The following is a 72,089-nucleotide window of genomic DNA, read 5'->3' on the forward strand; positions in this document are numbered from 1 at the left end:
ATGTTAGGACTGCAATGATCAAGATTGTCAGTTTACAGCTTTCTGAGTCCAGTAATGTTGAAATAGTGTTTCTGTTCAAATGAAGTGAAATCAAGCCCAAATCTGCTCAAAAGCTTTTCTCTCTATTAGAGAAAGCTGTTTCATTCAATATTCAGTGCAAATCTTGCCAAACTGAAACAAGCTTATGCCTTATGAAGTACAATGTTTTCTGCAATGCTGTAAGACAGTTTTTAATGTGTTAGAAGTTATATGCACAAAAACTAATGTTAGGACTGCAATGATCAAGATTGTCAGTTTACAGCTTTCTGAGTCCAGTAATGTTGAAATAGTGTTTCTGTTCAAATGAAGTGAAATCAAGCCCAAATCTGCTCAAAAGCTTTTCTCTCTATTAGAGAAAGCTGTTTCATTCAATATTCAGTGCAAATCTTGCCAAACTGAAACAAGCTTATGCCTTATGAAGTACAATGTTTTCTGCAATGCTGTAAGACAGTTTTTAATGTGTTAGAAGTTATATGCACAAAAACTTATGTTAGGACTTCAATGATCAAGATTGTCAGTTTACAGCTTTCAGAGTCCAGTAATGCTGAAATAGTGTTTCTGTTGAAATGAAGTGAAATCAAGCCCAAATCTGCTCAAAAGCTTTTCTCTCTATTAGATAAAGCTGTTTCATTCAGTATTCAGTGCAAATCTTGCCAAACTGAAACAAGCTTATGTCTTATGAAGTACAATGTTTTCTGCAATGCTGTAAGACAGTTTTTATGTGTTAGAAGTTATATGCACACAAACTAATGTTAGGACTTCAATGATCAAGATTGTCAGTTTACAGCTTTCTGAGTCCAGTAATGCTGAAATAGTGTTTCTGTTGAAATGAAGTGAAATCAAGCCCAAATCTGCTCAAAAGCTTTTCTCTCTATTAGATAAAGCTGTTTCATTCAGTATTCAGTGCAAATCTTGCCAAACTGAAACAAGCTTATGTCTTATGAAGTACAATGTTTTCTGCAATGCTGTAAGACAGTTTTTAATGTGTTAGAAGTTATGTGCACAAAAACTTATGTTAGGACTTCAATGATCAAGATTGTCAGTTTACAGCTTTCTGAGTCCAGTAATGCTGAAATATTGTTTCTGTTGAAATGAAGTGAAATCAAGCCCAAATCTGCTCAAAAGCTTTTCTCTCTATTAGATAAAGCTGTTTCATTCAGTATTCAGTGCAAATCTTGCCAAACTGAAACAAGTTTATGCCTTATGAAGTACAATGTTTTCTGCAATGCTGTAAGACAGTTTTTAATGTGTTAGAAGTTATATGCACAAAAACTTATGTTAGGACTTCAATGATGAAGATTGTCAGTTTACAGCTTTCTGAGTGCAGTAATGCTGAAATAGTGTTTCTGTTGAAATGAAGTGAAATCAAGCCCAAATCTGCTCAAAAGCTTTTCTCTCTATTAGATAAAGCTGTTTCATTCAGTATTCAGTGCAAATCTTGCCAAACTGAAACAAGCTTATGTCTTATGAAGTACAATGTTTTCTGCAATGCTGTAAGACAGTTTTTAATGTGTTAGAAGTTATATGCACAAAAACTAATGTTAGGACTTCAATGATCAAGATTGTCAGTTTACAGCTTTCAGAGTCCAGTAATGCTGAAATAGTGTTTCTATTGAAATGAAGTGAAATCAAGCCCAAATCTGCTCAAAAGCTTTTCTCTCTATTAGATAAAGCTGTTTCATTCAGTATTCAGTGCAAATCTTGCCAAACTGAAACAAGCTTATGTCTTATGAAGTACAATGTTTTCTGCAATGCTGTAAGACAGTTTTTAATGTGTTAGAAGTTATATGCACAAAAACTTATGTTAGGACTTCAGTGATCAAGATTGTCAGTTTACAGCTTTCTGAGTCCAGTAATGCTGAAATAGTGTTTCTGTTGAAATGAAGTGAAATCAAGCCCAAATCTGCTCAAAAGCTTTTCTCTCTATTAGAGAAAGCTGTTTCATTCAGTATTCAGTGCAAATCTTGCCAAACTGAAACAAGCTTATGTCTTATGAAATGAAATGTTTTTTGCAATGCTGTAAGACAGTTTTTAATGTGTTAGAAGTTATATACACAAAAACTAATGTTAGAACTTCAATGATCAAGATTGTCAGTTTACAGCTTTCTGAGTCCAGTAATGCTGAAATAGTGTTTCTGTTGAAATGAAGTGAAATCAAGCCCAAATCTGCTCAAAAGCTTTTCTCTCTATTAGATAAAGCTGTTTCATTCAGTATTCAGTGCAAATCTTGCCAAACTGAAACATGCTTATGTCTTATGAAATAAAATGTTTTCTGCAATGCTGTAAGACAGTTTTTTTATATGTTTTAGAAGTTATATACACAAAAACTAATGTTAGGACTGCAATGATCAAGATTGTCAGTTTACAGCTTTCTGAGTCCAGTAATGTTGAAATAGTGTTTCTGTTCAAATGAAGTGAAATCAAGCCCAAATCTGCTCAAAAGCTTTTCTCACTATTAGAGAAAGCTGTTTCATTCAATATTCAGTGCAAATCTTGCCAAACTGAAACAAGCTTATGCCTTATGAAGCACAATGTTTTCTGCAATGCTGTAAGACAGTTTTTAATGTGTAAGAAGTTATATGCACAAAAACTAATGTTAGGACTGCAATGATCAAGATTGTCAGTTTACAGCTTTCTGAGTCCAGTAATGTTGAAATAGTGTTTCTGTTGAAATGAAGTGAAATCAAGCCCAAATCTGCTCAAAAGCTTTTCTCTCTATTAGATAAAGCTGTTTCATTCAGTATTCAGTGCAAATCTTGCCAAACTGAAACTTGCTTATGACTTATGAAATAAAATGTTTTCTGCAATGCTGTAAGACAGTTTTTAATGTGTTAGAAGTTATATGCACAAAAACTAATGTTTAGGACTTCAATGATCAAGATTGTCAGTTTACAGCTTTCTGAGTCCAGTAATGCTGAAATAGTGTTTCTGTTGAAATGAAGTGAAATCAAGCCCAAATCTGCTCAAAAGCTTTTCTCTCTATTAGATAAAGCTGTTTCATTCAGTATTCAGTGCAAATCTTGCCAAACTGAAACAAGCTTATGTCTTATGAAGTACAATGTTTTCTGCAATGCTTTAAGACAGTTTTTAATGTGTTAGAAGTTATATGCACAAAAACTAATGTTAGGACTTCAATGATCAAGATTGTCAGTTTACAGCTTTCTGAGTCCAGTAATGCTGAAATAGTGTTTCTGTTCAAATGAAGTGAAATCAAGCCCAAATCTGCTCAAAAGCTTTTCTTTCTATTAGATAAAGCTGTTTCATTCAGTATTCAGTGCAAATCTTGCCAAACTGAAACAAGCTTATGTCTTATGAAGTACAATGTTTTCTGCAATGCTGTAAGACAGCTTTTAATGTGTTAGAAGTTATATGCACAAAAACTTATGTTAGGACTTCAATGATCAAGATTGTCAGTTTACAGCTTTCTGAGTCCAGTAATGCTGAAATAGTGTTTCTGTTGAAATGAAGTGAAATCAAGCCCAAATCTGCTCAAAAGCTTTTCTCTCTATTAGATAAAGCTGTTTCATTCAGTATTCAGTGCAAATCTTGCCACACTGAAACAAGCTTATGCCTTATGAAGTACAATGTTTTCTGCAATGCTGTAAGACAGTTTTTAATGTGTTAGAAGTTATATGCACAAAAACTAATGTTAGGACTTCAATGATCAAGATTGTCAGTTTACAGCTTTCTGAGTCCAGTAATGCTGAAATAGTGTTTCTGTTCAAATGAAGTGAAATCAAGCACAAATATGCTCAAAAGCTTTTCTCTCTATTAGAGAAAGATGTTTCATTCAGTATTCAGTGCAAATCTTGCCAAACTGAAAAAAGCTTATGTCTTATGAAGTACAATGTTTTCTGCAATGCTGTAAGACAGTTTTTAATGTGTTAGAAGTTATATACACAAAAACTAATGTTAGGACTTCAATGATCAAGATTGTCAGTTTACAGCTTTCTGAGTCCAGTAATGCTGAAATAGTGTTTCTGTTCAAATGAAGTGAAATCAAGCCCAAATCTGCTCAAAAGCTTTTCTCTCTATTAGATAAAGCTGTTTCATTCAGTATTCAGTTCAAATCTTGCCAAACTGAAACAAGCTTATGTCTTATGAAGTACAATGTTTTCTGCAATGCTGTAAGACAGCTTTTAATGTGTTAGAAGTTATATGCACAAAAACCTATGTTAGGACTTCAATGATCAAGATTGTCAGTTTACAGCTTTCTGAGTCCAGTAATGCTGAAATAGTGTTTCTGTTGAAATGAAGTGAAATCAATCCCAAATCTGCTCAAAAGCTTTTCTCTCTATTAGATAAAGCTGTTTCATTCAGTATTCAGTGCAAATCTTGCCAAACTGAAACAAGCTTATGCCTTATGAAGTACAATGTTTTCTGCAATGCTGTAAGACAGTTTTTAATGTGTTAGAAGTTATATGCACAAAAACTAATGTTAGGACTTCAATGATCAAGATTGTCAGTTTACAGCTTTCTGAGTCCAGTAATGCTGAAATAGTGTTTCTGTTCAAATGAAGTGAAATCAAGCCCAAATCTGCTCAAAAGCTTTTCTCTCTATTAGAGAAAGCTGTTTCATTCAATATTCAGTGCAAATCTTGCCAAACTGAAACAAGCTTATGCCTTATGAAGTACAATGTTTTCTGCAATGCTGTAAGACAGTTTTTAATGTGTTAGAAGTTATATGCACAAAAACTTATGTTAGGACTTCAATGATCAAGATTGTCAGTTTACAGCTTTCAGAGTCCAGTAATGCTGAAATAGTTTTTCTGTTGAAATGAAGTGAAATCAAGCCCAAATCTGCTCAAAAGCTTTTCTCTCTATTAGATAAAGCTGTTTCATTCAGTATTCAGTGCAAATCTTGCCAAACTGAAACAAGCTTATGTCTTATGAAGTACAATGTTTTCTGCAATGCTGTAAGACAGCTTTTAATGTGTTAGAAGTTATATGCACAAAAACTTATGTTAGGACTTCAATGATCAAGATTGTCAGTTTACAGCTTTCTGAGTCCAGTAATGCTGAAATAGTGTTTCTGTTGAAATGAAGTGAAATCAAGCCCAAATCTGCTCAAAAGCTTTTCTCTCTATTAGATAAAGCTGTTTCATTCAGTATTCAGTGCAAATCTTGCCAAACTGAAACAAGCTTATGCCTTATGAAGTACAATGTTTTCTGCAATGCTGTAAGACAGTTTTTAATGTGTTAGAAGTTATACGCACAAAAACTAATGTTAGGACTTCAATGATCAAGATTGTCAGTTTACAGCTTTCTGAGTCCAGTAATGCTGAAATAGTGTTTCTGTTCAAATGAAGTGAAATCAAGCCCAAATCTGCTCAAAAGCTTTTCTCTCTATTAGAGAAAGCTGTTTCATTCAGTATTCAGTGCAAATCTTGCCAAACTGAAACAAGCTTATGTCTTTATGAAATGAAATGTTTTTTGCAATGCTGTAAGACAGTTTTTAATGTGTTAGAAGTTATATACACAAAAACTAGTGTTAGAACTTCAATGATCAAGATTGTCAGTTTACAGCTTTCTGAGTCCAGTAATGTTGAAATAGTGTTTCTGTTCAAATGAAGTGAAATCAAGCCCAAATCTGCTCAAAAGCTTTTCTCTCTATTAGAGAAAGCTGTTTCATTCAATATTCAGTGCAAATCTTGCCAAACTGAAACAAGCTTATGCCTTATGAAGTACAATGTTTTCTGCAATGCTGTAAGACAGTTTTTAATGTGTTAGAAGTTATATGCACAAAAACTTATGTTAGGACTTCAATGATCAAGATTGTCAGTTTACAGCTTTCAGAGTCCAGTAATGCTGAAATAGTTTTTCTGTTGAAATGAAGTGAAATCAAGCCCAAATCTGCTCAAAAGCTTTTCTCTCTATTAGATAAAGCTGTTTCATTCAGTATTCAGTGCAAATCTTGCCAAACTGAAACAAGCTTATGTCTTATGAAGTACAATGTTTTCTGCAATGCTGTAAGACAGCTTTTAATGTGTTAGAAGTTATATGCACAAAAACTTATGTTAGGACTTCAATGATCAAGATTGTCAGTTTACAGCTTTCTGAGTCCAGTAATGCTGAAATAGTGTTTCTGTTGAAATGAAGTGAAATCAAGCCCAAATCTGCTCAAAAGCTTTTCTCTCTATTAGATAAAGCTGTTTCATTCAGTATTCAGTGCAAATCTTGCCAAACTGAAACAAGCTTATGCCTTATGAAGTACAATGTTTTCTGCAATGCTGTAAGACAGTTTTTAATGTGTTAGAAGTTATACGCACAAAAACTAATGTTAGGACTTCAATGATCAAGATTGTCAGTTTACAGCTTTCTGAGTCCAGTAATGCTGAAATAGTGTTTCTGTTCAAATGAAGTGAAATCAAGCCCAAATCTGCTCAAAAGCTTTTCTCTCTATTAGAGAAAGCTGTTTCATTCAGTATTCAGTGCAAATCTTGCCAAACTGAAACAAGCTTATGTCTTATGAAATGAAATGTTTTTTGCAATGCTGTAAGACAGTTTTTAATGTGTTAGAAGTTATATACACAAAAACTAGTGTTAGAACTTCAATGATCAAGATTGTCAGTTTACAGCTTTCTGAGTCCAGTAATGTTGAAATAGTGTTTCTGTTCAAATGAAGTGAAATCAAGCCCAAATCTGCTCAAAAGCTTTTCTCTCTATTAGAGAAAGCTGTTTCATTCAATATTCAGTGCAAATCTTGCCAAACTGAAACAAGCTTATGCCTTATGAAGTACAATGTTTTCTGCAATGCTGTAAGACTGTTTTTAATGTGTTAGAAGTTATATGCACAAAAACTTATGTTAGGACTTCAATGATCAAGATTGTCAGTTTACAGCTTTCAGAGTCCAGTAATGCTGAAATAGTTTTTCTGTTGAAATGAAGTGAAATCAAGCCCAAATCTGCTCAAAAGCTTTTCTCTCTATTAGATAAAGCTGTTTCATTCAGTATTCAGTGCAAATCTTGCCAAACTGAAACAAGCTTATGTCTTATGAAGTACAATGTTTTCTGCAATGCTGTAAGACAGCTTTTAATGTGTTAGAAGTTATATGCACAAAAACTTATGTTAGGACTTCAATGATCAAGATTGTCAGTTTACAGCTTTCTGAGTCCAGTAATGCTGAAATAGTGTTTCTGTTGAAATGAAGTGAAATCAAGCCCAAATCTGCTCAAAAGCTTTTCTCTCTATTAGATAAAGCTGTTTCATTCAGTATTCAGTGCAAATCTTGCCAAACTGAAACAAGCTTATGCCTTATGAAGTACAATGTTTTCTGCAATGCTGTAAGACAGTTTTTAATGTGTTAGAAGTTATACGCACAAAAACTAATGTTAGGACTTCAATGATCAAGATTGTCAGTTTACAGCTTTCTGAGTCCAGTAATGCTGAAATAGTGTTTCTGTTCAAATGAAGTGAAATCAAGCCCAAATCTGCTCAAAAGCTTTTCTCTCTATTAGAGAAAGCTGTTTCATTCAGTATTCAGTGCAAATCTTGCCAAACTGAAACAAGCTTATGTCTTATGAAATGAAATGTTTTTTGCAATGCTGTAAGACAGTTTTTAATGTGTTAGAAGTTATATACACAAAAACTAGTGTTAGAACTTCAATGATCAAGATTGTCAGTTTACAGCTTTCTGAGTCCAGTAATGTTGAAATAGTGTTTCTGTTCAAATGAAGTGAAATCAAGCCCAAATCTGCTCAAAAGCTTTTCTCTCTATTAGAGAAAGCTGTTTCATTCAATATTCAGTGCAAATCTTGCCAAACTGAAACAAGCTTATGCCTTATGAAGTACAATGTTTTCTGCAATGCTGTTAGACTGTTTTTAATGTGTTAGAAGTTATATGCACAAAAACTTATGTTAGGACTTCAATGATCAAGATTGTCAGTTTACAGCTTTCTGAGTCCAGTAATGCTGAAATAGTGTTTCTGTTGAAATGAAGTGAAATCAAGCCCAAATCTGCTCAAAAGCTTTTCTCTCTATTAGATAAAGCTGTTTCATTCAGTATTCAGTGCAAATCTTGCCAAACTGAAACATGCTTATGTCTTATGAAATAAAATGTTTTCAACAATGCTGTAAGACAGTTTTTAATGTGTTAGAAGTTATATACACAAAAACTAATGTTAGGACTGCAATGATCAAGATTGTCAGTTTACAGCTTTCTGAGTCCAGTAAGGCTGAAATAGTGTTTCTGTTGAAATGAAGTGAAATCAAGCCCAAATCTGCTCAAAAGCTTTTCTCTCTATTAGATAAAGCTGTTTCATTCAATATTCAGTGCAAATCTTGCCAAACTGAAACAAGCTTATGCCTTATGAAGCACAATGTTTTCTGCAATGCTGTAAGACAGTTTTTAATGTGTAAGAAGTTATATGCACAAAAACTAATGTTAGGACTGCAATGATCAAGATTGTCAGTTTACAGCTTTCTGAGTCCAGTAATGTTGAAATAGTGTTTCTGTTGAAATGAAGTCAAATCAAGCCCAAATCTGCTCAAAAGCTTTTCTCTCTATTAGAGAAAGCTGTTTCATTCAATATTCAGTGCAAATCTTGCCAAACTGAAACAAGCTTATGTCTTATGAAATGAAATGTTTTTTTGCAATGCTGTAAGACAGTTTTTAATGTGTTAGAAGTTATATACACAAAAACTAATGTTAGAACTTCAATGATTAAGATTGTCAGTTTACAGCTTTCTGAGTCCAGTAATGTTGAAATAGTGTTTCTGTTCAAATGAAGTGAAATCAAGCCCAAATCTGCTCAAAAGCTTTTCTCTCTATTAGAGAAAGCTGTTTCATTCAGTATTCAGTGCAAATCTTGCCAAACTGAAACATGCTCATGTCTTATGAAATAAAATGTTTTCTGCAATGCTGTAAGACAGTTTTTAATGTGTTAGAAGTTATATACACAAAAACTAATGTTAGGACTGCAATGATCAAGATTGTCAGTTTACAGCTTTCTGAGTCCAGTAATGTTGAAATAGTGTTTCTGTTCAAATGAAGTGAAATCAAGCCCAAATCTGCTCAAAAGCTTTTCTCTCTATTAGAGAAAGCTGTTTCATTCAATATTCAGTGCAAATCTTGCCACACTGAAACAAGCTTATGCCTTATGAAGTACAATGTTTTCTGCAATGCTGTAAGACAGTTTTTAATGTGTTAGAAGTTATATGCACAAAAACTAATGTTAGGACTGCAATGATCAAGATTGTCAGTTTACAGCTTTCTGAGTCCAGTAATGTTGAAATAGTGTTTCTGTTCAAATGAAGTGAAATCAAGCCCAAATCTGCTCAAAAGCTTTTCTCTCTATTAGAGAAAGCTGTTTCATTCAATATTCAGTGCAAATCTTGCCAAACTGAAACTTGCTTATGTCTTATGAAATAAAATGTTTTCTGCAATGCTGTAAGACAGTTTTTAATGTGTTAGAAGTTATATACACAAAAACTAATGTTAGGACTGCAATGATCAAGATTGTCAGTTTACAGCTTTCTGAGTCCAGTAATGTTGAAATAGTGTTTCTGTTCAAATGAAGTGAAATCAAGCCCAAATCTGCTCAAAAGCTTTTCTCTCTAATAGAGAATGCGGTTTCATTGAGTATTCAGTGCAAATCTTGCCAAACTGAAACAAGCTTATGTCTTATGAAATAAAATGTTTTTTGCAATGCTGTAAGACAGTTTTTAATGTGTTAGAAGTTATATACACAAAAACTAATGTTAGAACTTCAATGATCAAGATTGTCAGTTTACAGCTTTCTGAGTCCAGTAATGTTGAAATAGTGTTTCTGTTCAAATGAAGTGAAATCAAGCCCAAATCTGCTCAAAAGCTTTTCTCTCTATTAGAGAAAGCTGTTTCATTCAATATTCAGTGCAAATCTTGCCAAACTGAAACAAGCTTATGCCTTATGAAGTACAATGTTTTCTGCAATGCTGTAAGACTGTTTTTAATGTGTTAGAAGTTATATGCACAAAAACTTATGTTAGGACTTCAATGATCAAGATTGTCAGTTTACAGCTTTCTGAGTCCAGTAATGCTGAAATAGTGTTTCTGTTGAAATGAAGTGAAATCAAGCCCAAATCTGCTCAAAAGCTTTTCTCTCTATTAGATAAAGCTGTTTCATTCAGTATTCAGTGCAAATCTTGCCAAACTGAAACATGCTTATGTCTTATGAAATAAAATGTTTTCTGCAATGCTGTAAGACAGTTTTTAATGTGTTAGAAGTTATATACACAAAAACTAATGTTAGGACTGCAATGATCAAGATTGTCAGTTTACAGCTTTCTGAGTCCAGTAAGGCTGAAATAGTGTTTCTGTTGAAATGAAGTGAAATCAAGCCCAAATCTGCTCAAAAGCTTTTCTCTCTATTAGATAAAGCTGTTTCATTCAATATTCAGTGCAAATCTTGCCAAACTGAAACAAGCTTATGCCTTATGAAGCACAATGTTTTCTGCAATGCTGTAAGACAGTTTTTAATGTGTAAGAAGTTATATGCACAAAAACTAATGTTAGGACTGCAATGATCAAGATTGTCAGTTTACAGCTTTCTGAGTCCAGTAATGTTGAAATAGTGTTTCTGTTGAAATGAAGTCAAATCAAGCCCAAATCTGCTCAAAAGCTTTTCTCTCTATTAGAGAAAGCTGTTTCATTCAATATTCAGTGCAAATCTTGCCAAACTGAAACAAGCTTATGTCTTATGAAATGAAATGTTTTTTTGCAATGCTGTAAGACAGTTTTTAATGTGTTAGAAGTTATATACACAAAAACTAATGTTAGAACTTCAATGATCAAGATTGTCAGTTTACAGCTTTCTGAGTCCAGTAATGTTGAAATAGTGTTTCTGTTCAAATGAAGTGAAATCAAGCCCAAATCTGCTCAAAAGCTTTTCTCTCTATTAGAGAAAGCTGTTTCATTCAGTATTCAGTGCAAATCTTGCCAAACTGAAACATGCTCATGTCTTATGAAATAAAATGTTTTCTGCAATGCTGTAAGACAGTTTTTAATGTGTTAGAAGTTATATACACAAAAACTAATGTTAGGACTGCAATGATCAAGATTGTCAGTTTACAGCTTTCTGAGTCCAGTAATGTTGAAATAGTGTTTCTGTTCAAATGAAGTGAAATCAAGCCCAAATCTGCTCAAAAGCTTTTCTCTCTATTAGAGAAAGCTGTTTCATTCAATATTCAGTGCAAATCTTGCCACACTGAAACAAGCTTATGCCTTATGAAGTACAATGTTTTCTGCAATGCTGTAAGACAGTTTTTAATGTGTTAGAAGTTATATGCACAAAAACTAATGTTAGGACTGCAATGATCAAGATTGTCAGTTTACAGCTTTCTGAGTCCAGTAATGTTGAAATAGTGTTTCTGTTCAAATGAAGTGAAATCAAGCCCAAATCTGCTCAAAAGCTTTTCTCTCTATTAGAGAAAGCTGTTTCATTCAATATTCAGTGCAAATCTTGCCAAACTGAAACTTGCTTATGTCTTATGAAATAAAATGTTTTCTGCAATGCTGTAAGACAGTTTTTAATGTGTTAGAAGTTATATACACAAAAACTAATGTTAGGACTGCAATGATCAAGATTGTCAGTTTACAGCTTTCTGAGTCCAGTAATGTTGAAATAGTGTTTCTGTTCAAATGAAGTGAAATCAAGCCCAAATCTGCTCAAAAGCTTTTCTCTCTAATAGAGAATGCGGTTTCATTGAGTATTCAGTGCAAATCTTGCCAAACTGAAACAAGCTTATGTCTTATGAAATAAAATGTTTTTTGCAATGCTGTAAGACAGTTTTTAATGTGTTAGAAGTTATATACACAAAAACTAATGTTAGAACTTCAATGATCAAGATTGTCAGTTTACAGCTTTCTGAGTCCAGTAATGTTGAAATAGTGTTTCTGTTCAAATGAAGTGAAATCAAGCCCAAATCTGCTCAAAAGCTTTTCTCTCTATTAGAGAAAGCTGTTTCATTCAATATTCAGTGCAAATCTTGCCAAACTGAAACAAGCTTATGCCTTTTGAAGTACAATGTTTTCTGCAATGCTGTAAGACAGTTTTTAATGTGTTAGAAGTTATATGCACAAAAACTTATGTTAGGACTTCAATGATCAAGATTGTCAGTTTACAGCTTTCTGAGTCCAGTAATGCTGAAATAGTGTTTCTGTTGAAATGAAGTGAAATCAAGCCCAAATCTGCTCAAAAGCTTTTCTCTCTATTAGATAAAGCTGTTTCATTCAGTATTCAGTGCAAATCTTGCCAAACTGAAACAAGCTTATGTCTTATGAAGTACAATGTTTTCTGCAATGCTGTAAGACAGTTTTTAATGTGTTAGAAGTTATGTGCACAAAAACTTATGTTAGGACTTCAATGATCAAGATTGTCAGTTTACAGCTTTCTGAGTCCAGTAATGCTGAAATAGTGTTTCTGTTGAAATGAAGTGAAATCAAGCCCAAATCTGCTCAAAAGCTTTTCTCTCTATTAGATAAAGCTGTTTCATTCAGTATTCAGTGCAAATCTTGCCAAACTGAAACAAGTTTATGCCTTATGAAGTACAATGTTTTCTGCAATGCTGTAAGACAGTTTTTAATGTGTTAGAAGTTATATGCACAAAAAGTACAATGTTTTCTGCAATGCTGTAAGACAGTTTTTAATGTGTTAGAAGTTATATGCACAAAAACTAATGTTAGGACTTCAATGATCAAGATTGTCAGTTTACAGCTTTCTGAGTCCAGTAATGCTGAAATAGTGTTTCTGTTGAAATGAAGTGAAATCAAGCCCAAATCTGCTCAAAAGCTTTTCTCTCTATTAGATAAAGCTGTTTCATTCAGTATTCAGTGCAAATCTTGCCAAACTGAAACAAGCTTATGTCTTATGAAGTACAATGTTTTCTGCAATGCTGTAAGACAGTTTTTAATGTGTTAGAAGTTATATGCACAAAAACTTATGTTAGGACTTCAGTGATCAAGATTGTCAGTTTACAGCTTTCTGAGTCCAGTAATGCTGAAATAGTGTTTCTGTTGAAATGAAGTGAAATCAAGCCCAAATCTGCTCAAAAGCTTTTCTCTCTATTAGAGAAAGCTGTTTCATTCAGTATTCAGTGCAAATCTTGCCAAACTGAAACAAGCTTATGTCTTATGAAATGAAATGTTTTTTGCAATGCTGTAAGACAGTTTTTAATGTGTTAGAAGTTATATGCACAAAAACTAATGTTAGGACTTCAATGATCAAGATTGTCAGTTTACAGCTTTCTGAGTCCAGTAATGCTGAAATAGTGTTTCTGTTCAAATGAAGTGAAATCAAGCCCAAATCTGCTCAAAAGCTTTTCTCTCTATTAGAGAAAGCTGTTTCATTCAGTATTCAGTGCAAATCTTGCCAAACTGAAACATGCTTATGTCTTATGAAATAAAATGTTTTCTGCAATGCTGGAAGACAGTTTTTAATGTGTTAGAAGTTGTATACACAAAAACTAATGTTAGGACTGCAATGATCAAGATTGTCAGTTTACAGCTTTCTGAGTCCAGTAATGTTGAAATAGTGTTTCTGTTCAAATGAAGTGAAATCAAGCCCAAATCTGCTCAAAAGCTTTTCTCTCTATTAGAGAAAGCTGTTTCATTCAATATTCAGTGCAAATCTTGCCAAACTGAAACAAGCTTATGCCTTATGAAGTACAATGTTTTCTGCAATGCTGTAAGACAGTTTTTAATGTGTTAGAAGTTATATGCACAAAAACTAATGTTAGGACTGCAATGATCAAGATTGTCAGTTTACAGCTTTCTGAGTCCAGTAATGTTGAAATAGTGTTTCTGTTCAAATGAAGTGAAATCAAGCCCAAATCTGCTCAAAAGCTTTTCTCTCTATTAGAGAAAGCTGTTTCATTCAATATTCAGTGCAAATCTTGCCAAACTGAAACAAGCTTATGCCTTATGAAGTACAATGTTTTCTGCAATGCTGTAAGACAGTTTTTAATGTGTTAGAAGTTATATGCACAAAAACTTATGTTAGGACTTCAATGATCAAGATTGTCAGTTTACAGCTTTCAGAGTCCAGTAATGCTGAAATAGTGTTTCTGTTGAAATGAAGTGAAATCAAGCCCAAATCTGCTCAAAAGCTTTTCTCTCTATTAGATAAAGCTGTTTCATTCAGTATTCAGTGCAAATCTTGCCAAACTGAAACAAGCTTATGTCTTATGAAGTACAATGTTTTCTGCAATGCTGTAAGACAGTTTTTATGTGTTAGAAGTTATATGCACAAAAACTAATGTTAGGACTTCAATGATCAAGATTGTCAGTTTACAGCTTTCTGAGTCCAGTAATGCTGAAATAGTGTTTCTGTTGAAATGAAGTGAAATCAAGCCCAAATCTGCTCAAAAGCTTTTCTCTCTATTAGATAAAGCTGTTTCATTCAGTATTCAGTGCAAATCTTGCCAAACTGAAACAAGCTTATGTCTTATGAAGTACAATGTTTTCTGCAATGCTGTAAGACAGTTTTTAATGTGTTAGAAGTTATGTGCACAAAAACTTATGTTAGGACTTCAATGATCAAGATTGTCAGTTTACAGCTTTCTGAGTCCAGTAATGCTGAAATATTGTTTCTGTTGAAATGAAGTGAAATCAAGCCCAAATCTGCTCAAAAGCTTTTCTCTCTATTAGATAAAGCTGTTTCATTCAGTATTCAGTGCAAATCTTGCCAAACTGAAACAAGTTTATGCCTTATGAAGTACAATGTTTTCTGCAATGCTGTAAGACAGTTTTTAATGTGTTAGAAGTTATATGCACAAAAACTTATGTTAGGACTTCAATGATGAAGATTGTCAGTTTACAGCTTTCTGAGTGCAGTAATGCTGAAATAGTGTTTCTGTTGAAATGAAGTGAAATCAAGCCCAAATCTGCTCAAAAGCTTTTCTCTCTATTAGATAAAGCTGTTTCATTCAGTATTCAGTGCAAATCTTGCCAAACTGAAACAAGCTTATGTCTTATGAAGTACAATGTTTTCTGCAATGCTGTAAGACAGTTTTTAATGTGTTAGAAGTTATATGCACAAAAACTAATGTTAGGACTTCAATGATCAAGATTGTCAGTTTACAGCTTTCAGAGTCCAGTAATGCTGAAATAGTGTTTCTGTTGAAATGAAGTGAAATCAAGCCCAAATCTGCTCAAAAGCTTTTCTCTCTATTAGAGAAAGCTGTTTCATTCAGTATTCAGTGCAAATCTTGCCAAACTGAAACAAGCTTATGTCTTATGAAATGAAATGTTTTTTGCAATGCTGTAAGACAGTTTTTAATGTGTTAGAAGTTATATACACAAAAACTAATGTTAGAACTTCAATGATCAAGATTGTCAGTTTACAGCTTTCTGAGTCCAGTAATGCTGAAATAGTGTTTCTGTTGAAATGAAGTGAAATCAAGCCCAAATCTGCTCAAAAGCTTTTCTCTCTATTAGATAAAGCTGTTTCATTCAGTATTCAGTGCAAATCTTGCCAAACTGAAACATGCTTATGTCTTATGAAATAAAATGTTTTCTGCAATGCTGTAAGACAGTTTTTTTATATGTTTTAGAAGTTATATACACAAAAACTAATGTTAGGACTGCAATGATCAAGATTGTCAGTTTACAGCTTTCTGAGTCCAGTAATGTTGAAATAGTGTTTCTGTTCAAATGAAGTGAAATCAAGCCCAAATCTGCTCAAAAGCTTTTCTCACTATTAGAGAAAGCTGTTTCATTCAATATTCAGTGCAAATCTTGCCAAACTGAAACAAGCTTATGCCTTATGAAGCACAATGTTTTCTGCAATGCTGTAAGACAGTTTTTAATGTGTAAGAAGTTATATGCACAAAAACTAATGTTAGGACTGCAATGATCAAGATTGTCAGTTTACAGCTTTCTGAGTCCAGTAATGTTGAAATAGTGTTTCTGTTGAAATGAAGTGAAATCAAGCCCAAATCTGCTCAAAAGCTTTTCTCTCTATTAGATAAAGCTGTTTCATTCAGTATTCAGTTCAAATCTTGCCAAACTGAAACTTGCTTATGACTTATGAAATAAAATGTTTTCTGCAATGCTGTAAGACAGTTTTTAATGTGTTAGAAGTTATATGCATAAAAACTAATGTTTAGGACTTCAATGATCAAGATTGTCAGTTTACAGCTTTCTGAGTCCAGTAATGCTGAAATAGTGTTTCTGTTGAAATGAAGTGAAATCAAGCCCAAATCTGCTCAAAAGCTTTTCTCTCTATTAGATAAAGCTGTTTCATTCAGTATTCAGTGCAAATCTTGCCAAACTGAAACAAGCTTATGTCTTATGAAGTACAATGTTTTCTGCTATGCTTTAAGACAGTTTTTAATGTGTTAGAAGTTATATGCACAAAAACTAATGTTAGGACTTCAATGATCAAGATTGTCAGTTTACAGCTTTCTGAGTCCAGTAATGCTGAAATAGTGTTTCTGTTCAAATGAAGTGAAATCAAGCCCAAATCTGCTCAAAAGCTTTTCTCTCTATTAGATAAAGCTGTTTCATTCAGTATTCAGTGCAAATCTTGCCAAACTGAAACAAGCTTATGTCTTATGAAGTACAATGTTTTCTGCAATGCTGTAAGACAGCTTTTAATGTGTTAGAAGTTATATGCACAAAAACTTATGTTAGGACTTCAGTGATCAAGATTGTCAGTTTACAGCTTTCTGAGTCCAGTAATGCTGAAATAGTGTTTCTGTTGAAATGAAGTGAAATCAAGCCCAAATCTGCTCAAAAGCTTTTCTCTCTATTAGAGAAAGCTGTTTCATTCAGTATTCAGTGCAAATCTTGCCAAACTGAAACAAGCTTATGTCTTATGAAATGAAATGTTTTTTGCAATGCTGTAAGACAGTTTTTAATGTGTTAGAAGTTATATGCACAAAAACTAATGTTAGGACTTCAATGATCAAGATTGTCAGTTTACAGCTTTCTGAGTCCAGTAATGCTGAAATAGTGTTTCTGTTCAAATGAAGTGAAATCAAGCCCAAATCTGCTCAAAAGCTTTTCTCTCTATTAGAGAAAGCTGTTTCATTCAGTATTCAGTGCAAATCTTGCCAAACTGAAACATGCTTATGTCTTATGAAATAAAATGTTTTCTGCAATGCTGGAAGACAGTTTTTAATGTGTTAGAAGTTGTATACACAAAAACTAATGTTAGGACTGCAATGATCAAGATTGTCAGTTTACAGCTTTCTGAGTCCAGTAATGTTGAAATAGTGTTTCTGTTCAAATGAAGTGAAATCAAGCCCAAATCTGCTCAAAAGCTTTTCTCTCTATTAGAGAAAGCTGTTTCATTCAATATTCAGTGCAAATCTTGCCAAACTGAAACAAGCTTATGCCTTATGAAGTACAATGTTTTCTGCAATGCTGTAAGACAGTTTTTAATGTGTTAGAAGTTATTTGCACAAAAACTAATGTTAGGACTGCAATGATCAAGATTGTCAGTTTACAGCTTTCTGAGTCCAGTAATGTTGAAATAGTGTTTCTGTTCAAATGAAGTGAAATCAAGCCCAAATCTGCTCAAAAGCTTTTCTCTCTATTAGAGAAAGCTGTTTCATTCAATATTCAGTGCAAATCTTGCCAAACTGAAACAAGCTTATGCCTTATGAAGTACAATGTTTTCTGCAATGCTGTAAGACAGTTTTTAATGTGTTAGAAGTTATATGCACAAAAACTTATGTTAGGACTTCAATGATCAAGATTGTCAGTTTACAGCTTTCAGAGTCCAGTAATGCTGAAATAGTGTTTCTGTTGAAATGAAGTGAAATCAAGCCCAAATCTGCTCAAAAGCTTTTCTCTCTATTAGATAAAGCTGTTTCATTCAGTATTCAGTGCAAATCTTGCCAAACTGAAACAAGCTTATGTCTTATGAAGTACAATGTTTTCTGCAATGCTGTAAGACAGTTTTTATGTGTTAGAAGTTATATGCACAAAAACTAATGTTAGGACTTCAATGATCAAGATTGTCAGTTTACAGCTTTCTGAGTCCAGTAATGCTGAAATAGTGTTTCTGTTGAAATGAAGTGAAATCAAGCCCAAATCTGCTCAAAAGCTTTTCTCTCTATTAGATAAAGCTGTTTCATTCAGTATTCAGTGCAAATCTTGCCAAACTGAAACAAGCTTATGTCTTATGAAGTACAATGTTTTCTGCAATGCTGTAAGACAGTTTTTAATGTGTTAGAAGTTATGTGCACAAAAACTTATGTTAGGACTTCAATGATCAAGATTGTCAGTTTACAGCTTTCTGAGTCCAGTAATGCTGAAATATTGTTTCTGTTGAAATGAAGTGAAATCAAGCCCAAATCTGCTCAAAAGCTTTTCTCTCTATTAGATAAAGCTGTTTCATTCAGTATTCAGTGCAAATCTTGCCAAACTGAAACAAGTTTATGCCTTATGAAGTACAATGTTTTCTGCAATGCTGTAAGACAGTTTTTAATGTGTTAGAAGTTATATGCACAAAAACTTATGTTAGGACTTCAATGATGAAGATTGTCAGTTTACAGCTTTCTGAGTGCAGTAATGCTGAAATAGTGTTTCTGTTGAAATGAAGTGAAATCAAGCCCAAATCTGCTCAAAAGCTTTTCTCTCTATTAGATAAAGCTGTTTCATTCAGTATTCAGTGCAAATCTTGCCAAACTGAAACAAGCTTATGTCTTATGAAGTACAATGTTTTCTGCAATGCTGTAAGACAGTTTTTAATGTGTTAGAAGTTATATGCACAAAAACTAATGTTAGGACTTCAATGATCAAGATTGTCAGTTTACAGCTTTCAGAGTCCAGTAATGCTGAAATAGTGTTTCTGTTGAAATGAAGTGAAATCAAGCCCAAATCTGCTCAAAAGCTTTTCTCTCTATTAGATAAAGCTGTTTCATTCAGTATTCAGTGCAAATCTTGCCAAACTGAAACAAGCTTATGTCTTATGAAGTACAATGTTTTCTGCAATGCTGTAAGACAGTTTTTAATGTGTTAGAAGTTATATGCACAAAAACTTATGTTAGGACTTCAGTGATCAAGATTGTCAGTTTACAGCTTTCTGAGTCCAGTAATGCTGAAATAGTGTTTCTGTTGAAATGAAGTGAAATCAAGCCCAAATCTGCTCAAAAGCTTTTCTCTCTATTAGAGAAAGCTGTTTCATTCAGTATTCAGTGCAAATCTTGCCAAACTGAAACAAGCTTATGTCTTATGAAATGAAATGTTTTTTGCAATGCTGTAAGACAGTTTTTAATGTGTTAGAAGTTATATACACAAAAACTAATGTTAGAACTTCAATGATCAAGATTGTCAGTTTACAGCTTTCTGAGTCCAGTAATGCTGAAATAGTGTTTCTGTTGAAATGAAGTGAAATCAAGCCCAAATCTGCTCAAAAGCTTTTCTCTCTATTAGATAAAGCTGTTTCATTCAGTATTCAGTGCAAATCTTGCCAAACTGAAACATGCTTATGTCTTATGAAATAAAATGTTTTCTGCAATGCTGTAAGACAGTTTTTTTATATGTTTTAGAAGTTATATACACAAAAACTAATGTTAGGACTGCAATGATCAAGATTGTCAGTTTACAGCTTTCTGAGTCCAGTAATGTTGAAATAGTGTTTCTGTTCAAATGAAGTGAAATCAAGCCCAAATCTGCTCAAAAGCTTTTCTCACTATTAGAGAAAGCTGTTTCATTCAATATTCAGTGCAAATCTTGCCAAACTGAAACAAGCTTATGCCTTATGAAGCACAATGTTTTCTGCAATGCTGTAAGACAGTTTTTAATGTGTAAGAAGTTATATGCACAAAAACTAATGTTAGGACTGCAATGATCAAGATTGTCAGTTTACAGCTTTCTGAGTCCAGTAATGTTGAAATAGTGTTTCTGTTGAAATGAAGTGAAATCAAGCCCAAATCTGCTCAAAAGCTTTTCTCTCTATTAGATAAAGCTGTTTCATTCAGTATTCAGTTCAAATCTTGCCAAACTGAAACTTGCTTATGACTTATGAAATAAAATGTTTTCTGCAATGCTGTAAGACAGTTTTTAATGTGTTAGAAGTTATATGCATAAAAACTAATGTTTAGGACTTCAATGATCAAGATTGTCAGTTTACAGCTTTCTGAGTCCAGTAATGCTGAAATAGTGTTTCTGTTGAAATGAAGTGAAATCAAGCCCAAATCTGCTCAAAAGCTTTTCTCTCTATTAGATAAAGCTGTTTCATTCAGTATTCAGTGCAAATCTTGCCAAACTGAAACAAGCTTATGTCTTATGAAGTACAATGTTTTCTGCAATGCTTTAAGACAGTTTTTAATGTGTTAGAAGTTATATGCACAAAAACTAATGTTAGGACTTCAATGATCAAGATTGTCAGTTTACAGCTTTCTGAGTCCAGTAATGCTGAAATAGTGTTTCTGTTCAAATGAAGTGAAATCAAGCCCAAATCTGCTCAAAAGCTTTTCTCTCTATTAGATAAAGCTGTTTCATTCAGTATTCAGTGCAAATCTTGCCAAACTGAAACAAGCTTATGTCTTATGAAGTACAATGTTTTCTGCAATGCTGTAAGACAGCTTTTAATGTGTTAGAAGTTATATGCACAAAAACTTATGTTAGGACTTCAATGATCAAGATTGTCAGTTTACAGCTTTCTGAGTCCAGTAATGCTGAAATAGTGTTTCTGTTGAAATGAAGTGAAATCAAGCCCAAATCTGCTCAAAAGCTTTTCTCTCTATTAGATAAAGCTGTTTCATTCAGTATTCAGTGCAAATCTTGCCACACTGAAACAAGCTTATGCCTTATGAAGTACAATGTTTTCTGCAATGCTGTAAGACAGTTTTTAATGTGTTAGAAGTTATATGCACAAAAACTAATGTTAGGACTTCAATGATCAAGATTGTCAGTTTACAGCTTTCTGAGTCCAGTAATGCTGAAATAGTGTTTCTGTTCAAATGAAGTGAAATCAAGCACAAATATGCTCAAAAGCTTTTCTCTCTATTAGAGAAAGATGTTTCATTCAGTATTCAGTGCAAATCTTGCCAAACTGAAAAAAGCTTATGTCTTATGAAGTACAATGTTTTCTGCAATGCTGTAAGACAGTTTTTAATGTGTTAGAAGTTATATACACAAAAACTAATGTTAGGACTTCAATGATCAAGATTGTCAGTTTACAGCTTTCTGAGTCCAGTAATGCTGAAATAGTGTTTCTGTTCAAATGAAGTGAAATCAAGCCCAAATCTGCTCAAAAGCTTTTCTCTCTATTAGATAAAGCTGTTTCATTCAGTATTCAGTTCAAATCTTGCCAAACTGAAACAAGCTTATGTCTTATGAAGTACAATGTTTTCTGCAATGCTGTAAGACAGCTTTTAATGTGTTAGAAGTTATATGCACAAAAACCTATGTTAGGACTTCAATGATCAAGATTGTCAGTTTACAGCTTTCTGAGTCCAGTAATGCTGAAATAGTGTTTCTGTTGAAATGAAGTGAAATCAATCCCAAATCTGCTCAAAAGCTTTTCTCTCTATTAGATAAAGCTGTTTCATTCAGTATTCAGTGCAAATCTTGCCAAACTGAAACAAGCTTATGCCTTATGAAGTACAATGTTTTCTGCAATGCTGTAAGACAGTTTTTAATGTGTTAGAAGTTATATGCACAAAAACTAATGTTAGGACTTCAATGATAAAGATTGTCAGTTTACAGCTTTCTGAGTCCAGTAATGCTGAAATAGTGTTTCTGTTCAAATGAAGTGAAATCAAGCCCAAATCTGCTCAAAAGCTTTTCTCTCTATTAGAGAAAGCTGTTTCATTCAATATTCAGTGCAAATCTTGCCAAACTGAAACAAGCTTATGCCTTATGAAGTACAATGTTTTCTGCAATGCTGTAAGACAGTTTTTAATGTGTTAGAAGTTATATGCACAAAAACTTATGTTAGGACTTCAATGATCAAGATTGTCAGTTTACAGCTTTCAGAGTCCAGTAATGCTGAAATAGTTTTTCTGTTGAAATGAAGTGAAATCAAGCCCAAATCTGCTCAAAAGCTTTTCTCTCTATTAGATAAAGCTGTTTCATTCAGTATTCAGTGCAAATCTTGCCAAACTGAAACAAGCTTATGTCTTATGAAGTACAATGTTTTCTGCAATGCTGTAAGACAGCTTTTAATGTGTTAGAAGTTATATGCACAAAAACTTATGTTAGGACTTCAATGATCAAGATTGTCAGTTTACAGCTTTCTGAGTCCAGTAATGCTGAAATAGTGTTTCTGTTGAAATGAAGTGAAATCAAGCCCAAATCTGCTCAAAAGCTTTTCTCTCTATTAGATAAAGCTGTTTCATTCAGTATTCAGTGCAAATCTTGCCAAACTGAAACAAGCTTATGCCTTATGAAGTACAATGTTTTCTGCAATGCTGTAAGACAGTTTTTAATGTGTTAGAAGTTATACGCACAAAAACTAATGTTAGGACTTCAATGATCAAGATTGTCAGTTTACAGCTTTCTGAGTCCAGTAATGCTGAAATAGTGTTTCTGTTCAAATGAAGTGAAATCAAGCCCAAATCTGCTCAAAAGCTTTTCTCTCTATTAGAGAAAGCTGTTTCATTCAGTATTCAGTGCAAATCTTGCCAAACTGAAACAAGCTTATGTCTTATGAAATGAAATGTTTTTTGCAATGCTGTGAGACAGTTTTTAATGTGTTAGAAGTTATATACACAAAAACTAGTGTTAGAACTTCAATGATCAAGATTGTCAGTTTACAGCTTTCTGAGTCCAGTAATGTTGAAATAGTGTTTCTGTTCAAATGAAGTGAAATCAAGCCCAAATCTGCTCAAAAGCTTTTCTCTCTATTAGAGAAAGCTGTTTCATTCAATATTCAGTGCAAATCTTGCCAAACTGAAACAAGCTTATGCCTTATGAAGTACAATGTTTTCTGCAATGCTGTAAGACAGTTTTTAATGTGTTAGAAGTTATATGCACAAAAACTTATGTTAGGACTTCAATGATCAAGATTGTCAGTTTACAGCTTTCAGAGTCCAGTAATGCTGAAATAGTTTTTCTGTTGAAATGAAGTGAAATCAAGCCCAAATCTGCTCAAAAGCTTTTCTCTCTATTAGATAAAGCTGTTTCATTCAGTATTCAGTGCAAATCTTGCCAAACTGAAACAAGCTTATGTCTTATGAAGTACAATGTTTTCTGCAATGCTGTAAGACAGCTTTTAATGTGTTAGAAGTTATATGCACAAACACTTATGTTAGGACTTCAATGATCAAGATTGTCAGTTTACAGCTTTCTGAGTCCAGTAATGCTGAAATAGTGTTTCTGTTGAAATGAAGTGAAATCAAGCCCAAATCTGCTCAAAAGCTTTTCTCTCTATTAGATAAAGCTGTTTCATTCAGTATTCAGTGCAAATCTTGCCACACTGAAACAAGCTTATGCCTTATGAAGTACAATGTTTTCTGCAATGCTGTAAGACAGTTTTTAATGTGTTAGAAGTTATATGCACAAAAACTAATGTTAGGACTTCAATGATCAAGATTGTCAGTTTACAGCTTTCTGAGTCCAGTAATGCTGAAATAGTGTTTCTGTTCAAATGAAGTGAAATCAAGCACAAATATGCTCAAAAGCTTTTCTCTCTATTAGAGAAAGATGTTTCATTCAGTATTCAGTGCAAATCTTGCCAAACTGAAAAAAGCTTATGTCTTATGAAGTACAATGTTTTCTGCAATGCTGTAAGACAGTTTTTAATGTGTTAGAAGTTATATACACAAAAACTAATGTTAGGACTTCAATGATCAAGATTGTCAGTTTACAGCTTTCTGAGTCCAGTAATGCTGAAATAGTGTTTCTGTTCAAATGAAGTGAAATCAAGCCCAAATCTGCTCAAAAGCTTTTCTCTCTATTAGATAAAGCTGTTTCATTCAGTATTCAGTTCAAATCTTGCCAAACTGAAACAAGCTTATGTCTTATGAAGTACAATGTTTTCTGCAATGCTGTAAGACAGCTTTTAATGTGTTAGAAGTTATATGCACAAAAACCTATGTTAGGACTTCAATGATCAAGATTGTCAGTTTACAGCTTTCTGAGTCCAGTAATGCTGAAATAGTGTTTCTGTTGAAATGAAGTGAAATCAATCCCAAATCTGCTCAAAAGCTTTTCTCTCTATTAGATAAAGCTGTTTCATTCAGTATTCAGTGCAAATCTTGCCAAACTGAAACAAGCTTATGCCTTATGAAGTACAATGTTTTCTGCAATGCTGTAAGACAGTTTTTAATGTGTTAGAAGTTATATGCACAAAAACTAATGTTAGGACTTCAATGATCAAGATTGTCAGTTTACAGCTTTCTGAGTCCAGTAATGCTGAAATAGTGTTTCTGTTCAAATGAAGTGAAATCAAGCCCAAATCTGCTCAAAAGCTTTTCTCTCTATTAGAGAAAGCTGTTTCATTCAATATTCAGTGCAAATCTTGCCAAACTGAAACAAGCTTATGCCTTATGAAGTACAATGTTTTCTGCAATGCTGTAAGACAGTTTTTAATGTGTTAGAAGTTATATGCACAAAAACTTATGTTAGGACTTCAATGATCAAGATTGTCAGTTTACAGCTTTCAGAGTCCAGTAATGCTGAAATAGTTTTTCTGTTGAAATGAAGTGAAATCAAGCCCAAATCTGCTCAAAAGCTTTTCTCTCTATTAGATAAAGCTGTTTCATTCAGTATTCAGTGCAAATCTTGCCAAACTGAAACAAGCTTATGTCTTATGAAGTACAATGTTTTCTGCAATGCTGTAAGACAGCTTTTAATGTGTTAGAAGTTATATGCACAAAAACTTATGTTAGGACTTCAATGATCAAGATTGTCAGTTTACAGCTTTCTGAGTCCAGTAATGCTGAAATAGTGTTTCTGTTGAAATGAAGTGAAATCAAGCCCAAATCTGCTCAAAAGCTTTTCTCTCTATTAGATAAAGCTGTTTCATTCAGTATTCAGTGCAAATCTTGCCAAACTGAAACAAGCTTATGCCTTATGAAGTACAATGTTTTCTGCAATGCTGTAAGACAGTTTTTAATGTGTTAGAAGTTATACGCACAAAAACTAATGTTAGGACTTCAATGATCAAGATTGTCAGTTTACAGCTTTCTGAGTCCAGTAATGCTGAAATAGTGTTTCTGTTCAAATGAAGTGAAATCAAGCCCAAATCTGCTCAAAAGCTTTTCTCTCTATTAGAGAAAGCTGTTTCATTCAGTATTCAGTGCAAATCTTGCCAAACTGAAACAAGCTTATGTCTTATGAAATGAAATGTTTTTTGCAATGCTGTAAGACAGTTTTTAATGTGTTAGAAGTTATATACACAAAAACTAGTGTTAGAACTTCAATGATCAAGATTGTCAGTTTACAGCTTTCTGAGTCCAGTAATGTTGAAATAGTGTTTCTGTTCAAATGAAGTGAAATCAAGCCCAAATCTGCTCAAAAGCTTTTCTCTCTATTAGAGAAAGCTGTTTCATTCATTATTCAGTGCAAATCTTGCCAAACTGAAACAAGCTTATGCCTTATGAAGTACAATGTTTTCTGCAATGCTGTAAGACAGTTTTTAATGTGTTAGAAGTTATATGCACAAAAACTTATGTTAGGACTTCAATGATCAAGATTGTCAGTTTACAGCTTTCAGAGTCCAGTAATGCTGAAATAGTTTTTCTGTTGAAATGAAGTGAAATCAAGCCCAAATCTGCTCAAAAGCTTTTCTCTCTATTAGATAAAGCTGTTTCATTCAGTATTCAGTGCAAATCTTGCCAAACTGAAACAAGCTTATGTCTTATGAAGTACAATGTTTTCTGCAATGCTGTAAGACAGCTTTTAATGTGTTAGAAGTTATATGCACAAACACTTATGTTAGGACTTCAATGATCAAGATTGTCAGTTTACAGCTTTCTGAGTCCAGTAATGCTGAAATAGTGTTTCTGTTGAAATGAAGTGAAATCAAGCCCAAATCTGCTCAAAAGCTTTTCTCTCTATTAGATAAAGCTGTTTCATTCAGTATTCAGTGTAAATCTTGCCAAACTGAAACAAGCTTATGCCTTATGAAGTACAATGTTTTCTGCAATGCTGTAAGACAGTTTTTAATGTGTTAGAAGTTATACGCACAAAAACTAATGTTAGGACTTCAATGATCAAGATTGTCAGTTTACAGCTTTCTGAGTCCAGTAATGCTGAAATAGTGTTTCTGTTCAAATGAAGTGAAATCAAGCCCAAATCTGCTCAAAAGCTTTTCTCTCTATTAGAGAAAGCTGTTTCATTCAGTATTCAGTGCAAATCTTGCCAAACTGAAACAAGCTTATGTCTTATGAAATGAAATGTTTTTTGCAATGCTGTAAGACAGTTTTTAATGTGTTAGAAGTTATATACACAAAAACTAGTGTTAGAACTTCAATGATCAAGATTGTCAGTTTACAGCTTTCTGAGTCCAGTAATGTTGAAATAGTGTTTCTGTTCAAATGAAGTGAAATCAAGCCCAAATCTGCTCAAAAGCTTTTCTCTCTATTAGAGAAAGCTGTTTCATTCAATATTCAGTGCAAATCTTGCCAAACTGAAACAAGCTTATGCCTTATGAAGTACAATGTTTTCTGCAATGCTGTAAGACTGTTTTTAATGTGTTAGAAGTTATATGCACAAAAACTTATGTTAGGACTTCAATGATCAAGATTGTCAGTTTACAGCTTTCTGAGTCCAGTAATGCTGAAATAGTGTTTCTGTTGAAATGAAGTGAAATCAAGCCCAAATCTGCTCAAAAGCTTTTCTCTCTATTAGATAAAGCTGTTTCATTCAGTATTCAGTGCAAATCTTGCCAAACTGAAACATGCTTATGTCTTATGAAATAAAATGTTTTCTGCAATGCTGTAAGACAGTTTTTAATGTGTTAGAAGTTATATACACAAAAACTAATGTTAGGACTGCAATGATCAAGATTGTCAGTTTACAGCTTTCTGAGTCCAGTAAGGCTGAAATAGTGTTTCTGTTGAAATGAAGTGAAATCAAGCCCAAATCTGCTCAAAAGCTTTTCTCTCTATTAGATAAAGCTGTTTCATTCAATATTCAGTGCAAATCTTGCCAAACTGAAACAAGCTTATGCCTTATGAAGCACAATGTTTTCTGCAATGCTGTAAGACAGTTTTTAATGTGTAAGAAGTTATATGCACAAAAACTAATGTTAGGACTGCAATGATCAAGATTGTCAGTTTACAGCTTTCTGAGTCCAGTAATGTTGAAATAGTGTTTCTGTTGAAATGAAGTGAAATCAAGCCCAAATCTGCTCAAAAGCTTTTCTCTCTATTAGAGAAAGCTGTTTCATTCAATATTCAGTGCAAATCTTGCCAAACTGAAACAAGCTTATGCCTTATGAAGTACAATGTTTTCTGCAATGCTGTAAGACAGTTTTTAATGTGTTAGAAGTTATATGCACAAAAACTTATGTTAGGACTTCAATGATCAAGATTGTCAGTTTACAGCTTTCTGAGTCCAGTAATGCTGAAATAGTGTTTCTGTTGAAATGAAGTGAAATCAAGCCCAAATCTGCTCAATAGCTTTTCTCTCTATTAGATAAAGCTGTTTCATTCAGTATTCAGTGCAAATCTTGCCAAACTGAAACAAGCTTATGTCTTATGAAGTACAATGTTTTCTGCAATGCTGTAAGACAGTTTTTAATGTGTTAGAAGTTATATGCACAAAAACTTATGTTAGGACTTCAATGATCAAGATTGTCAGTTTACAGCTTTCTGAGTCCAGTAATGCTGAAATAGTGTTTCTGTTCAAATGAAGTGAAATCAAGCCCAAATCTGCTCAAAAGCTTTTCTCTCTATTAGATAAAGCTGTTTCATTCAGTATTCAGTGCAAATCTTGCCAAACTGAAACAAGCTTATGTCTTATGAAGTACAATGTTTTCTGCAATGCTGTAAGACAGTTTTTAATGTGTTAGAAGTTATATGCACAAAAACTAATGTTTAGGACTTCAATGATCAAGATTGTCAGTTTACAGCTTTCTGAGTCCAGTAATGCTGAAATAGTGTTTCTGTTGAAATGAAGTGAAATCAAGCCCAAATCTGCTCAAAAGCTTTTCTCTCTATTAGATAAAGCTGTTTCATTCAGTATTCAGTGCAAATCTTGCCAAACTGAAACAAGCTTATGTCTTATGAAGTACAATGTTTTCTGCAATGCTGTAAGACAGTTTTTAATGTGTTAGAAGTTATATGCACAAAAACTAATGTTAGGACTTCAATGATCAAGATTGTCAGTTTACGGTTTCCCGTATCCAGTAATGTTGAAATAGTGTTTCTGTTCAAATGAAGTGAAATCAAGCCCAAATCTGCTCAAAAGCTTTTCTCTCTATTAGATAAAGCTGTTTCATTCAGTATTCAGTGCAAATCTTGCCAAACTGAAACAAGCTTATGTTTTATGAAGTACAATGTTTTCTGCAATGCTGTAAGACAGCTTTTAATGTGTTAGAAGTTATATGCACAAAAACTTATGTTAGGACTTCAATGATCAAGATTGTCAGTTTACAGCTTTCTGAGTCCAGTAATGCTGAAATAGTGTTTCTGTTGAAATGAAGTGAAATCAAGCCCAAATCTGCTCAATAGCTTTTCTCTCTATTAGATAAAGCTGTTTCATTCAGTATTCAGTGCAAATCTTGCCAAACTGAAACAAGCTTATGCCTTATGAAGTACAATGTTTTCTGCAATGCTGTAAGACAGTTTTTAATGTGTTAGAAGTTATACGCACAAAAACTAATGTTAGGACTTCAATGATCAAGATTGTCAGTTTACAGCTTTCTGAGTCCAGTAATGCTGAAATAGTGTTTCTGTTCAAATGAAGTGAAATCAAGCCCAAATCTGCTCAAAAGCTTTTCTCTCTATTAGAGAAAGCTGTTTCATTCAGTATTCAGTGCAAATCTTGCCAAACTGAAACAAGCTTATGTCTTATGAAATGAAATGTTTTCTGCAATGCTGTAAGACAGTTTTTAATGTGTTAGAAGTTATATGCACAAAAACTAATGTTAGGACTTCAATGATCAAGATTGTCAGTTTACAGCTTTCTGAGTCCAGTAATGCTGAAATAGTGTTTCTGTTCAAATGAAGTGAAATCAAGCCCAAATCTGCTCAAAAGCTTTTCTCTCTATTAGAGAAAGCTGTTTCATTCAGTATTCAGTGCAAATCTTGCCAAACTGAAACATGCTTATGTCTTATGAAATAAAATGTTTTCTGCAATGCTGGAAGACAGTTTTTAATGTGTTAGAAGTTGTATACACAAAAACTAATGTTAGGACTGCAATGATCAAGATTGTCAGTTTACAGCTTTCTGAGTCCAGTAATGTTGAAATAGTGTTTCTGTTCAAATGAAGTGAAATCAAGCCCAAATCTGCTCAAAAGCTTTTCTCTCTATTAGAGAAAGCTGTTTCATTCAATATTCAGTGCAAATCTTGCCAAACTGAAACAAGCTTATGCCTTATGAAGTACAATGTTTTCTGCAATGCTGTAAGACAGTTTTTAATGTGTTAGAAGTTATATGCACAAAAACTAATGTTAGGACTGCAATGATCAAGATTGTCAGTTTACAGCTTTCTGAGTCCAGTAATGTTGAAATAGTGTTTCTGTTCAAATGAAGTGAAATCAAGCCCAAATCTGCTCAAAAGCTTTTCTCTCTATTAGAGAAAGCTGTTTCATTCAATATTCAGTGCAAATCTTGCCAAACTGAAACAAGCTTATGCCTTATGAAGTACAATGTTTTCTGCAATGCTGTAAGACAGTTTTTAATGTGTTAGAAGTTATATGCACAAAAACTTATGTTAGGACTTCAATGATCAAGATTGTCAGTTTACAGCTTTCAGAGTCCAGTAATGCTGAAATAGTGTTTCTGTTGAAATGAAGTGAAATCAAGCCCAAATCTGCTCAAAAGCTTTTCTCTCTATTAGATAAAGCTGTTTCATTCAGTATTCAGTGCAAATCTTGCCAAACTGAAACAAGCTTATGTCTTATGAAGTACAATGTTTTCTGCAATGCTGTAAGACAGTTTTTATGTGTTAGAAGTTATATGCACAAAAACTAATGTTAGGACTTCAATGATCAAGATTGTCAGTTTACAGCTTTCTGAGTCCAGTAATGCTGAAATAGTGTTTCTGTTGAAATGAAGTGAAATCAAGCCCAAATCTGCTCAAAAGCTTTTCTCTCTATTAGATAAAGCTGTTTCATTCAGTATTCAGTGCAAATCTTGCCAAACTGAAACAAGTTTATGCCTTATGAAGTACAATGTTTTCTGCAATGCTGTAAGACAGTTTTTAATGTGTTAGAAGTTATATGCACAAAAACGTCCCAAGGTTACGCATGTAACCCTAGTTCCTTGAGGGAACGAGACGCTGCGTCGTAAAACGCTTTGGGGAACGTCCCTGACGAGACCGGCTCTGAACATCGTGTGCAAACTGTCCAATGGACGGGCGTGACGTCACGGAGCGGGGTGACGTAGCGACCAGGAAGCTATATAAGCACGTGCCGTGCAGCTGGCTTCAGCTTCGAGTAGGGAAGCAAGCGCCGGCAAGGGTGCCGGGAGTATGGCTCTGCGACGCAGCGTCTCGTTCCCTCAAGGAACTAGGGTTACATGCGTAACCTTGGGACGTTCCTTTTCGGGAACTCGAGCTGCGTCGTAAAACGCTTTGGGGAACGAGGTGCCCACGCTGCCAGACTACCAAAGCCCTGCCTAGTGTGTATCCGGAGAGCACAGCTTAGGACAAGAGAACAGAAGAGCCCGGAGTGGCTCGCATATCAAGATCGTAGAATCTGACAAATGTAGAGGGCGTGGACCACCCCGCAGCGTTGCAGATGTCCAAGAGGGACACACCTGCTGAGAAGGCCTTGGAGGCCGCCATACCCCGAGTAGAGTGAGCCTTGGCCCCCAAAGGGGGGGGAAGACCAGAGGACTCATAGGACTCGTTGATAGCCTCGACTATCCAACGACTAAGGGTCTGCTTGGTGGCAGGAGAACCCTTATTAGTAGGACCGTAGCATACAAGCAATTGGTCGGACTTTCTCCACAGGGCAGCTCTGTGGACGTATGCGTCGAGTGCTCGCACTGGACACATACAATTTAGCTTCTCTTGGTCTGGCTCCCGAAAGGGAGGAGGACAGAAGGCCTGCAGTACGATAGGCTGTGGTGTAACAGAGGGAACCTTTGGAACATAACCCGCTCGAGGGTATAAGAATGCTTTGGCCATACCAGGGGCAAAGTCTAAATAAGTAGGGGCCACCGAAAGGGCCTGGAGATCTCCAACTCGTTTCAGCGAGGTGATTGCCAGTAGCAGGGCAGTTTTCAGTGTCAGATGTCTATCTGAGATATCTTGAATTGGCTCGAATGGAGCTTTACAAAGAGCCTCTAGAACCACAACCAAATCCCATGGGGGAATACGGGACCGTACTGGAGGTCTCAGCCTCAATGCACCTCGGAGGAAACGTGTAACTAGGGGGTGTCTACCCACTGACTGATCATTGAAAGGGACATGGAAAGCAGCTATGGCCGCCACGTACACCTTTAAGGTGGAGTGGGATAACCCCGCAGAGAGCCTAGCTTGTAAAAACTCCAGAACTGTACCAACTGGGCAGTTAACAGGGTCAAGATGGCGATCTCTGCACCATGAAGTGAAGAATGACCACTTCAGGGCGTACAGTTTCCTCGTAGAGGGAGCTCTGGACTGGAGGAGGGTCTCAACAACCTCGGTTGAGAGACCAGCTGCTAACAGTTGTGCCCCCTCAGGGGCCACACCCACAGCTTGAACACCTCCGGGCGAGGGTGGATTATCGTGCCCTGCGCTTGTGAGAGTAGGTCTTTCCTGATCGGTATCTCCCACGGAGAGCCGTCGAGGAGCGAGACTAGATCTGAGAACCATATTCGGCCCGGCCAGAACGGGGCTACTAACAACAGACGGACCCCGTCCTGGCGTACTCTCGCCAGAACTCCCGGGAGCAGAGCGATAGGGGGAAAAGCGTACAGACGAAGCCTCGGCCAGGTCTGTACCATAGCGTCCAGTCCCAGAGGAGCTGGATGAACTAGAGAGAACCAGAGGGGACATTGCGATGTCTCTCGAGTCGCGAAGAGGTCCACCTGAGCTTTGCCATACACTCTCCATATCTGCTTCACCACCTCGGGGTGAAGCATCCATTCCCCGGGCCTCGGCCCCTGCCTCGACAGTATGTCTGCTCCCACATTCAATCTCCCAGGAATATACACTGCTCTGATCGAGAGGAGTTTGCCCTGGGACCAGAGAAGGATCTGGTATGCCAGCTTGTACAAGGGGCGTGAGCGCAGACCCCCCTGGTGATTGATATAAGAGACCACTGATGTGTTGTCGGTGCGCACCAACACATGGTGACCTCTCAGGTCTGGGAGGAAATATTTTAATGCTCGATAGACTGCTAACATCTCTAGGCAATTGATGTGCCACGTCAGGTGGCGACCACTCCACAGACCGCGGGCAGGGTGGCCACTCATGACCGCACCCCAACCGGTGAGGGACGCGTCTGTCGCTAGCGTTACACGGCGACGAAGAGCTCCCAGCACCGGGCCCTGATTCAAGAACCAAGGTTTCTTCCACATGTCTAAGGCACGAAGGCATCGCCGCGTGACCTTGATAAATCGAAGTGGATTTCCCCTCGGGGAAAAGCCCTTGGACTTGAGCCACCACTGTAGGGGTCTCATGTGCAGCAGGCCAAAAGGTATCACGTTGGACGCAGCTGCCATCAGCCCTAACAATCTCTGGAATTGTTTGACAGTGAGTGACTGGCCTTCTTTGACTCTCTCGACTGATGTGAGGATCGACTCGATCCGAGCAGGAGACATACGTGCCTGCATCGTGGTCGAATCCCACACTACGCCTAGATAGGTGGTTCTCTGAACTGGAGAAAGTACACTCTTCTTGGCATTTAGTCTCAAACCCAGCTCCCCCATATGTGCGAGAACGACATCTCGATGTCGAACCGCCATCTGCTCTGATTGAGCTAGGATCAACCAATCGTCGATATAATTTAGAATGCGGATGCCCTGCATACGGAGGGATACCAGAGCCGCATCTACACACTTCGTGAACGTGCGGGGTGAGAGTGCAAGGCCGAAGGGAAGTACTCGATATTGATAAGCTTTGCCCCCGAAAGCGAACCTCAGAAACTTCCTGTGTTGTGGAAGGATGGATATGTGGAAGTATGCGTCTTTGAGATCTATGGTGACAAACCAGTCCTCGGATCTGATTTGAGCTACAACCTGCTTGACAGTGAGCATTTTGAACTTCAGTGACATAACTGAGCGGTTCAGGAGACGTAAGTCTAAGATCGGACGCAACCCCCCATCCTTCTTTGGAACTATGAAATACCGGCTGTAAAATCCGGATTCCCTGTCTAGAGGAGGGACCACCTCGATGGCCTCCTTCCTTAATAGGGCTTTCACTTCTTGTTCCATAACCAGAGCCTGCCGGGGGCCGACCACAGTCGGTGTAACCCCGTTGAATTTCGGTGGTGGATGACCGAACTGAATGCAATAGCCTTTTTCTATTGTACGCAGGACCCAATGAGATACATTTGGCAGTAGCTTCCACGCTGCTAAATAATCTACTAAGGGAATCAGTCTCTCGAGACTGACCTCTGGTGTAAGAGGCCCCCGAAGGGGCGGCGAGCATCCCAGCTCCGCTGCGCTCACGGGCGGAAATAGCTGGGAGTAGTACTCGCTGGAGGCCGCTGCGCCCTGAAACTCTGGCAGGGTTGGCAGGCCGACCTCCTGAGGGCACTGAGGTGAGGCGGGCACCGTATACTGAGGTGGACCGCGCTCTACCCCAGTAGGGGCTACCCTCTGGACCCTGATGTCAGGACCTTTTCGTCGAGGACTTCCGGGCCTCGATAACTGTTCTCAAATCGGGCTTTTTAACTCTGGAAGTCCCTGACTCAGAGCGTCGCTGGGGTCCTCGGTCCCGACGTGGGGGAACACGAGCGGCGACACTCTGTTTTTGCGCTTCCCGGTATGAGGAGCCGGTATGTGGCGTGGTGATCTCCCGCCCAGATGCACCACGAGAGCGACGAGGGAGGAAATTCTGGAACGCCGCCGCCTGCTTGTGTGCCTCCTGGAACCTGTCGACGACAGTATTGACTGTGTCGCCAAACAGGCCCGAGGCTTGGAGCGGGGCGTCCAGAAGGCAGACCCTGTCTCGTTCTTTTATTTCTGACAGGGTCAGCCACAAATGCCTCTCCGCGGCCACTAAGGCTGCCATAGACCGCCCAATTGCGCGAGCGGTCTCTTTAGTGGCGCGGAGGGAGAGATCAGCGGTCTTTCTGAGTTCATCGATATCTTCAGACTTAATCCCCTCCCCCTCATCGATATCTCTCAGCAGGTCGGCCTGATAAGCTTGAAGGACTGCCATGGTGTGAAGGCAAGCCCCAGCCTGACCTGCTGCCACATAACCTTTGCCCACAAGCGATGATGTAACTCGCAGCGGCTTAGTGGGCAATGCCGGAGCCTTTAGGGACGATGCCGAGCCGGGTGACAGATAGCCCGCGAGCGTCTGTTCAACCCGTGGCAACGTCCTATAACCCCGCTCTCCCAGCCCCATCACGTTGCCATAATATAGTGAATCGGGGCCAAAGAGGCGGGTCGAATACGGGTGTTTCCACGATCTCGATAACTCATCATGGAGATCGGGAAAAAATGGTAGACTCCGGCGTGGAGGTGGTTGCCTCGGCCGCAGAAAGCGTTCATCTAGCTTGCTTTTCTGCGGCTCAGTGTGTTTTTCTGCAGGCCACTCGATTTTTAATTTATCAACTGCACGCGTAACCACCTCCAACAGCTCCTCATACTGGGGCGACAGGGGTGGCGAATCCCCAGCAACAGTCTCCACATCAACCTCCTCGGAGGAAGAGAGGCGAAGAGCTGATCCCTCACCCTGGGGGGAAGAAACCGACGAGCGTGCTTCCGAACCCAGGGTTTGGGCGCCTGATCTGGCAGATGAGGAAGGAGATAAGGACTGGCCCGTCTCCATTCCCTCTGACAGATCCACCTGCGAACCCCACGAGTGCAGCAGCCGCTCTGCCTCGGCAGAAGCGGGGCCAGCACCGCGAGGAACGCTGGTGAAGGCTCCCTCCTCGAAGAGAGCCCTCCGGGATCGAAGCGCCCGCATTGGCAATCGCTCGCAATGCGGGCAGTCGGCCCCCTCGAGAGCCGACTCAGCGTGCTTCGATCCCAGGCAAGCCACGCACAAACTGTGTGTATCCCCACCCGTGATGTAGCGAGGGCAGGGAGGAACACACAATCTGTAACGCGGCTTGGAATCGCCCTTCATATACTTGGTCTTTTGCTTAGATTTAGGCATTATTGAGCTGTATTAGCGATCTTTTTATGGCTAAGAGACAGACAACAATAAATAGGACCAACGGGACAGACTGTTTAACATGCACACACAGAGCGCTTGCTGACAGAGCGAAGCTGAAGCCAGCTGCACGGCACGTGCTTATATAGCTTCCTGGTCGCTACGTCACCCCGCTCCGTGACGTCACGCCCGTCCATTGGACAGTTTGCACACGATGTTCAGAGCCGGTCTCGTCAGGGACGTTCCCCAAAGCGTTTTACGACGCAGCTCGAGTTCCCGAAAAGGAACTTATGTTAGGACTTCAATGATGAAGATTGTCAGTTTACAGCTTTCTGAGTGCAGTAATGCTGAAATAGTGTTTCTGTTGAAATGAAGTGAAATCAAGCCCAAATCTGCTCAAAAGCTTTTCTCTCTATTAGATAAAGCTGTTTCATTCAGTATTCAGTGCAAATCTTGCCAAACTGAAACAAGCTTATGTCTTATGAAGTACAATGTTTTCTGCAATGCTGTAAGACAGTTTTTAATGTGTTAGAAGTTATATGCACAAAAACTTATGTTAGGACTTCAATGATCAAGATTGTCAGTTTACAGCTTTCTGAGTCCAGTAATGCTGAAATAGTGTTTCTGTTGAAATGAAGTGAAATCAAGCCCAAATCTGCTCAAAAGCTTTTCTCTCTATTAGAGAAAGCTGTTTCATTCAGTATTCAGTGCAAATCTTGCCAAACTGAAACAAGCTTATGTCTTATGAAATGAAATGTTTTTTGCAATGCTGTAAGACAGTTTTTAATGTGTTAGAAGTTATATACACAAAAACTAATGTTAGAACTTCAATGATCAAGATTGTCAGTTTACAGCTTTCTGAGTCCAGTAATGCTGAAATAGTGTTTCTGTTGAAATGAAGTGAAATCAAGCCCAAATCTGCTCAAAAGCTTTTCTCTCTATTAGAGAAAGCTGTTTCATTCAGTATTCAGTGCAAATCTTGCCAAACTGAAACAAGCTTATGTCTTATGAAATGAAATGTTTTTTGCAATGCTGTAAGACAGTTTTTAATGTGTTAGAAGTTATATACACAAAAACTAATGTTAGAACTTCAATGATCAAGATTGTCAGTTTACAGCTTTCTGAGTCCAGTAATGCTGAAATAGTGTTTCTGTTGAAATGAAGTGAAATCAAGCCCAAATCTGCTCAAAAGCTTTTCTCTCTATTAGATAAAGCTGTTTCATTCAGTATTCAGTGCAAATCTTGCCAAACTGAAACATGCTTATGTCTTATGAAATAAAATGTTTTCTGCAATGCTGTAAGACAGTTTTTTTTATATGTTTTAGAAGTTATATACACAAAAACTAATGTTAGGACTGCAATGATCAAGATTGTCAGTTTACAGCTTTCTGAGTCCAGTAATGTTGAAATAGTGTTTCTGTTCAAATGAAGTGAAATCAAGCCCAAATCTGCTCAAAAGCTTTTCTCACTATTAGAGAAAGCTGTTTCATTCAATATTCAGTGCAAATCTTGCCAAACTGAAACAAGCTTATGCCTTATGAAGCACAATGTTTTCTGCAATGCTGTAAGACAGTTTTTAATGTGTAAGAAGTTATATGCACAAAAACTAATGTTAGGACTGCAATGATCAAGATTGTCAGTTTACAGCTTTCTGAGTCCAGTAATGTTGAAATAGTGTTTCTGTTGAAATGAAGTGAAATCAAGCCCAAATCTGCTCAAAAGCTTTTCTCTCTATTAGATAAAGCTGTTTCATTCAGTATTCAGTGCAAATCTTGCCAAACTGAAACTTGCTTATGACTTATGAAATAAAATGTTTTCTGCAATGCTGTAAGACAGTTTTTAATGTGTTAGAAGTTATATGCACAAAAACTAATGTTTAGGACTTCAATGATCAAGATTGTCAGTTTACAGCTTTCTGAGTCCAGTAATGCTGAAATAGTGTTTCTGTTGAAATGAAGTGAAATCAAGCCCAAATCTGCTCAAAAGCTTTTCTCTCTATTAGATAAAGCTGTTTCATTCAGTATTCAGTGCAAATCTTGCCAAACTGAAACAAGCTTATGTCTTATGAAGTACAATGTTTTCTGCAATGCTGTAAGACAGTTTTTAATGTGTTAAAAGTTATATGCACAAAAACTTATGTTAGGACTTCAATGATCAAGATTGTCAGTTTACAGCTTTCTGAGTCCAGTAATGCTGGAATAGTGTTTCTGTTGAAATGAAGTGAAATCAAGCCCAAATCTGCTCAAAAGCTTTTCTCTCTATTAGATAAAGCTGTTTAGTTCAGTATTCAGTGCAAATCTTGCCAAACTGAAACAAGCTTATGTCTTATGAAGTACAATGTTTTCTGCAATGCTGTAAGACAGTTTTTAATGTGTTAGAAGTAATATGCACAAAAACTTATGTTAGGACTTCAATGATCAAGATTGTCAGTTTACAGCTTTCTGAGTCCAGTAATGCTGAAATAGTGTTTCTGTTGAAATGAAGTGAAATCAAGCCCAAATCTGCTCAAAAGCTTTTCTCTCTATTAGATAAAGCTGTTTCATTCAGTATTCAGTGCAAATCTTGCCAAACTGAAACAAGCTTATGTCTTATGAAGTACAATGTTTTCTGCAATGCTTTAAGACAGTTTTTAATGTGTTAGAAGTTATATGCACAAAAACTAATGTTAGGACTTCAATGATCAAGATTGTCAGTTTACAGCTTTCTGAGTCCAGTAATGCTGAAATAGTGTTTCTGTTCAAATGAAGTGAAATCAAGCCCAAATCTGCTCAAAAGCTTTTCTCTCTATTAGATAAAGCTGTTTCATTCAGTATTCAGTGCAAATCTTGCCAAACTGAAACAAGCTTATGTCTTATGAAGTACAATGTTTTCTGCAATGCTGTAAGACAGCTTTTAATGTGTTAGAAGTTATATGCACAAAAACTTATGTTAGGACTTCAATGATCAAGATTGTCAGTTTACAGCTTTCTGAGTCCAGTAATGCTGAAATAGTGTTTCTGTTGAAATGAAGTGAAATCAAGCCCAAATCTGCTCAAAAGCTTTTCTCTCTATTAGATAAAGCTGTTTCATTCAGTATTCAGTGCAAATCTTGCCACACTGAAACAAGCTTATGCCTTATGAAGTACAATGTTTTCTGCAATGCTGTAAGACAGTTTTTAATGTGTTAGAAGTTATATGCACAAAAACTAATGTTAGGACTTCAATGATCAAGATTGTCAGTTTACAGCTTTCTGAGTCCAGTAATGCTGAAATAGTGTTTCTGTTCAAATGAAGTGAAATCAAGCACAAATATGCTCAAAAGCTTTTCTCTCTATTAGAGAAAGATGTTTCATTCAGTATTCAGTGCAAATCTTGCCAAACTGAAAAAAGCTTATGTCTTATGAAGTACAATGTTTTCTGCAATGCTGTAAGACAGTTTTTAATGTGTTAGAAGTTATATACACAAAAACTAATGTTAGGACTTCAATGATCAAGATTGTCAGTTTACAGCTTTCTGAGTCCAGTAATGCTGAAATAGTGTTTCTGTTCAAATGAAGTGAAATCAAGCCCAAATCTGCTCAAAAGCTTTTCTCTCTATTAGATAAAGCTGTTTCATTCAGTATTCAGTTCAAATCTTGCCAAACTGAAACAAGCTTATGTCTTATGAAGTACAATGTTTTCTGCAATGCTGTAAGACAGCTTTTAATGTGTTAGAAGTTATATGCACAAAAACTAATGTTAGGACTTCAATGATCAAGATTGTCAGTTTACAGCTTTCTGAGCCCAGTAATGCTGAAATAGTGTTTCTGTTCAAATGAAGTGAAATCAAGCCCAAATCTGCTCAAAAGCTTTTCTCTCTATTAGAGAAAGCTGTTTCATTCAATATTCAGTGCAAATCTTGCCAAACTGAAACAAGCTTATGCCTTATGAAGTACAATGTTTTCTGCAATGCTGTAAGACAGTTTTTAATGTGTTAGAAGTTATATGCACAAAAACTTATGTTAGGACTTTAATGATCAAGATTGTCAGTTTACAGCTTTCAGAGTCCAGTAATGCTGAAATAGTTTTTCTGTTGAAATGAAGTGAAATCAAGCCCAAATCTGCTCAAAAGCTTTTCTCTCTATTAGATAAAGCTGTTTCATTCAGTATTCAGTGCAAATCTTGCCAAACTGAAACAAGCTTATGTCTTATGAAGTACAATGTTTTCTGCAATGCTGTAAGACAGCTTTTAATGTGTTAGAAGTTATATGCACAAAAACTTATGTTAGGACTTCAATGATCAAGATTGTCAGTTTACAGCTTTCTGAGTCCAGTAATGCTGAAATAGTGTTTCTGTTGAAATGAAGTGAAATCAAGCCCAAATCTGCTCAAAAGCTTTTCTCTCTATTAGATAAAGCTGTTTCATTCAGTATTCAGTGCAAATCTTGCCAAACTGAAACAAGCTTATGCCTTATGAAGTACAATGTTTTCTGCAATGCTGTAAGACAGTTTTTAATGTGTTAGAAGTTATACGCACAAAAACTAATGTTAGGACTTCAATGATCAAGATTGTCAGTTTACAGCTTTCTGAGTCCAGTAATGCTGAAATAGTGTTTCTGTTGAAATGAAGTGAAATCAAGCCCAAATCTGCTCAAAAGCTTTTCTCTCTATTAGAGAAAGCTGTTTCATTCAGTATTCAGTGCAAATCTTGCCAAACTGAAACAAGCTTATGTCTTATGAAATGAAATGTTTTTTGCAATGCTGTAAGACAGTTTTTAATGTGTTAGAAGTTATATACACAAAAACTAGTGTTAGAACTTCAATGATCAAGATTGTCAGTTTACAGCTTTCTGAGTCCAGTAATGTTGAAATAGTGTTTCTGTTCAAATGAAGTGAAATCAAGCCCAAATCTGCTCAAAAGCTTTTCTCTCTATTAGAGAAAGCTGTTTCATTCAATATTCAGTGCAAATCTTGCCAAACTGAAACAAGCTTATGCCTTATGAAGTACAATGTTTTCTGCAATGCTGTAAGACTGTTTTTAATGTGTTAGAAGTTATATGCACAAAAACTTATGTTAGGACTTCAATGATCAAGATTGTCAGTTTACAGCTTTCTGAGTCCAGTAATGCTGAAATAGTGTTTCTGTTGAAATGAAGTGAAATCAAGCCCAAATCTGCTCAATAGCTTTTCTCTCTATTAGATAAAGCTGTTTCATTCAGTATTCAGTGCAAATCTTGCCAAACTGAAACAAGCTTATGTCTTATGAAGTACAATGTTTTCTGCAATGCTGTAAGACAGTTTTTAATGTGTTAGAAGTTATATGCACAAAAACTTATGTTAGGACTTCAATGATCAAGATTGTCAGTTTACAGCTTTCTGAGTCCAGTAATGCTGAAATAGTGTTTCTGTTCAAATGAAGTGAAATCAAGCCCAAATCTGCTCAAAAGCTTTTCTCTCTATTAGATAAAGCTGTTTCATTCAGTATTCAGTGCAAATCTTGCCAAACTGAAACAAGCTTATGTCTTATGAAGTACAATGTTTTCTGCAATGCTGTAAGACAGTTTTTAATGTGTTAGAAGTTATATGCACAAAAACTAATGTTTAGGACTTCAATGATCAAGATTGTCAGTTTACAGCTTTCTGAGTCCAGTAATGCTGAAATAGTGTTTCTGTTGAAATGAAGTGAAATCAAGCCCAAATCTGCTCAAAAGCTTTTCTCTCTATTAGATAAAGCTGTTTCATTCAGTATTCAGTGCAAATCTTGCCAAACTGAAACAAGCTTATGTCTTATGAAGTACAATGTTTTCTGCAATGCTGTAAGACAGTTTTTAATGTGTTAGAAGTTATATGCACAAAAACTTATGTTAGGACTTCAATGATCAAGATTGTCAGTTTACAGCTTTCTGAGTCCAGTAATGCTGGAATAGTGTTTCTGTTGAAATGAAGTGAAATCAAGCCCAAATCTGCTCAAAAGCTTTTCTCTCTATTAGATAAAGCTGTTTAGTTCAATATTCAGTGCAAATCTTGCCAAACTGAAACAAGCTTATGTCTTATGAAGTACAATGTTTTCTGCAATGCTGTAAGACAGTTTTTAATGTGTTAGAAGTAATATGCACAAAAACTTATGTTAGGACTTCAATGATCAAGATTGTCAGTTTACAGCTTTCTGAGTCCAGTAATGCTGAAATAGTGTTTCTGTTGAAATGAAGTGAAATCAAGCCCAAATCTGCTCAAAAGCTTTTCTCTCTATTAGATAAAGCTGTTTCATTCAGTATTCAGTGCAAATCTTGCCAAACTGAAACTTGCTTATGTCTTATGAAATAAAATGTTTTCTGCAATGCTGTAAGACAGTTTTTAATGTGTTAGAAGTTATATACACAAAAACTAATGTTAGGACTGCAATGATCAAGATTGTCAGTTTACAGCTTTCTGAGTCCAGTAATGTTGAAATAGTGTTTCTGTTCAAATGAAGTGAAATCAAGCCCAAATCTGCTCAAAAGCTTTTCTCTCTAATAGAGAATGCGGTTTCATTGAGTATTCAGTGCAAATCTTGCCAAACTGAAACAAGCTTATGTCTTATGAAATGAAATGTTTTTTGCAATGCTGTAAGACAGTTTTTAATGTGTTAGAAGTTATATACACAAAAACTAATGTTAGAACTTCAATGATCAAGATTGTCAGTTTACAGCTTTCTGAGTCCAGTAATGCTGAAATAGTGTTTCTGTTCAAATGAAGTGAAATCAAGCCCAAATCTGCTCAAAAGCTTTTCTCTCTATTAGAGAAAGCTGTTTCATTCAATATTCAGTGCAAATCTTGCCAAACTGAAACAAGCTTATGCCTTTTGAAGTACAATGTTCTCTGCAATGCTGTAAGACTGTTTTTAATGTGTTAGAAGTTATATGCACAAAAACTTATGTTAGGACTTCAATGATCAAGATTGTCAGTTTACAGCTTTCTGAGTCCAGTAATGCTGAAATAGTGTTTCTGTTGAAATGAAGTGAAATCAAGCCCAAATCTGCTCAAAAGCTTTTCTCTCTATTAGATAAAGCTGTTTCATTCAGTATTCAGTGCAAATCTTGCCAAACTGAAACAAGCTTATGTCTTATGAAGTACAATGTTTTCTGCAATGCTGTAAGACAGTTTGTAATGTGTTAGAAGTTATATGCACAAAAACTAATGTTAGGACTTCAATGATCAAGATTGTCAGTTTACAGCTTTCTGAGTCCAGTAATGCTGAAATAGTGTTTCTGTTGAAATGAAGTGAAATCAAGCCCAAATCTGCTCAAAAGCTTTTCTCTCTATTAGATAAAGCTGTTTCATTCAGTATTCAGTGCAAATCTTGCCAAACTGAAACAAGCTTATGTCTTATGAAGTACAATGTTTTCTGCAATGCTGTAAGACAGTTTTTAATGTGTTAGAAGTTATATGCACAAAAACTTATGTTAGGACTTCAGTGATCAAGATTGTCAGTTTACAGCTTTCTGAGTCCAGTAATGCTGAAATAGTGTTTCTGTTGAAATGAAGTGAAATCAAGCCCAAATCTGCTCAAAAGCTTTTCTCTCTATTAGAGAAAGCTGTTTCATTCAGTATTCAGTGCAAATCTTGCCAAACTGAAACAAGCTTATGTCTTATGAAATGAAATGTTTTTTGCAATGCTGTAAGACAGTTTTTAATGTGTTAGAAGTTATATACACAAAAACTAATGTTAGAACTTCAATGATCAAGATTGTCAGTTTACAGCTTTCTGAGTCCAGTAATGTTGAAATAGTGTTTCTGTTCAAATGAAGTGAAATCAAGCCCAAATCTGCTCAAAAGCTTTTCTCTCTATTAGAGAAAGCTGTTTCATTCAATATTCAGTGCAAATCTTGCCAAACTGAAACAAGCTTATGCCTTTTGAAGTACAATGTTTTCTGCAATGCTGTAAGACTGTTTTTAATGTGTTAGAAGTTATATGCACAAAAACTTATGTTAGGACTTCAATGATCAAGATTGTCAGTTTACAGCTTTCTGAGTCCAGTAATGCTGAAATAGTGTTTCTGTTGAAATGAAGTGAAATCAAGCCCAAATCTGCTCAAAAGCTTTTCTCTCTATTAGATAAAGCTGTTTCATTCAGTATTCAGTGCAAATCTTGCCAAACTGAAACATGCTTATGTCTTATGAAATAAAATGTTTTCTGCAATGCTGTAAGACAGTTTTTAATGTGTTAGAAGTTATATACACAAAAACTAATGTTAGGACTGCAATGATCAAGATTGTCAGTTTACAGCTTTCTGAGTCCAGTAATGTTGAAATAGTGTTTCTGTTGAAATGAAGTGAAATCAAGCCCAAATCTGCTCAAAAGCTTTTCTCTCTATTAGATAAAGCTGTTTCATTCAGTATTCAGTGCAAATCTTGCCAAACTGAAACAAGCTTATGCCTTATGAAGTACAATGTTTTCTGCAATGCTGTAAGACAGTTTTTAATGTGTTAGAAGTTATACGCACAAAAACTAATGTTAGGACTTCAATGATCAAGATTGTCAGTTTACAGCTTTCTGAGTCCAGTAATGCTGAAATAGTGTTTCTGTTCAAATGAAGTGAAATCAAGCCCAAATCTGCTCAAAAGCTTTTCTCTCTATTAGAGAAAGCTGTTTCATTCAGTATTCAGTGCAAATCTTGCCAAACTGAAACAAGCTTATGTCTTATGAAATGAAATGTTTTCTGCAATGCTGTAAGACAGTTTTTAATGTGTTAGAAGTTATATGCACAAAAACTAATGTTAGGACTTCAATGATCAAGATTGTCAGTTTACAGCTTTCTGAGTCCAGTAATGCTGAAATAGTGTTTCTGTTCAAATGAAGTGAAATCAAGCCCAAATCTGCTCAAAAGCTTTTCTCTCTATTAGAGAAAGCTGTTTCATTCAGTATTCAGTGCAAATCTTGCCAAACTGAAACATGCTTATGTCTTATGAAATAAAATGTTTTCTGCAATGCTGTAAGACAGTTTTTAATGTGTTAGAAGTTGTATACACAAAAACTAATGTTAGGACTGCAATGATCAAGATTGTCAGTTTACAGCTTTCTGAGTCCAATAATGTTGAAATAGTGTTTCTGTTCAAATGAAGTGAAATCAAGCCCAAATCTGCTCAAAAGCTTTTCTCTCTATTAGAGAAAGCTGTTTCATTCAATATTCAGTGCAAATCTTGCCAAACTGAAACAAGCTTATGTCTTATGAAGTACAATGTTTTCTGCAATGCTGTAAGACAGTTTTTATGTGTTAGAAGTTATATGCACAAAAACTAATGTTAGGACTTCAATGATCAAGATTGTCAGTTTACAGCTTTCTGAGTCCAGTAATGCTGAAATAGTGTTTCTGTTGAAATGAAGTGAAATCAAGCCCAAATCTGCTCAAAAGCTTTTCTCTCTATTAGATAAAGCTGTTTCATTCAGTATTCAGTGCAAATCTTGCCAAACTGAAACAAGCTTATGTCTTATGAAGTACAATGTTTTCTGCAATGCTGTAAGACAGTTTTTAATGTGTTAGAAGTTATGTGCACAAAAACTTATGTTAGGACTTCAATGATCAAGATTGTCAGTTTACAGCTTTCTGAGTCCAGTAATGCTGAAATAGTGTTTCTGTTGAAATGAAGTGAAATCAAGCCCAAATCTGCTCAAAAGCTTTTCTCTCTATTAGATAAAGCTGTTTCATTCAGTATTCAGTGCAAATCTTGCCAAACTGAAACAAGTTTATGCCTTATGAAGTACAATGTTTTCTGCAATGCTGTAAGACAGTTTTTAATGTGTTAGAAGTTATATGCACAAAAACTTATGTTAGGACTTCAATGATCAAGATTGTCAGTTTACAGCTTTCTGAGTCCAGTAATGCTGAAATAGTGTTTCTGTTCAAATGAAGTGAAATCAAGCCCAAATCTGCTCAAAAGCTTTTCTCTCTATTAGAGAAAGCTGTTTCATTCAGTATTCAGTGCAAATCTTGCCAAACTGAAACTTGCTTATGTCTTATGAAATAAAATGTTTTCTGCAATGCTGTAAGACAGTTTTTAATGTGTTAGAAGTTATATACACAAAAACTAATGTTAGGACTGCAATGATCAAGATTGTCAGTTTACAGCTTTCTGAGTCCAGTAATGTTGAAATAGTGTTTCTGTTCAAATGAAGTGAAATCAAGCCCAAATCTGCTCAAAAGCTTTTCTCTCTAATAGAGAATGCGGTTTCATTGAGTCTTCAGTGCAAATCTTGCCAAACTGAAACAAGCTTATGTCTTATGAAATGAAATGTTTTTTGCAATGCTGTAAGACAGTTTTTAATGTGTTAGAAGTTATATACACAAAAACTAATGTTAGAACTTCAATGATCAAGATTGTCAGTTTACAGCTTTCTGAGTCCAGTAATGTTGAAATAGTGTTTCTGTTCAAATGAAGTGAAATCAAGCCCAAATCTGCTCAAAAGCTTTTCTCTCTATTAGAGAAAGCTGTTTCATTCAATATTCAGTGCAAATCTTGCCAAACTGAAACAAGCTTATGCCTTTTGAAGTACAATGTTTTCTGCAATGCTGTAAGACTGTTTTTAATGTGTTAGAAGTTATATGCACAAAAACTTATGTTAGGACTTCAATGATCAAGATTGTCAGTTTACAGCTTTCTGAGTGCAGTAATGCTGAAATAGTGTTTCTGTTGAAATGAAGTGAAATCAAGCCCAAATCTGCTCAAAAGCTTTTCTCTCTATTAGATAAAGCTGTTTCATTCAGTATTTAGTGCAAATCTTGCCAAACTGAAACAAGCTTATGTCTTATGAAGTACAATGTTTTCTGCAATGCTGTAAGACAGTTTTTAATGTGTTAGAAGTTATATGCACAAAAACTAATGTTAGGACTTCAATGATCAAGATTGTCAGTTTACAGCTTTCTGAGTCCAGTAATGCTGAAATAGTGTTTCTGTTGAAATGAAGTGAAATCAAGCCCAAATCTGCTCAAAAGCTTTTCTCTCTATTAGATAAAGCTGTTTCATTCAGTATTCAGTGCAAATCTTGCCAAACTGAAACAAGCTTATGTCTTATGAAGTACAATGTTTTCTGCAATGCTGTAAGACAGTTTTTAATGTGTTAGAAGTTATATGCACAAAAACTTATGTTAGGACTTCAGTGATCAAGATTGTCAGTTTACAGCTTTCTGAGTCCAGTAATGCTGAAATAGTGTTTCTGTTGAAATGAAGTGAAATCAAGCCCAAATCTGCTCAAAAGCTTTTCTCTCTATTAGAGAAAGCTGTTTCATTCAGTATTCAGTGCAAATCTTGCCAAACTGAAACAAGCTTATGTCTTATGAAATGAAATGTTTTTTGCAATGCTGTAAGACAGTTTTTAATGTGTTAGAAGTTATATACACAAAAACTAATGTTAGAACTTCAATGATCAAGATTGTCAGTTTACAGCTTTCTGAGTCCAGTAATGCTGAAATAGTGTTTCTGTTGAAATGAAGTGAAATCAAGCCCAAATCTGCTCAAAAGCTTTTCTCTCTATTAGATAAAGCTGTTTCATTCAGTATTCAGTGCAAATCTTGCCAAACTGAAACATGCTTATGTCTTATGAAATAAAATGTTTTCTGCAATGCTGTAAGACAGTTTTTTTATATGTTTTAGAAGTTATATACACAAAAACTAATGTTAGGACTGCAATGATCAAGATTGTCAGTTTACAGCTTTCTGAGTCCAGTAATGTTGAAATAGTGTTTCTGTTCAAATGAAGTGAAATCAAGCCCAAATCTGCTCAAAAGCTTTTCTCACTATTAGAGAAAGCTGTTTCATTCAATATTCAGTGCAAATCTTGCCAAACTGAAACAAGCTTATGCCTTATGAAGCACAATGTTTTCTGCAATGCTGTAAGACAGTTTTTAATGTGTAAGAAGTTATATGCACAAAAACTAATGTTAGGACTGCAATGATCAAGATTGTCAGTTTACAGCTTTCTGAGTCCAGTAATGTTGAAATAGTGTTTCTGTTCAAATGAAGTGAAATCAAGCCCAAATCTGCTCAAAAGCTTTTCTCTCTAATAGAGAATGCGGTTTCATTGAGTATTCAGTGCAAATCTTGCCAAACTGAAACAAGCTTATGTCTTATGAAGTACAATGTTTTCTGCAATGCTGTAAGACAGTTTTTAATGTGTTAGAAGTTATATACACAAAAACTAATGTTAGGACTTCAATGATCAAGATTGTCAGTTTACAGCTTTCTGAGTCCAGTAATGCTGAAATAGTGTTTCTGTTCAAATGAAGTGAAATCAAGCCCAAATCTGCTCAAAAGCTTTTCTCTCTATTAGATAAAGCTGTTTCATTCAGTATTCAGTTCAAATCTTGCCAAACTGAAACAAGCTTATGTCTTATGAAGTACAATGTTTTCTGCAATGCTGTAAGACAGCTTTTAATGTGTTAGAAGTTATATGCACAAAAACCTATGTTAGGACTTCAATGATCAAGATTGTCAGTTTACAGCTTTCTGAGTCCAGTAATGCTGAAATAGTGTTTCTGTTCAAATGAAGTGAAATCAAGCCCAAATCTGCTCAAAAGCTTTTCTCTCTATTAGAGAAAGCTGTTTCATTCAATATTCAGTGCAAATCTTGCCAAACTGAAACAAGCTTATGCCTTATGAAGTACAATGTTTTCTGCAATGCTGTAAGACAGTTTTTAATGTGTTAGAAGTTATATGCACAAAAACTTATGTTAGGACTTCAATGATCAAGATTGTCAGTTTACAGCTTTCAGAGTCCAGTAATGCTGAAATAGTTTTTCTGTTGAAATGAAGTGAAATCAAGCCCAAATCTGCTCAAAAGCTTTTCTCTCTATTAGATAAAGCTGTTTCATTCAGTATTCAGTGCAAATCTTGCCAAACTGAAACAAGCTTATGTCTTATGAAGTACAATGTTTTCTGCAATGCTGTAAGACAGCTTTTAATGTGTTAGAAGTTATATGCACAAAAACTTATGTTAGGACTTCAATGATCAAGATTGTCAGTTTACAGCTTTCTGAGTCCAGTAATGCTGAAATAGTGTTTCTGTTGAAATGAAGTGAAATCAAGCCCAAATCTGCTCAAAAGCTTTTCTCTCTATTAGATAAAGCTGTTTCATTCAGTATTCAGTGCAAATCTTGCCAAACTGAAACAAGCTTATGCCTTATGAAGTACAATGTTTTCTGCAATGCTGTAAGACAGTTTTTAATGTGTTAGAAGTTATACGCACAAAAACTAATGTTAGGACTTCAATGATCAAGATTGTCAGTTTACAGCTTTCTGAGTCCAGTAATGCTGAAATAGTGTTTCTGTTCAAATGAAGTGAAATCAAGCCCAAATCTGCTCAAAAGCTTTTCTCTCTATTAGAGAAAGCTGTTTCATTCAGTATTCAGTGCAAATCTTGCCAAACTGAAACAAGCTTATGTCTTATGAAATGAAATGTTTTTTTGCAATGCTGTAAGACAGTTTTTAATGTGTTAGAAGTTATATACACAAAAACTAGTGTTAGAACTTCAATGATCAAGATTGTCAGTTTACAGCTTTCTGAGTCCAGTAATGTTGAAATAGTGTTTCTGTTCAAATGAAGTGAAATCAAGCCCAAATCTGCTCAAAAGCTTTTCTCTCTATTAGAGAAAGCTGTTTCATTCAATATTCAGTGCAAATCTTGCCAAACTGAAACAAGCTTATGCCTTATGAAGTACAATGTTTTCTGCAATGCTGTAAGACTGTTTTTAATGTGTTAGAAGTTATATGCACAAAAACTTATGTTAGGACTTCAATGATCAAGATTGTCAGTTTACAGTTTTCTGAGTCCAGTAATGCTGAAATAGTGTTTCTGTTGAAATGAAGTGAAATCAAGCCCAAATCTGCTCAAAAGCTTTTCTCTCTATTAGATAAAGCTGTTTCATTCAGTATTCAGTGCAAATCTTGCCAAACTGAAACATGCTTATGTCTTATGAAATAAAATGTTTTCTGCAATGCTGTAAGACAGTTTTTAATGTGTTAGAAGTTATATACACAAAAACTAATGTTAGGACTGCAATGATCAAGATTGTCAGTTTACAGCTTTCTGAGTCCAGTAAGGCTGAAATAGTGTTTCTGTTGAAATGAAGTGAAATCAAGCCCAAATCTGCTCAAAAGCTTTTCTCTCTATTAGATAAAGCTGTTTCATTCAATATTCAGTGCAAATCTTGCCAAACTGAAACAAGCTTATGCCTTATGAAGCACAATGTTTTCTGCAATGCTGTAAGACAGTTTTTAATGTGTAAGAAGTTATATGCACAAAAACTAATGTTAGGACTTCAATGATCAAGATTGTCAGTTTACAGTTTTCTGAGTCCAGTAATGCTGAAATAGTGTTTCTGTTGAAATGAAGTGAAATCAAGCCCAAATCTGCTCAAAAGCTTTTCTCTCTATTAGATAAAGCTGTTTCATTCAGTATTCAGTGCAAATCTTGCCAAACTGAAACAAGCTTATGTCTTATGAAGTACAATGTTTTCTGCAATGCTGTAAGACAGTTTTTATGTGTTAGAAGTTATATGCACAAAAACTAATGTTAGGACTTCAATGATCAAGATTGTCAGTTTACAGTTTTCTGAGTCCAGTAATGCTGAAATAGTGTTTCTGTTGAAATGAAGTGAAATCAAGCCCAAATCTGCTCAAAAGCTTTTCTCTCTATTAGATAAACCTGTTTCATTCAGTATTCAGTGCAAATCTTGCCAAACTGAAACAAGCTTATGTCTTATGAAGTACAATGTTTTCTGCAATGCTGTAAGACAGTTTTTAATGTGTTAGAAGTTATGTGCACAAAAACTTATGTTAGGACTTCAATGATCAAGATTGTCAGTTTACAGCTTTCTGAGTCCAGTAATGCTGAAATAGTGTTTCTGTTGAAATGAAGTGAAATCAAGCCCAAATCTGCTCAAAAGCTTTTCTCTCTATTAGATAAAGCTGTTTCATTCAGTATTCAGTGCAAATCTTGCCAAACTGAAACAAGTTTATGCCTTATGAAGTACAATGTTTTCTGCAATGCTGTAAGACAGTTTTTAATGTGTTAGAAGTTATATGGACAAAAACTTATGTTAGGACTTCAATGATCAAGATTGTCAGTTTACAGCTTTCTGAGTCCAGTAATGCTGAAATAGTGTTTCTGTTCAAATGAAGTGAAATCAAGCCCAAATCTGCTCAAAAGCTTTTCTCTCTAATAGAGAATGCGGTTTCATTCAGTATTCAGTGCAAATCTTGCCAAACTGAAACAAGCTTATGTCTTATGAAATGAAATGTTTTTTGCAATGCTGTAAGACAGTTTTTAATGTGTTAGAAGTTATATACACAAAAACTAATGTTAGGACTGCAATGATCAAGATTGTCAGTTTACAGCTTTCTGAGTCCAGTAATGTTGAAATAGTGTTTCTGTTCAAATGAAGTGAAATCAAGCCCAAATCTGCTCAAAAGCTTTTCTCACTATTAGAGAAAGCTGTTTCATTCAATATTCAGTGCAAATCTTGCCAAACTGAAACAAGCTTATGCCTTATGAAGTACAATGTTTTCTGCAATGCTGTAAGACAGTTTTTAATGTGTTAGAAGTTATATGCACAAAAACTTATGTTAGGACTTCAATGATCAAGATTGTCAGTTTACAGCTTTCTGAGTCCAGTAATGCTGAAATAGTGTTTCTGTTGAAATGAAGTGAAATCAAGCCCAAATCTGCTCAAAAGCTTTTCTCTCTATTAGATAAAGCTGTTTCATTCAGTATTCAGTGCAAATCTTGCCAAACTGAAACAAGCTTATGTCTTATGAAGTACAATGTTTTCTGCAATGCTGTAAGACAGTTTTTAATGTGTTAGAAGTTATATGCACAAAAACTAATGTTAGGACTTCAATGATCAAGATTGTCAGTTTACAGCTTTCTGAGTCCAGTAATGCTGAAATAGTGTTTCTGTTGAAATGAAGTGAAATCAAGCCCAAATCTGCTCAAAAGCTTTTCTCTCTATTAGATAAAGCTGTTTCATTCAGTATTCAGAGCAAATCTTGCCAAACTGAAACAAGTTTATGCCTTATGAAGTACAATGTTTTCTGCAATGCTGTAAGACAGTTTTTAATGTGTTAGAAGTTATATGCACAAAAACTTATGTTAGGACTTCAATGATCAAGATTGTCAGTTTACAGCTTTCTGAGTCCAGTAATGCTGAAATAGTGTTTCTGTTCAAATGAAGTGAAATCAAGCCCAAATCTGCTCAAAAGCTTTTCTCTCTATTAGATAAAGCTGTTTCATTCAGTATTTAGTGCAAATCTTGCCAAACTGAAACAAGCTTATGTCTTATTAAGTACAATGTTTTCTGCAATGCTGTAAGACAGCTTTTAATGTGTTAGAAGTTATATACACAAAAACTAATGTTAGGACTGCAATGATCAAGATTGTCAGTTTACAGCTTTCTGAGTCCAGTAATGTTGAAATAGTGTTTCTGTTCAAATGAAGTGAAATCAAGCCCAAATCTGCTCAAAAGCTTTTCTCTCTATTAGAGAAAGCTGTTTCATTCAATATTCAGTGCAAATCTTGCCAAACTGAAACAAGCTTATGCCTTATGAAGTACAATGTTTTCTGCAATGCTGTAAGACAGTTTTTAATGTGTTAGAAGTTATATGCACAAAAACTTATGTTAGGACTTCAATGATCAAGATTGTCAGTTTACAGCTTTCAGAGTCCAGTAATGTTGAAATAGTGTTTCTGTTGAAATGAAGTGAAATCAAGCCCAAATCTGCTCAAAAGCTTTTCTCTCTATTAGATAAAGCTGTTTCATTCAGTATTCAGTGCAAATCTTGCCAAACTGAAACAAGCTTATGTCTTATGAAGTACAATGTTTTCTGCAATGCTGTAAGACAGTTTTTATGTGTTAGAAGTTATATGCACAAAAACTAATGTTAGGACTTCAATGATCAAGATTGTCAGTTTACAGTTTTCTGAGTCCAGTAATGCTGAAATAGTGTTTCTGTTGAAATGAAGTGAAATCAAGCCCAAATCTGCTCAAAAGCTTTTCTCTCTATTAGATAAACCTGTTTCATTCAGTATTCAGTGCAAATCTTGCCAAACTGAAACAAGCTTATGTCTTATGAAGTACAATGTTTTCTGCAATGCTGTAAGACAGTTTTTAATGTGTTAGAAGTTATGTGCACAAAAACTTATGTTAGGACTTCAATGATCAAGATTGTCAGTTTACAGCTTTCTGAGTCCAGTAATGCTGAAATAGTGTTTCTGTTGAACTGAAGTGAAATCAAGCCCAAATCTGCTCAAAAGCTTTTCTCTCTATTAGATAAAGCTGTTTCATTCAGTATTCAGTGCAAATCTTGCCAAACTGAAACAAGTTTATGCCTTATGAAGTACAATGTTTTCTGCAATGCTGTAAGACAGTTTTTAATGTGTTAGAAGTTATATGCACAAAAACTTATGTTAGGACTTCAATGATCAAGATTGTCAGTTTACAGCTTTCTGAGTCCAGTAATGCTGAAATAGTGTTTCTGTTCAAATGAAGTGAAATCAAGCCCAAATCTGCTCAAAAGCTTTTCTCTCTAATAGAGAATGCGGTTTCATTCAGTATTCAGTGCAAATCTTGCCAAACTGAAACAAGCTTATGTCTTATGAAATGAAATGTTTTTTGCAATGCTGTAAGACAGTTTTTAATGTGTTAGAAGTTATATACACAAAAAACTAATGTTAGGACTGCAATGATCAAGATTGTCAGTTTACAGCTTTCTGAGTCCAGTAATGTTGAAATAGTGTTTCTGTTCAAATGAAGTGAAATCAAGCCCAAATCTGCTCAAAAGCTTTTCTCACTATTAGAGAAAGCTGTTTCATTCAATATTCAGTGCAAATCTTGCCAAACTGAAACAAGCTTATGCCTTATGAAGTACAATGTTTTCTGCAATGCTGTAAGACAGTTTTTAATGTGTTAGAAGTTATATGCACAAAAACTTATGTTAGGACTTCAATGATCAAGATTGTCAGTTTACAGCTTTCTGAGTCCAGTAATGCTGAAATAGTGTTTCTGTTGAAATGAAGTGAAATCAAGCCCAAATCTGCTCAAAAGCTTTTCTCTCTATTAGATAAAGCTGTTTCATTCAGTATTCAGTGCAAATCTTGCCAAACTGAAACAAGCTTATGTCTTATGAAGTACAATGTTTTCTGCAATGCTGTAAGACAGTTTTTAATGTGTTAGAAGTTATATGCACAAAAACTAATGTTAGGACTTCAATGATCAAGATTGTCAGTTTACAGCTTTCTGAGTCCAGTAATGCTGAAATAGTGTTTCTGTTGAAATAAAGTGAAATCAAGCCCAAATCTGCTCAAAAGCTTTTCTCTCTATTAGATAAAGCTGTTTCATTCAGTATTCAGTGCAAATCTTGCCAAACTGAAACAAGTTTATGCCTTATGAAGTACAATGTTTTCTGCAATGCTGTAAGACAGTTTTTAATGTGTTAGAAGTTATATGCACAAAAACTTATGTTAGGACTTCAATGATCAAGATTGTCAGTTTACAGCTTTCTGAGTCCAGTAATGCTGAAATAGTGTTTCTGTTCAAATGAAGTGAAATCAAGCCCAAATCTGCTCAAAAGCTTTTCTCTCTATTAGATAAAGCTGTTTCATTCAGTATTTAGTGCAAATCTTGCCAAACTGAAACAAGCTTATGTCTTATGAAGTACAATGTTTTCTGCAATGCTGTAAGACAGCTTTTAATGTGTTAGAAGTTATATACACAAAAACTAATGTTAGGACTGCAATGATCAAGATTGTCAGTTTACAGTTTTCTGAGTCCAGTAATGCTGAAATAGTGTTTCTGTTGAAATGAAGTGAAATCAAGCCCAAATCTGCTCAAAAGCTTTTCTCTCTATTAGATAAACCTGTTTCATTCAGTATTCAGTGCAAATCTTGCCAAACTGAAACAAGCTTATGTCTTATGAAGTACAATGTTTTCTGCAATGCTGTAAGACAGTTTTTAATGTGTTAGAAGTTATGTGCACAAAAACTTATGTTAGGACTTCAATGATCAAGATTGTCAGTTTACAGCTTTCTGAGTCCAGTAATGCTGAAATAGTGTTTCTGTTGAAATGAAGTGAAATCAAGCCCAAATCTGCTCAAAAGCTTTTCTCTCTAATAGAGAATGCGGTTTCATTGAGTATTCAGTGCAAATCTTGCCAAACTGAAACAAGCTTATGTCTTATGAAGTACAATGTTTTCTGCAATGCTGTAAGACAGTTTTTAATGTGTTAGAAGTTATATACACAAAAACTAATGTTAGGACTTCAATGATCAAGATTGTCAGTTTACAGCTTTCTGAGTCCAGTAATGCTGAAATAGTGTTTCTGTTCAAATGAAGTGAAATCAAGCCCAAATCTGCTCAAAAGCTTTTCTCTCTATTAGATAAAGCTGTTTCATTCAGTATTCAGTTCAAATCTTGCCAAACTGAAACAAGCTTATGTCTTATGAAGTACAATGTTTTCTGCAATGCTGTAAGACAGCTTTTAATGTGTTAGAAGTTATATGCACAAAAACCTATGTTAGGACTTCAATGATCAAGATTGTCAGTTTACAGCTTTCTGAGTCCAGTAATGCTGAAATAGTGTTTCTGTTCAAATGAAGTGAAATCAAGCCCAAATCTGCTCAAAAGCTTTTCTCTCTATTAGAGAAAGCTGTTTCATTCAATATTCAGTGCAAATCTTGCCAAACTGAAACAAGCTTATGCCTTATGAAGTACAATGTTTTCTGCAATGCTGTAAGACAGTTTTTAATGTGTTAGAAGTTATATGCACAAAAACTTATGTTAGGACTTCAATGATCAAGATTGTCAGTTTACAGCTTTCAGAGTCCAGTAATGCTGAAATAGTTTTTCTGTTGAAATGAAGTGAAATCAAGCCCAAATCTGCTCAAAAGCTTTTCTCTCTATTAGATAAAGCTGTTTCATTCAGTATTCAGTGCAAATCTTGCCAAACTGAAACAAGCTTATGTCTTATGAAGTACAATGTTTTCTGCAATGCTGTAAGACAGCTTTTAATGTGTTAGAAGTTATATGCACAAAAACTTATGTTAGGACTTCAATGATCAAGATTGTCAGTTTACAGCTTTCTGAGTCCAGTAATGCTGAAATAGTGTTTCTGTTGAAATGAAGTGAAATCAAGCCCAAATCTGCTCAAAAGCTTTTCTCTCTATTAGATAAAGCTGTTTCATTCAGTATTCAGTGCAAATCTTGCCAAACTGAAACAAGCTTATGCCTTATGAAGTACAATGTTTTCTGCAATGCTGTAAGACAGTTTTTAATGTGTTAGAAGTTATACGCACAAAAACTAATGTTAGGACTTCAATGATCAAGATTGTCAGTTTACAGCTTTCTGAGTCCAGTAATGCTGAAATAGTGTTTCTGTTCAAATGAAGTGAAATCAAGCCCAAATCTGCTCAAAAGCTTTTCTCTCTATTAGAGAAAGCTGTTTCATTCAGTATTCAGTGCAAATCTTGCCAAACTGAAACAAGCTTATGTCTTATGAAATGAAATGTTTTTTTGCAATGCTGTAAGACAGTTTTTAATGTGTTAGAAGTTATATACACAAAAACTAGTGTTAGAACTTCAATGATCAAGATTGTCAGTTTACAGCTTTCTGAGTCCAGTAATGTTGAAATAGTGTTTCTGTTCAAATGAAGTGAAATCAAGCCCAAATCTGCTCAAAAGCTTTTCTCTCTATTAGAGAAAGCTGTTTCATTCAATATTCAGTGCAAATCTTGCCAAACTGAAACAAGCTTATGCCTTATGAAGTACAATGTTTTCTGCAATGCTGTAAGACTGTTTTTAATGTGTTAGAAGTTATATGCACAAAAACTTATGTTAGGACTTCAATGATCAAGATTGTCAGTTTACAGTTTTCTGAGTCCAGTAATGCTGAAATAGTGTTTCTGTTGAAATGAAGTGAAATCAAGCCCAAATCTGCTCAAAAGCTTTTCTCTCTATTAGATAAAGCTGTTTCATTCAGTATTCAGTGCAAATCTTGCCAAACTGAAACATGCTTATGTCTTATGAAATAAAATGTTTTCTGCAATGCTGTAAGACAGTTTTTAATGTGTTAGAAGTTATATACACAAAAACTAATGTTAGGACTGCAATGATCAAGATTGTCAGTTTACAGCTTTCTGAGTCCAGTAAGGCTGAAATAGTGTTTCTGTTGAAATGAAGTGAAATCAAGCCCAAATCTGCTCAAAAGCTTTTCTCTCTATTAGATAAAGCTGTTTCATTCAATATTCAGTGCAAATCTTGCCAAACTGAAACAAGCTTATGCCTTATGAAGCACAATGTTTTCTGCAATGCTGTAAGACAGTTTTTAATGTGTAAGAAGTTATATGCACAAAAACTAATGTTAGGACTTCAATGATCAAGATTGTCAGTTTACAGTTTTCTGAGTCCAGTAATGCTGAAATAGTGTTTCTGTTGAAATGAAGTGAAATCAAGCCCAAATCTGCTCAAAAGCTTTTCTCTCTATTAGATAAAGCTGTTTCATTCAGTATTCAGTGCAAATCTTGCCAAACTGAAACAAGCTTATGTCTTATGAAGTACAATGTTTTCTGCAATGCTGTAAGACAGTTTTTATGTGTTAGAAGTTATATGCACAAAAACTAATGTTAGGACTTCAATGATCAAGATTGTCAGTTTACAGTTTTCTGAGTCCAGTAATGCTGAAATAGTGTTTCTGTTGAAATGAAGTGAAATCAAGCCCAAATCTGCTCAAAAGCTTTTCTCTCTATTAGATAAACCTGTTTCATTCAGTATTCAGTGCAAATCTTGCCAAACTGAAACAAGCTTATGTCTTATGAAGTACAATGTTTTCTGCAATGCTGTAAGACAGTTTTTAATGTGTTAGAAGTTATGTGCACAAAAACTTATGTTAGGACTTCAATGATCAAGATTGTCAGTTTACAGCTTTCTGAGTCCAGTAATGCTGAAATAGTGTTTCTGTTGAAATGAAGTGAAATCAAGCCCAAATCTGCTCAAAAGCTTTTCTCTCTATTAGATAAAGCTGTTTCATTCAGTATTCAGTGCAAATCTTGCCAAACTGAAACAAGTTTATGCCTTATGAAGTACAATGTTTTCTGCAATGCTGTAAGACAGTTTTTAATGTGTTAGAAGTTATATGGACAAAAACTTATGTTAGGACTTCAATGATCAAGATTGTCAGTTTACAGCTTTCTGAGTCCAGTAATGCTGAAATAGTGTTTCTGTTCAAATGAAGTGAAATCAAGCCCAAATCTGCTCAAAAGCTTTTCTCTCTAATAGAGAATGCGGTTTCATTCAGTATTCAGTGCAAATCTTGCCAAACTGAAACAAGCTTATGTCTTATGAAATGAAATGTTTTTTGCAATGCTGTAAGACAGTTTTTAATGTGTTAGAAGTTATATACACAAAAACTAATGTTAGGACTGCAATGATCAAGATTGTCAGTTTACAGCTTTCTGAGTCCAGTAATGTTGAAATAGTGTTTCTGTTCAAATGAAGTGAAATCAAGCCCAAATCTGCTCAAAAGCTTTTCTCACTATTAGAGAAAGCTGTTTCATTCAATATTCAGTGCAAATCTTGCCAAACTGAAACAAGCTTATGCCTTATGAAGTACAATGTTTTCTGCAATGCTGTAAGACAGTTTTTAATGTGTTAGAAGTTATATGCACAAAAACTTATGTTAGGACTTCAATGATCAAGATTGTCAGTTTACAGCTTTCTGAGTCCAGTAATGCTGAAATAGTGTTTCTGTTGAAATGAAGTGAAATCAAGCCCAAATCTGCTCAAAAGCTTTTCTCTCTATTAGATAAAGCTGTTTCATTCAGTATTCAGTGCAAATCTTGCCAAACTGAAACAAGCTTATGTCTTATGAAGTACAATGTTTTCTGCAATGCTGTAAGACAGTTTTTAATGTGTTAGAAGTTATATGCACAAAAACTAATGTTAGGACTTCAATGATCAAGATTGTCAGTTTACAGCTTTCTGAGTCCAGTAATGCTGAAATAGTGTTTCTGTTGAAATGAAGTGAAATCAAGCCCAAATCTGCTCAAAAGCTTTTCTCTCTATTAGATAAAGCTGTTTCATTCAGTATTCAGAGCAAATCTTGCCAAACTGAAACAAGTTTATGCCTTATGAAGTACAATGTTTTCTGCAATGCTGTAAGACAGTTTTTAATGTGTTAGAAGTTATATGCACAAAAACTTATGTTAGGACTTCAATGATCAAGATTGTCAGTTTACAGCTTTCAGAGTCCAGTAATGCTGAAATAGTTTTTCTGTTGAAATGAAGTGAAATCAAGCCCAAATCTGCTCAAAAGCTTTTCTCTCTATTAGATAAAGCTGTTTCATTCAGTATTCAGTGCAAATCTTGCCAAACTGAAACAAGCTTATGTCTTATGAAGTACAATGTTTTCTGCAATGCTGTAAGACAGCTTTTAATGTGTTAGAAGTTATATGCACAAAAACTTATGTTAGGACTTCAATGATCAAGATTGTCAGTTTACAGCTTTCTGAGTCCAGTAATGCTGAAATAGTGTTTCTGTTGAAATGAAGTGAAATCAAGCCCAAATCTGCTCAAAAGCTTTTCTCTCTATTAGATAAAGCTGTTTCATTCAGTATTCAGTGCAAATCTTGCCAAACTGAAACAAGCTTATGCCTTATGAAGTACAATGTTTTCTGCAATGCTGTAAGACAGTTTTTAATGTGTTAGAAGTTATACGCACAAAAACTAATGTTAGGACTTCAATGATCAAGATTGTCAGTTTACAGCTTTCTGAGTCCAGTAATGCTGAAATAGTGTTTCTGTTCAAATGAAGTGAAATCAAGCCCAAATCTGCTCAAAAGCTTTTCTCTCTATTAGAGAAAGCTGTTTCATTCAGTATTCAGTGCAAATCTTGCCAAACTGAAACAAGCTTATGTCTTATGAAATGAAATGTTTTTTTGCAATGCTGTAAGACAGTTTTTAATGTGTTAGAAGTTATATACACAAAAACTAGTGTTAGAACTTCAATGATCAAGATTGTCAGTTTACAGCTTTCTGAGTCCAGTAATGTTGAAATAGTGTTTCTGTTCAAATGAAGTGAAATCAAGCCCAAATCTGCTCAAAAGCTTTTCTCTCTATTAGAGAAAGCTGTTTCATTCAATATTCAGTGCAAATCTTGCCAAACTGAAACAAGCTTATGCCTTATGAAGTACAATGTTTTCTGCAATGCTGTAAGACTGTTTTTAATGTGTTAGAAGTTATATGCACAAAAACTTATGTTAGGACTTCAATGATCAAGATTGTCAGTTTACAGTTTTCTGAGTCCAGTAATGCTGAAATAGTGTTTCTGTTGAAATGAAGTGAAATCAAGCCCAAATCTGCTCAAAAGCTTTTCTCTCTATTAGATAAAGCTGTTTCATTCAGTATTCAGTGCAAATCTTGCCAAACTGAAACATGCTTATGTCTTATGAAATAAAATGTTTTCTGCAATGCTGTAAGACAGTTTTTAATGTGTTAGAAGTTATATACACAAAAACTAATGTTAGGACTGCAATGATCAAGATTGTCAGTTTACAGCTTTCTGAGTCCAGTAAGGCTGAAATAGTGTTTCTGTTGAAATGAAGTGAAATCAAGCCCAAATCTGCTCAAAAGCTTTTCTCTCTATTAGATAAAGCTGTTTCATTCAATATTCAGTGCAAATCTTGCCAAACTGAAACAAGCTTATGCCTTATGAAGCACAATGTTTTCTGCAATGCTGTAAGACAGTTTTTAATGTGTAAGAAGTTATATGCACAAAAACTAATGTTAGGACTTCAATGATCAAGATTGTCAGTTTACAGTTTTCTGAGTCCAGTAATGCTGAAATAGTGTTTCTGTTGAAATGAAGTGAAATCAAGCCCAAATCTGCTCAAAAGCTTTTCTCTCTATTAGATAAAGCTGTTTCATTCAGTATTCAGTGCAAATCTTGCCAAACTGAAACAAGCTTATGTCTTATGAAGTACAATGTTTTCTGCAATGCTGTAAGACAGTTTTTATGTGTTAGAAGTTATATGCACAAAAACTAATGTTAGGACTTCAATGATCAAGATTGTCAGTTTACAGTTTTCTGAGTCCAGTAATGCTGAAATAGTGTTTCTGTTGAAATGAAGTGAAATCAAGCCCAAATCTGCTCAAAAGCTTTTCTCTCTATTAGATAAACCTGTTTCATTCAGTATTCAGTGCAAATCTTGCCAAACTGAAACAAGCTTATGTCTTATGAAGTACAATGTTTTCTGCAATGCTGTAAGACAGTTTTTAATGTGTTAGAAGTTATGTGCACAAAAACTTATGTTAGGACTTCAATGATCAAGATTGTCAGTTTACAGCTTTCTGAGTCCAGTAATGCTGAAATAGTGTTTCTGTTGAAATGAAGTGAAATCAAGCCCAAATCTGCTCAAAAGCTTTTCTCTCTATTAGATAAAGCTGTTTCATTCAGTATTCAGTGCAAATCTTGCCAAACTGAAACAAGTTTATGCCTTATGAAGTACAATGTTTTCTGCAATGCTGTAAGACAGTTTTTAATGTGTTAGAAGTTATATGGACAAAAACTTATGTTAGGACTTCAATGATCAAGATTGTCAGTTTACAGCTTTCTGAGTCCAGTAATGCTGAAATAGTGTTTCTGTTCAAATGAAGTGAAATCAAGCCCAAATCTGCTCAAAAGCTTTTCTCTCTAATAGAGAATGCGGTTTCATTCAGTATTCAGTGCAAATCTTGCCAAACTGAAACAAGCTTATGTCTTATGAAATGAAATGTTTTTTGCAATGCTGTAAGACAGTTTTTAATGTGTTAGAAGTTATATACACAAAAACTAATGTTAGGACTGCAATGATCAAGATTGTCAGTTTACAGCTTTCTGAGTCCAGTAATGTTGAAATAGTGTTTCTGTTCAAATGAAGTGAAATCAAGCCCAAATCTGCTCAAAAGCTTTTCTCACTATTAGAGAAAGCTGTTTCATTCAATATTCAGTGCAAATCTTGCCAAACTGAAACAAGCTTATGCCTTATGAAGTACAATGTTTTCTGCAATGCTGTAAGACAGTTTTTAATGTGTTAGAAGTTATATGCACAAAAACTTATGTTAGGACTTCAATGATCAAGATTGTCAGTTTACAGCTTTCTGAGTCCAGTAATGCTGAAATAGTGTTTCTGTTGAAATGAAGTGAAATCAAGCCCAAATCTGCTCAAAAGCTTTTCTCTCTATTAGATAAAGCTGTTTCATTCAGTATTCAGTGCAAATCTTGCCAAACTGAAACAAGCTTATGTCTTATGAAGTACAATGTTTTCTGCAATGCTGTAAGACAGTTTTTAATGTGTTAGAAGTTATATGCACAAAAACTAATGTTAGGACTTCAATGATCAAGATTGTCAGTTTACAGCTTTCTGAGTCCAGTAATGCTGAAATAGTGTTTCTGTTGAAATGAAGTGAAATCAAGCCCAAATCTGCTCAAAAGCTTTTCTCTCTATTAGATAAAGCTGTTTCATTCAGTATTCAGAGCAAATCTTGCCAAACTGAAACAAGTTTATGCCTTATGAAGTACAATGTTTTCTGCAATGCTGTAAGACAGTTTTTAATGTGTTAGAAGTTATATGCACAAAAACTTATGTTAGGACTTCAATGATCAAGATTGTCAGTTTACAGCTTTCTGAGTCCAGTAATGCTGAAATAGTGTTTCTGTTCAAATGAAGTGAAATCAAGCCCAAATCTGCTCAAAAGCTTTTCTCTCTATTAGATAAAGCTGTTTCATTCAGTATTTAGTGCAAATCTTGCCAAACTGAAACAAGCTTATGTCTTATTAAGTACAATGTTTTCTGCAATGCTGTAAGACAGCTTTTAATGTGTTAGAAGTTATATACACAAAAACTAATGTTAGGACTGCAATGATCAAGATTGTCAGTTTACAGCTTTCTGAGTCCAGTAATGTTGAAATAGTGTTTCTGTTCAAATGAAGTGAAATCAAGCCCAAATCTGCTCAAAAGCTTTTCTCTCTATTAGAGAAAGCTGTTTCATTCAATATTCAGTGCAAATCTTGCCAAACTGAAACAAGCTTATGCCTTATGAAGTACAATGTTTTCTGCAATGCTGTAAGACAGTTTTTAATGTGTTAGAAGTTATATGCACAAAAACTTATGTTAGGACTTCAATGATCAAGATTGTCAGTTTACAGCTTTCAGAGTCCAGTAATGTTGAAATAGTGTTTCTGTTGAAATGAAGTGAAATCAAGCCCAAATCTGCTCAAAAGCTTTTCTCTCTATTAGATAAAGCTGTTTCATTCAGTATTCAGTGCAAATCTTGCCAAACTGAAACAAGCTTATGTCTTATGAAGTACAATGTTTTCTGCAATGCTGTAAGACAGTTTTTATGTGTTAGAAGTTATATGCACAAAAACTAATGTTAGGACTTCAATGATCAAGATTGTCAGTTTACAGTTTTCTGAGTCCAGTAATGCTGAAATAGTGTTTCTGTTGAAATGAAGTGAAATCAAGCCCAAATCTGCTCAAAAGCTTTTCTCTCTATTAGATAAACCTGTTTCATTCAGTATTCAGTGCAAATCTTGCCAAACTGAAACAAGCTTATGTCTTATGAAGTACAATGTTTTCTGCAATGCTGTAAGACAGTTTTTAATGTGTTAGAAGTTATGTGCACAAAAACTTATGTTAGGACTTCAATGATCAAGATTGTCAGTTTACAGCTTTCTGAGTCCAGTAATGCTGAAATAGTGTTTCTGTTGAACTGAAGTGAAATCAAGCCCAAATCTGCTCAAAAGCTTTTCTCTCTATTAGATAAAGCTGTTTCATTCAGTATTCAGTGCAAATCTTGCCAAACTGAAACAAGTTTATGCCTTATGAAGTACAATGTTTTCTGCAATGCTGTAAGACAGTTTTTAATGTGTTAGAAGTTATATGCACAAAAACTTATGTTAGGACTTCAATGATCAAGATTGTCAGTTTACAGCTTTCTGAGTCCAGTAATGCTGAAATAGTGTTTCTGTTCAAATGAAGTGAAATCAAGCCCAAATCTGCTCAAAAGCTTTTCTCTCTAATAGAGAATGCGGTTTCATTCAGTATTCAGTGCAAATCTTGCCAAACTGAAACAAGCTTATGTCTTATGAAATGAAATGTTTTTTGCAATGCTGTAAGACAGTTTTTAATGTGTTAGAAGTTATATACACAAAAAACTAATGTTAGGACTTCAATGATCAAGATTGTCAGTTTACAGCTTTCTGAGTCCAGTAATGTTGAAATAGTGTTTCTGTTCAAATGAAGTGAAATCAAGCCCAAATCTGCTCAAAAGCTTTTCTCACTATTAGAGAAAGCTGTTTCATTCAATATTCAGTGCAAATCTTGCCAAACTGAAACAAGCTTATGCCTTATGAAGTACAATGTTTTCTGCAATGCTGTAAGACAGTTTTTAATGTGTTAGAAGTTATATGCACAAAAACTTATGTTAGGACTTCAATGATCAAGATTGTCAGTTTACAGCTTTCTGAGTCCAGTAATGCTGAAATAGTGTTTCTGTTGAAATGAAGTGAAATCAAGCCCAAATCTGCTCAAAAGCTTTTCTCTCTATTAGATAAAGCTGTTTCATTCAGTATTCAGTGCAAATCTTGCCAAACTGAAACAAGCTTATGTCTTATGAAGTACAATGTTTTCTGCAATGCTGTAAGACAGTTTTTAATGTGTTAGAAGTTATATGCACAAAAACTAATGTTAGGACTTCAATGATCAAGATTGTCAGTTTACAGCTTTCTGAGTCCAGTAATGCTGAAATAGTGTTTCTGTTGAAATAAAGTGAAATCAAGCCCAAATCTGCTCAAAAGCTTTTCTCTCTATTAGATAAAGCTGTTTCATTCAGTATTCAGTGCAAATCTTGCCAAACTGAAACAAGTTTATGCCTTATGAAGTACAATGTTTTCTGCAATGCTGTAAGACAGTTTTTAATGTGTTAGAAGTTATATGCACAAAAACTTATGTTAGGACTTCAATGATCAAGATTGTCAGTTTACAGCTTTCTGAGTCCAGTAATGCTGAAATAGTGTTTCTGTTCAAATGAAGTGAAATCAAGCCCAAATCTGCTCAAAAGCTTTTCTCTCTATTAGATAAAGCTGTTTCATTCAGTATTTAGTGCAAATCTTGCCAAACTGAAACAAGCTTATGTCTTATGAAGTACAATGTTTTCTGCAATGCTGTAAGACAGCTTTTAATGTGTTAGAAGTTATATACACAAAAACTAATGTTAGGACTGCAATGATCAAGATTGTCAGTTTACAGTTTTCTGAGTCCAGTAATGCTGAAATAGTGTTTCTGTTGAAATGAAGTGAAATCAAGCCCAAATCTGCTCAAAAGCTTTTCTCTCTATTAGATAAACCTGTTTCATTCAGTATTCAGTGCAAATCTTGCCAAACTGAAACAAGCTTATGTCTTATGAAGTACAATGTTTTCTGCAATGCTGTAAGACAGTTTTTAATGTGTTAGAAGTTATGTGCACAAAAACTTATGTTAGGACTTCAATGATCAAGATTGTCAGTTTACAGCTTTCTGAGTCCAGTAATGCTGAAATAGTGTTTCTGTTGAAATGAAGTGAAATCAAGCCCAAATCTGCTCAAAAGCTTTTCTCTCTATTAGATAAAGCTGTTTCATTCAGTATTCAGTGCAAATCTTGCCAAACTGAAACAAGTTTATGCCTTATGAAGTACAATGTTTTCTGCAATGCTGTAAGACAGTTTTTAATGTGTTAGAAGTTATATGCACAAAAACTTATGTTAGGACTTCAATGATCAAGATTGTCAGTTTACAGCTTTCTGAGTCCAGTAATGCTGAAATAGTGTTTCTGTTCAAACGAAGTGAAATCAAGCCCAAATCTGCTCAAAAGCTTTTCTCTCTAATAGAGAATGCGGTTTCATTCAGTATTCAGTGCAAATCTTGCCAAACTGAAACAAGCTTATGTCTTATGAAATGAAATGTTTTTTGCAATGCTGTAAGACAGTTTTTAATGTGTTAGAAGTTATATACACAAAAACTAATGTTAGGACTGCAATGATCAAGATTGTCAGTTTACAGCTTTCTGAGTCCAGTAATGTTGAAATAGTGTTTCTGTTCAAATGAAGTGAAATCAAGCCCAAATCTGCTCAAAAGCTTTTCTCACTATTAGAGAAAGCTGTTTCATTCAATATTCAGTGCAAATCTTGCCAAACTGAAACAAGCTTATGCCTTATGAAGTACAATGTTTTCTGCAATGCTGTAAGACAGTTTTTAATGTGTTAGAAGTTATATGCACAAAAACTTATGTTAGGACTTCAATGATCAAGATTGTCAGTTTACAGCTTTCTGAGTCCAGTAATGCTGAAATAGTGTTTCTGTTGAAATGAAGTGAAATCAAGCCCAAATCTGCTCAAAAGCTTTTCTCTCTATTAGATAAAGCTGTTTCATTCAGTATTCAGTGCAAATCTTGCCAAACTGAAACAAGCTTATGTCTTATGAAGTACAATGTTTTCTGCAATGCTGTAAGACAGTTTTTAATGTGTTAGAAGTTATATGCACAAAAACTAATGTTAGGACTTCAATGATCAAGATTGTCAGTTTACAGCTTTCTGAGTCCAGTAATGCTGAAATAGTGTTTCTGTTGAAATGAAGTGAAATCAAGCCCAAATCTGCTCAAAAGCTTTTCTCTCTATTAGATAAAGCTGTTTCATTCAGTATTCAGTGCAAATCTTGCCAAACTGAAACAAGTTTATGCCTTATGAAGTACAATGTTTTCTGCAATGCTGTAAGACAGTTTTTAATGTGTTAGAAGTTATATGCACAAAAACTTATGTTAGGACTTCAATGATCAAGATTGTCAGTTTACAGCTTTCTGAGTCCAGTAATGCTGAAATAGTGTTTCTGTTCAAATGAAGTGAAATCAAGCCCAAATCTGCTCAAAAGCTTTTCTCTCTAATAGAGAATGCGGTTTCATTCAGTATTCAGTGCAAATCTTGCCAAACTGAAACAAGCTTATGTCTTATGAAATGAAATGTTTTTTGCAATGCTGTAAGACAGTTTTTAATGTGTTAGAAGTTATATACACAAAAACTAATGTTAGGACTGCAATGATCAAGATTGTCAGTTTACAGCTTTCTGAGTCCAGTAATGTTGAAATAGTGTTTCTGTTCAAATGAAGTGAAATCAAGCCCAAATCTGCTCAAAAGCTTTTCTCATTATTAGAGAAAGCTGTTTCATTCAATATTCAGTGCAAATCTTGCCAAACTGAAACAAGCTTATGCCTTATGAAGTACAATGTTTTCTGCAATGCTGTAAGACAGTTTTTAATGTGTTAGAAGTTATATGCACAAAAACTTATGTTAGGACTTCAATGATCAAGATTGTCAGTTTACAGCTTTCTGAGTCCAGTAATGCTGAAATAGTGTTTCTGTTGAAATGAAGTGAAATCAAGCCCAAATCTGCTCAAAAGCTTTTCTCTCTATTAGATAAAGCTGTTTCATTCAGTATTCAGTGCAAATCTTGCCAAACTGAAACAAGCTTATGTCTTATGAAGTACAATGTTTTCTGCAATGCTGTAAGACAGTTTTTAATGTGTTAGAAGTTATATGCACAAAAACTAATGTTAGGACTTCAATGATCAAGATTGTCAGTTTACAGCTTTCTGAGTCCAGTAATGCTGAAATAGTGTTTCTGTTGAAATGAAGTGAAATCAAGCCCAAATCTGCTCAAAAGCTTTTCTCTCTATTAGATAAAGCTGTTTCATTCAGTATTCAGTGCAAATCTTGCCAAACTGAAACAAGTTTATGCCTTATGAAGTACAATGTTTTCTGCAATGCTGTAAGACAGTTTTTAATGTGTTAGAAGTTATATGCACAAAAACTTATGTTAGGACTTCAATGATCAAGATTGTCAGTTTACAGCTTTCTGAGTCCAGTAATGCTGAAATAGTGTTTCTGTTCAAATGAAGTGAAATCAAGCCCAAATCTGCTCAAAAGCTTTTCTCTCTATTAGAGAAAGCTGTTTCATTCAGTATTCAGTGCAAATCTTGCCAAACTGAAACTTGCTTATGTCTTATGAAATAAAATGTTTTCTGCAATGCTGTAAGACAGTTTTTAATGTGTTAGAAGTTATATACACAAAAACTAATTTTAGGACTGCAATGATCAAGATTGTCAGTTTACAGCTTTCTGAGTCCAGTAATGTTGAAATAGTGTTTCTGTTCAAATGAAGTGAAATCAAGCCCAAATCTGCTCAAAAGCTTTTCTCTCTAATAGAGAATGCGGTTTCATTGAGTATTCAGTGCAAATCTTGCCAAACTGAAACAAGCTTATGTCTTATGAAATGAAATGTTTTTTGCAATGCTGTAAGACAGTTTTTAATGTGTTAGAAGTTATATGCACAAAAACTTATGTTAGGACTTCAATGATCAAGATTGTCAGTTTACAGCTTTCTGAGTCCAGTAATGCTGAAATAGTGTTTCTGTTGAAATGAAGTGAAATCAAGCCCAAATCTGCTCAAAAGCTTTTCTCTCTATTAGATAAAGCTGTTTCATTCAGTATTCAGTGCAAATCTTGCCAAACTGAAACATGCTTATGTCTTATGAAATAAAATGTTTTCTGCAATGCTGTAAGACAGTTTTTAATGTGTTAGAAGTTATATACACAAAAACTAATGTTAGGACTGCAATGATCAAGATTGTCAGTTTACAGCTTTCTGAGTCCAGTAATGTTGAAATAGTGTTTCTGTTCAAATGAAGTGAAATCAAGCCCAAATCTGCTCAAAAGCTTTTCTCACTATTAGAGAAAGCTGTTTCATTCAATATTCAGTGCAAATCTTGCCAAACTGAAACAAGCTTATGCCTTATGAAGTACAATGTTCCCTTTCGATACTTCACTCATACTGCGTACGGGGAAAAGCTCCTTTTTTCCTCGATACTGAAGCCTTTTTTCAATAACGCAGTGCAACTGCACTGCCATTGGTTTAATCTGTAAACTTTTTTAAACCAATGACAGCGCTGCGTAGCTGCGCGAGCCTGTGGCGATGCAGCGCGCCAAAGCCCGCCAGAATGGGCGGGGCGAATGGCTATATAAGCAGGCAATCGCCAGAGGAAATCAGATCTTACTCCTTCAGCGACGACTTCACTTCGTTGGATCTCTGCTGAACGCCTTCGCCTGGAACGAGCTCTCGCCGTCGAAGAGGCACCGCAGCGGACCAGCTGAGACCGCCGACCGCCTGCAGCGCCGGCGTACTCGCAGACAGCCGCTCTCAGCGCCGATCTCGGGCCGCCCGCTTCCCGCTTCCGGCCGCTTCTCAGCGATCTCCTGCCGCCATCCGGCGATCCTAAAAGAGCTTTTTCCAGCGGTTTTCACCGCTCTAAAAGAGCGTTTCTAACGCCGTTTTAACGGCGACGGCCATGCCGCGCCACAGCTGTGGCACATGCAGAGCCCCTCTGCATGAGGACGACGGCCATGGTGAGTGTGTTTTCTGCCTGGGTAAACCCCATGCTGAGGCTGCACTCACTGAGACTTCATGCTGCTTTTGTGAAAGCATGAGTCTCGCCTCTCTGCGCTCGCGGATTGCTTTCTTTAATGAAAGTAATCCCGCCCCTCGCGCCCTCCCGTCTTTTTCCTCCCGCGAGCCGGCCAGGAAAAGACAGCGGGGAAGAGGGGCCCAGCGCCCGGATTTGGGTGAGCTCACGCCGGCTCAGCGCCCGCGTGCCTCACCCTCTCCAATGAGAGAGCCGTCCCCTGTCCTCTTCTCACGCCCAGAGCAGCGTCCCTCGGCTGAAGCGAGCGACCTCGTCTCTTTTGGCGGATCGGAGGACGAGCCGCTTGACGACTCCATGTCACTCGCGGCTTCTGAAACGGAGGACTGGGCCGGCGATTCTGACCCCGCCCACCTGCCGTCACTGGAGCCCATCGACGCCAGAGCTGGGATGGATGCCGAGCTTCTCCGCATCCTCTCCAAGGCTGTTGAGGAACTCCATTTGGAGTGGGCCCCCCCTGAAGAGCCGACACGCAGCAGGCTGGACGAGTGGTACCTGCCAGGACGCCGCCAGGCCCCCCGCCAGCGACCTGCCCCATTCTTCCCTGAGGTTCATGACGAGCTGACAAAGTCGTGGCGCGCCCCCTACTCGGCCCGCCTACGCACTTCCTCTGCAGCTCTCAGCTCAGTAGATGGCTCTCAGGAGAAGGGCTATGAGCAATTGCCGCCCCTGGATGAGGCCGTGGCTGCTCACCTCTGTCCCCCCGCGGCTGTGGGGTGGAAAAATAAGAGAGCCCTTCCTTCCAAGCCCTGCAGGACGACCTCTGCCATGGCTGGCAGGGCCTACACTTCTGCGGGCCAAGCCGCTTCATCTCTGCACACCATGGCCATATTGCAGGTGTTCCAGGCAAAGCTTCTCCGTTCCCTGGATGAGTCTAGCTCTAGTGAACCTGCTTTCCGTGACCTCCGCAGCGCCACTGATTTGGCTCTGCGCGCCACGAAAGCCACGGCCCAGGCCATCGGACGATCCATGGCCAACCTGGTTGTGCTGGAGCGCCACCTCTGGCTCAACCTAACAGAGATTAAGGAGAGCGACAAAGTGGCCTTTCTCGATGCCCCAGTCTCTCCATGCGGCCTCTTCGGACCAGCGGTAGAAGGGTTTACAGAACGCTTCACTGCAGCACAGAAGTCGTCCCAAGCCATGCGACACTTCCTGCCCAAGCGCTCCACCTCTGCCCCGAGTCGCCCCAGGACTTCGCCGACTCAGCACCAGAGCAAACCTGCCCCTTCTACCCCCCAGGCGGCACCCCCTAAGGAGCAGCACCCAGCTCGCCCCACTAGGCGCGCTAAACCGCCTAGACGTCAGGGCCCCCGGCAAAGGATTGTGCTGGACCCGACGCCCTCTAAATCCTCCTGATCGTTGGGGAAGAAAGAGGAAGGGGCAAAGTCCCGCTGCGGCCGGACCACCCCAGAAGCTCTCTCGCCTGTCTGCTGTGCGACCTGGGCCCACTGTTGTTGCGTCCACGCAAAGCGCCGTTGTTATGGCGAACACAATAAATATTTCACATTTTCAAAAAGAGAGCACTTTTCCTCTTCCACACTCGTCGGTGTTCAGGCCCCTGATCAGCGGTCTGCCATCCGACACTATCCAGCCCCTTGTCACGCGGGCCGAGGCCTGGCAGGCCATCCCCGGAGTGTCCAAGTGGGTGTTGGGGATAATAAAACACGGATACTCACTGCAGTTCGCCCGAAGACCCCCGCGTTTTCGCAGAGTGATTCCCACCTCGGTAGAGCCGGACGATGCTCAGGTCCTCCGCACCGAAGTGATGACGCTGTTAAGGAAGGGAGCCATAGAGATAGTTCCTCCCTCAGACAGCGGGTCGGGGTTCTACAGCCGTTATTTCCTTGTCCCCAAGAAAGATGGCGGTCTCAGACCCATCTTAGACCTCAGACACCTGAACCTTTCCCTCATGAAACGGAAGTTCAAGATGTTGACACTGAAGCAGATCCTCACGCAGATTTGCCCCGAGGACTGGTTCTTCTCGCTGGACCTGAAAGATGCTTACTTTCACATCCAGATAGCCCCCCATCACAGACGATTCTTGAGGTTCGCGTTCGAGGGTGTGGCTTACCAATATACAGTCCTTCCCTTTGGGCTGTCTCTAGCTCCCCGCACTTTCACGAAGTGCATGAACGAGGCGCTCTCCCCTCTGAGACAGATGGGAATTCGCATTCTGAACTATCTCGACGACTGGCTCATTCTAGCCCAGTCACGAACCGAGCTAGACCACAACAGATCCATGCTCCTGAGCCACTTACAGTGCCTAGGACTCAGGGTCAATTTCGCCAAGAGCTCACTGCTCCCCAGCCAACGTATTACGTTCCTGGGAGCAGTTTTCGACTCTGTCAATATGAGGGCGGTCATATCACCAGAGCGCGCTCTTGTACTTCAGCAGCTCGCGGCCTCTGTCAAGAACAAAGCCTGTTTCCCTCTGAAGTTCTTTCAGAGGATGCTAGGGCTGATGGCTTCCGCCTCCCCAGTTTTACAGCTCGGCCTCCTACGAATGCGGCCCTTGCAGTACTGGCTGAAACTCCGGGTCCCACCTCATGCTTGGCGGCACGGCCGCTTTCGCATCAGGGTCAACCAGGCCTGTCTAGCAGCCCTGGAGCCTTGGATGAACCCTGTTTGGTTCAGTCGTGGAGTACCCCTACAGGCGGTTTCCAGAAGGACGGTACTCTCAACAGATGCGTCCAACCTGGGTTGGGGTGCTCTGTGCGAGGGCAGACCAGCCTTCGGCTCGTGGTCGCACGAAGAAAGCCATCTTCATATCAACTGCCTCGAGATGCTGGCAGTAGAACGAGCCCTTCAATCCTTTCAGGCAATCTTGGAAGGGCGCCACATCCTAGTCCAGTCGGACAGCATGACAGTGGTGTCCTACATAAATCACCAAGGCGGCCTTTCGTCCAGCCGCCTCTGCGCACTGGCAAAGCGCCTCTTGGAATGGGCATTACCCAGGTTGCGATCGCTCAAGGCGACACACATACCTGGCAAGACGAATCTGGGAGCAGACATGCTTTCACGGAGCAATGTCCCCTCGGACGAGTGGATGCTCCATCCCCAGACAGTTCTCAAAATCTGGGAGATTTTCGGGAAGGCAGAGGTCGACCTCTTCGCCTCAGAAAGCAACTCTCATTGCCCAACTTATTTTTCAAAGGAAACAGATGCACTGGCCCACAACTGGCCCAGCCTCCTTCTTTATGCTTTTCCCCCGATTGCTCTGATCCC

Source organism: Carassius gibelio, chromosome A22 (genome assembly GCF_023724105.1).
Source record: "Carassius gibelio isolate Cgi1373 ecotype wild population from Czech Republic chromosome A22, carGib1.2-hapl.c, whole genome shotgun sequence".
In the NCBI taxonomy this organism is placed as follows: domain Eukaryota; kingdom Metazoa; phylum Chordata; class Actinopteri; order Cypriniformes; family Cyprinidae; genus Carassius; species Carassius gibelio.